The 72,089-nt window shown below is 43.6% G+C and overlaps 2 non-coding genes across 2 annotated transcripts; one reads left to right on the forward strand and one right to left on the reverse strand.

The window, feature by feature from the left end:
- The first annotated feature begins 31,548 nt into the window (after positions 1 to 31,548).
- LOC136468142 (small nucleolar RNA R71) lies at positions 31,549 to 31,656 on the forward strand. The gene has a single exon (XR_010761683.1). It is a non-coding gene; the product is annotated as a small nucleolar RNA R71 (small nucleolar RNA).
- A 35,445-nt stretch (positions 31,657 to 67,101) lies between these two features.
- On the reverse strand, positions 67,102 to 67,208 carry LOC136468186 (small nucleolar RNA R71). Its single transcript, XR_010761722.1, has one exon. It is a non-coding gene; the product is annotated as a small nucleolar RNA R71 (small nucleolar RNA).
- Between the last annotated feature and the right edge of the window lie 4,881 nt (positions 67,209 to 72,089).

Raw genomic sequence — 72,089 nt, forward strand, 5'->3', positions numbered from 1 at the left:
CCATTATGACGTTGTCTCATGAGAGTTGCACCATGTTGTTGGTATAGAAGGCAGCACCAGTTGGAAGTGAGACTTTCCTGTTGATATTTGGTACCCCTGCCCTACTTTGAAGAGTCTTGCATTATGCGGGGTATTATGAATCGCCCCTCTATTACTAGAATGAAGTATACCTAGAGGGACAACCATGGTATGAGGTGCAGCTAACCATACCAGCTCATAACCGAGCACCCTTCTGGTAGGAATGGAGGGTAGAATCTGAAGGAAGAACTCCTTGGGAAGCTACCCAAGTAGTGGCTTTTAAGGTGCTGAGTCTGATATGTCAGCAGCACAGGGATGAGCTTACCAGTAGTGCTACTGGTACTTTTCCTCGGGTGGATCCATCTACAACAGTATGGGCATAGCACAAACACAATGCATTAATCTAAGACTAGGATGAATGAGCAGACAGTTCTAGTCCCGCTATGAGTGCAATGTTTGCCATGATGAAGATATTCTATACTCGTTAGGATACCCGAGACTTCTAGCAGGAGTCCTATACCACTTGCATGGATAGGCTCATGAGAGCCAAAGTTGCACAGCATAAGCTGAGGAAGCGTGTGCGCAAGCACAAAAATGCAGCAAGTGAGGCTCGATGGAAAACCAATCAAGCTTATGTAGCATTGGGAAATCTCTACACCTAAATGGATCAAGTTGATCAGCAGAGAGCTGTCACCCAAGAGGCAAGAGCAGATGATCAGGCAGTGCTAGTAGGACTATGGGAGCAACTAGAGGTCACTCATGCTGAGGCGCTCATAGCTACGCGCTAGCGGATCCAAGCAAACAACCATGCAACCCTGGTAGAAGCAGCATGAAATAGAGCCAAAGCCCTAACCATGTAGCAGGACCGTGTCGAGAGGGATTTGCGCTAGTAGCTTGCACAGACCCAGAATGTGGTGATTGATCTTTAGCATGAGGTGCATTTTCTAAACAACCAACTACACTCGATCCTTGATGAGGAAGAAGAAGATCCATAAATGATGGTCGAAGATGACGGTTGGGAGGAAGAAGAAGTGGAGCTAGAGGATGAGGACAATGCTATCTCTGACCTCGATAGTGAGCACACTAAAGATTAGAGTCACCTAGTGACTAATTAAAGTGCTAGATGTATCCCTGTTATTCATGTAATGGACTTGTATCTTGAAGTTCGGTATTCGTGATTTAACTTTGGTGTAATATTGGCACTTTGCATGTTGTCTCACTATGGATTGAGCGTTGATGAAATTCCAGTTTTGTTTTACTGGTGGATTATGAAATGCATATTAACGCGTTGCGAGTACGATAAGTGATCTAATTGGTGATGTCATGTTGCGAGAATGGATGATTATGCCTCTGTTTTATTGTATGAATTTAAGATTCTCTTCAGTAATTTCAGTTTGGCATGATTACACAATTCATGTGTAATCTCTTGACATCATCCAATAATCACTTATTGTTGCAACTTTGTAGATGACTCGCACTCATGCTAGGGTAGGCACTAGCCAAGGTGTCAACGACGGTGACTTGCCACCACCGCCTTCACCGTCTACGAATGAATTCTTCGCATAGTTCCTAGGAAATCAGAGAGCAATGGAGGATACACAATGCCTCATTGCGCAGAACACTACTCATGCCCACCAGCAACATCAAGGGCTAGAACCAAATTAGTATAGTTCATTCAAGGACTTCTAGGACACCAAGTCTCCTATCATCAAAGAGGCCAAAGAACCGCACCAAGCGGATGAGTGGCTCAACACGATAGAGTAGAAGTTCCATCTATTGAGGGTTACTAAGCATCAAAAGGCCAAATATGTGTCCCATCAACTGCAGGGACCAACAGGGATATGGTTGACTCATTTCCTATCTTCTCTACCTGCAAACGCACAGGTCACATGGGATCAATTCAAGCTAACCTTTAGGGGACATCACATTCCCCCAGGGCTGATGCGCATGAAAGCTGCCGAGTTCATGAAACTCACCCAAGGGACCAAGACCCTTGCTAAGTACCAGCATGCCTTCAACAATCTGTCTAGATATGCCCCTAAGTTTGTCAACATAGAGGAAAAGAAGATAGAGAGCTTCAATAGAGGCCTTGGTACCAAACTAATGAAGACTATGGCCAACTCGAGGTGTGCCACTTATCATGAGTTTGTCAATGATGCCTTAACCCAGGAGAATCAGAACAACTTGCATGCGATAGCAAAGGGCTGCAAGAGAGCAGCTGAGGCAAGCACCTCAGGATTATGCAGTCTAGAGCTCCAGTGGTAGCTAGGCCACAATTTCATCCACCAGCGCCTAAGTATAGGCCTCCTAAGCCAAAAGCTCAGGCTAATCACCCCCAGAAGACATTTCGCAGAGCATTCACCATTGCCATACCTAAGGGCAATGCAGGCCAGGGAAGCTCAGTAGGACCAAGGAGCAACCAGCCATGCTTCAACTATAATCAGTTGGGTCATTGGGCCAAGGAGTGCCCCATCCCAAGAAGAATGGTAATCAAAGCTAGGGTAATTAGAAATAGGTCAATCCTAAGGCATGTCCTAGATATGTGCACCACACCATGGTGGAAGAAATTCCTATAGGGGAAGTTGTGACCGCCGGTATCTTTCTTGTTAACAAACATCCTGCCATTGTTTTATTTGATTCTAGAGCTTCTCATTCATTTATGAGCCAAACATTTGCATCTAAGAATGATCAGAAGATAATTGAGGTAGACAACAGTGGTTAGAGTATAAGTTCAGCTGGGGCTACTATTTCTATAAATCAAATAGTCAGAGATGTGCTCATCTCCATACAAGAGAGGGAGTACACTATGGATTTGATAGTATTGCCAAGGTTAGCCATAGATGTGATCTTGGGCATGAAATAGATGAGTGGACATGGGGTTCTCATTGACACATCCACTAGAACCATTATGTTGAGGGAACCTAAGGGGGAGGGTGCTTTTCTAGTGCCACTTCCCAGAAGTTTTGATCTTCAAAACTTGTCTTGTGCTATCCCAAGCCACTACCCTTTGTGATATTCCAGTGGTTTATGAGTTTCCTGATGTATTTCTAGATGAGTTGCCGGGTTTACCACCTGATAGGGATGTAGAATTTAAGATTGAGTTAGTGTCAGGTATGGCACCTATCTCAAGAAGACCCTATCAGATGCCACCTAAATGAGTTAGCTGAACTTAAAATTCAGTTACAAGAATTGTTGGACATAGGTCTCATTCAAGCCTAGTTTGTCTCCACGGGGATGTCCAGCTTTATTTGTAAAGAAGAAGGACAAATCCCTAAGAATGTGTGTGGATTATAGGTCGCTCAATGCAATCGCCATTAAGAACAAGTATCCTTTGCCCCGTATCGATATCTTGTTCGATCAGTTGGCAAAAGCAAGGGTATTCTCCAAGATTGACTTGAGATCAAGCTATCGTCAGATTAAGATCAGGCCAGAGGATATACCTAAATAAACTTTCTCCACTAGGTACAGGCCTATATGAGTATTTGGTCATGTCTTTTGGACTAACAAATGCTCCTACCTACTTCATGTACTTGATGAATTCAGTATTCATGCCCAAGCTCAACAAGTTCATGGTTGTGTTTATCGATGATATCTTGATTTACTCGAAGAATGAGGCAGATCATGCAGAGCATCTGAGAGTTGTTCTATCTAGATTGAGGGAACATAAGTTATATGCCAAATTCAACAAGTGTGAATTATGGTTGAGCAAAGTACCCATCTTGGGTCACATCTTATCTAAAGATGGAATTTCTATAGACCCATCTAAAGTATAAGAGGTCATGGATTGGAAGGCCCCGACTTTAGTTCATGAAGTTTGGAGTTTTCTAGGGCTAGCAGGCTACTATCATCATTTCATTCCAGATTTCTCCAAGATAGCTAAGCCCATGACCAGACTGCTCTAGAAGGATGAAAAGTTCAATTGGACTCCGGAGTGTAAAGCTACTTTTCACACTTTGCAAACCTTGTTAATTACAACTCCTGTTTTAGCACAACCCGACATTAAAAAGCCTTTCGATGTGTTCTATGATGCATCGGGTATAGGTTTGGGGTGTGTGCTCATGCAAGAAGGTCGAGTTATTGCCTATGCTTCACAGCAATTGAGAAAGCATGAAGTCAATTATCCTACGCATGATTTAGAGCTTGTAGCAGTTGTTCATGGCTTGAAGATATGGAGACATTATTTATTGGGAAACATATGTAACATATACACTGACCACAAAAGTCTCAAATACATCTTCACTCAACCTGAGCTGAACATGAGACAACATAGGTGGTTAGAGCTAATGAAGGAGTATAATTTAAAAGTGCACTACCATCTAGGAAAAGCCAATGTTGTAGCAGATGCACTTAGTCAGAAATCTCATTGTAACACCTTAGAAGCCTTGTTGGAAGATGGATTTAATTTGCTACATCCTATTGTGCTACACAATATCACTATCAGTTGCTCACTTGAGAGCAAAACAATAGAACTATAGAAGATGAATGTAGGTATAGTTCACATTAAGAGAAGGACGAAAGAGCAGGAAACCAAACATTTTAGGTTGGATGAAAGAGGTGTGCTATGGTTTGAGGACCGACTGGTAGTACCAAAGGACAGTGAGCTTAGAAATCAAATTTTAGATGAAGCTCATTCATCCAAGTTGTCTATCCATCTAGGCAGTAGCAAAATGCATCAAGGCCAAAAAAACCTATTTTTGGTGGACCAAGATGAAGAAGGAAATCGTCGCCTATGTCACTAGGCTGTGATAATTGTAGTAGAGTCAAGGCCATTCATTTGAAATTTGCTAGATTACTTCAGCCGTTGCCTATCCTAGACTGGAAATGGGAGGGAATAAGTATGGACTTTATTATAGGCCTCCCGCTGACACAACAAGGTCACTGATTCCATATGGGTCATTGTCGATCGCCTCACCAAGTCAGCACATTTTGTACCAGGTTAACACAACGTATTACGCTAGGAAGTACGCTGAGATGTACGTTTCTCAGATTGTGAGACTACATGGAGTACCAAGGACCATAATCTCAGATTAGGGACCATAGTTTATATCTCGTTTTTGGGAACACTTGCACAAGGCCTTGGGAACCAAACTAATAAGAAGTTCAGCATACCATCCATAAACTTCTAGACAAACCAAGCGAGTGAACCAAATCTTAGAAGACATGTTGAGAGCTTGTATAATATCTTCTAAGGGTTTATGGGACAAATGGCTACCTTTAGTCGAGTTTTTCTACAACAATAGTTATCAAGAGAGCATCAAGATGGCTCCTTTTGAAGCCTTGTACGACCGGAAATGTAGAACAGCCCTTGAATTGGATTGAGCCCGGAGAAAGAAGATACTATGGCATAGACTTTGTCACCAAAGTGGAATAGCAAGTATGCATCATTCAATAGCATATGAGAGCAGCTCAGTCTAGACAAAAGAGTTATGCTGATAAAAGAAGAAGACCACTAACTTTTGAAGTGGGAGACTATGTGTACTTAAAAGTGTCACCCATGAAGGGAGTGCAGAGATTTGGAGTAAAAAGGAAGCTTGCGCCTAGATATGTGGCCCGTACCTAGATTATTGAATGGAAGGGAAATGTCACCTACAAGTTACAACTTCCTCCAAAGATGAGTACCATACTCAATGTCCTTCCATGTTTCTCAGTTGAAAAGATGTCTTCATATACCTCATGAAGCCATTGCACCCACCAACATTAAGCTCCAATCGGATTTAACTTATGAAGAGAATCCAATCTGAGTGCTAGAAGAAATGGAAAGAGTAACCCAGAGCAAGGTCATTAAGTTCTACAAGGTGGTGTGGAATAACCACAATGAACAAGTTGCCACGTGGGAACGGGAGGATTATTTACGTGAGGTTATCCTTCCTTTTATGATGAAAGGTAGGTCTTTCAAATCTTGGGATGAGATTTCTATAAGGGGGAGTCGTTGAAACACCCCAGTGTTAAGCATTGCATTTGGCACCTGCATTTCATGAGAACAAGCATCATCCAAGCATTTATGAACATGAGCATAATAAATTTCATCTCATTCTTATACCTTATCACATGAAATGTTGATTATATATATATGCTTATGCTTGTAATCACTACAAACTTCTAACCCTTGCGCAACGACGAGAAAATGTTGCAATAGGCCCAATTTTGTTGCAAAAGGTAGTTCATACCACTGAAATCGCGTTCGTTGGCAATGGTTGCAAAAAGTCACGTTGCAATAAGAACTTGCAACCGTTGCTAGTTTGGCGTTGCAAGAGTTAGCTTTTCTTGCAACATTGCCAAGCATTGCAATAGGACGTTATCACAACATTCATTGGCGTGGCAATACGAGCACTTACCACAGTTTGTCTTCGTAGCGAGAGGTGGTAAATACAACGAGCGATAGCGTGGCAATAGATTTTTGTTGCCACACTATAATTTTGTTGCTTAAGGTGTTGTTGCCATGACCATTGTGCCGTGGCAAGTAAATCATTTGCCACGCAAATGTAATCGTTGCGAGAGAGTATACATTATTGCCACGCTTGTCTTGGCGTGGCAATAGTATCATTTGCCACGCAAATTTATCCGTTGCAAGATACCGTTCATTATTGCCACGGCCGCGTTGCCGTTGCAACAGTATCATTCGCCACGTAATTTTATTCATTGTGGAAGATTAATTGTTATTGCAACAATAGTCATGTCATGGCAATAGTATTATTTGCAACGTAAATAAGTCTGTTGCCATACAGCATATTGCCACGCATCACGGCTCGTAGGTATAGCTTTTATTGCAATGCTAGTAACATTTAATTTTGGTTTAATAAATCATCATTGCAAATCAATAAACCATATCAAAAGCAATTGCACCCACATATATTAATTATAATTAATCATTCAATATGTTGCCAAACCCATGAAATAGTAGCTAAAATCATAAACGAGTGTACAATTAACTCATTATTTGACAACTTTTTACAAACTTCCTAACATCTATGCAGCACTTGAGAAATTCCTAGCAGCCCAACATGTCATCTCCTCAGGCTATGTCCTCGCTTGATTATGAGCCTCCCACTGAAACCTTGTCCACCTACTACCAAAAGAATATGATTGGGATATTAGAACAATATTAAGTTTACTAATTTTTGCACAAATGTAAAGAGATGAAGATATAAAATGGTTCTAATTTCTAATTTCATATACAAAAGCCATCAACCAAGCTTTTGCATAGTTGAAGTTCTACTGCAATTCTGCAAATGAGCAAATATTGTCGGTCTAGTTGCTGCAATTCCTTTTTCCATGAAAAAGACGGAAGTCATGTTCCATTGTTCCAGAACCACAAATGTATGAATCAATTTCTAGTTTTACTCAAATTCTTACTGTATGCTTATTACAATTATGTTTTTCCATGAAAATAGCATTCTGTGTTTTCATAATAAGTTGATATTTTGTTCTCTACTTTCTCAATCTTTATTTTGGTCTCTGTATATCCCTCTCTTTTCAGAGTTTAAATGTTGTTCAAGATGTCAGCAATCCTTACTCCTTGGAAGCGTAGATGGCTGGGAATTTTAGCAAAATTTCATTGTAAGTATAGGTCGATTATATAAGTTCAATTGACTTTACAAATGATAATCTATATTTTTTTGCAGGCTACATACTGAAGGCATGGTTCTATTGGGTAATACAAGTTTTTGTAGCAGTCTAGCAGACACATGCAACTGTGTTCCATTTGATTGCATTATAAGCTGTATGCATTCTCTTTTGCTCTTTATAAATTCTGCTAAAAGAAGCAGAGTCTATCAGCAAGCCTTGGGGAGGGATGGAGAAGAAAATACGGCTTTGATCCTATCCATCGTGGCCTTTTCAACGGATCAGATGCAGCTACTGCATATGTTACAGTAGCAGCTGCCTTCTCTGAATTTTTAAGGCAGCAGCAGTCTAGTTGATTAGAAAAATCATAACTTGAGTTGTAGACAACGAAAAATTATATTCTTTAACAATACGGGAAGCCCATGAAATTTTCTACATCTTTCTAGTTATTTGTTAAATAAGATTCTGCAGTTATCATGGTCAAAAAACACAAACACCCACTGCTATCTAGACCAAGGTCAAAACCTGACCGGCTACTTTCAAAATTCATAACTCTAATTCTCTAGGTATAAAATCATGACCTTTCATGACGACAAACATCTCTAAACCCTCTACAACTTTTGTATTATCAAGTATCACAGAAAAGGTAGATTACTACTCAGAACAACTCACTCAATCAAACCTGCACAAGCTGCAGTTTTCAGCACGCATGTTCAATGTATTTTCTACATTTCCTAGTTCAACAAGGAAGGTCACATTTGATAAAATTTCATTAAATCATGCAAGAATTTAGATTCCAATTAGCTGGTTGTTACCTTCCTCCTTTTGGGATTATTTCTTGTCCTATTCATCAGCTGTTGTGAAGTGATATATGTCTTCGATGCAGTCACATTTGCAGTGTTTTCATTGAAAAGAGCTCTGCTAGGAGGTGCAATACTTCTAGTGGAGTGAGTAGGTGCTGGTGCACCTTTTTGTACGGTGACAACGTTTCCAGGCTGAGTCTACAAACATCAAGTTGTTTGATCTATTTTAGCTATAGTTCAAGGTATATGGAACATAGTGAAATAATGTCATTACCTCCTATAACCCATCTTCATTTTCATTTTCATGTCCACCGGTCTCATCTTCCTCTTCTATGATTGGTGCAACTTGTGTACTTGCATTGTTTTGCAGGGTACTCTATACATACAAATATTGGGGGTGAAAGATTAGGTGATACGATACGAGGTCCCGATCTTCACGACGTAGGATCAATCACCAGATAACTAGCTGAAGAACAGCCAGATAACTTGCTGCAGGCAGCGATAACTAGTGCAACCTGGCAAATAAAACTCGAAGCCAACCACCGTCTTTAACCGGCAACCTGAATCGAGGATTCGCCCAACCACACTCTCAAAGAACCAACCAACACAACCTACAATCAATCAAGGCAAACCTTGAAGGGAGTAGGAGCACCAATTGGGAGCGGATGAAGCCGCCGCTTCTGTAAATCCCGCGAAGGAAATCACAAGAGCAAAGGGGTAGAGATCACTCTCAATATTTGTTAGCACACAGCTGAACAAAGGGGGGATTATGTATTTCGATTATCAAAAGTCTTCTTTTGCTTAGGAGTACATGGATATTTATACTAGGAACAGCCCTCCTAGATAGGTATAAACACGAAAAGAAAACGAAAGGGTAGGCTATGTGAACAGACTTCCACGAAATGGGTTTCTGAGCAGTTTCCGCGTGGCTATTGGTCTTCTGCGCAGTATTCAATGTTTTGGTAATAACTCCATCTTGGAAAATCCAAAAGACGTGTGGTTGGTTGCGTTGGAAAGCTAACTTGATAAGGTTTCACACCATGTATAGCATGCACCACGAAACATTGTAGAATGGTACAGTTTAATATGAGAAGTTGTACCAATATCATGTCCTGAGAAGACTGTTAACCCTCTGAGCAGTCTGCACTAAAGCTGGTCGAATCTAAACTAAAACTGGTCGGCTCTGGTCGGCCTTGAAGCATTAGAAACTAGACTTCACAAGCTTTCCAAAAAGTCCTCATGGACCTCCATAGCCTTCGGGAATAAAAAGTTATGATATTTTCTTCTTGACGGTACTGTCAGTTTCGAGCGGTCTGACCAGTATGCACTAAGCTGGTCGGATTTCATTAGTTACTGCTCAGAACTGCTCGGCATTAGCATCATTGGAATGTAGACTCAATAATCTTTCGAAAATGTGCTCATTCATCTTCATAGCTTCTGGAAATAAAAAGTTATGAATATTTCTTTCCGACTGCTCTGCAGGACTGGTCTGGTTCGAGTGTGGTTCTTCTCTGTGGTCATCACCTTGTGTGTTCTTGCCATACTCTTTAGTGAACCTGAGCAACAATAACGTGCATGACTTAGGCAGTATGTAATTCTCATTAATATTAAATTGAACTTCATAAAGTAGCGTGTTCACCTCTTGTTGTAGCTTCTTTGCTCGACTACGTGTAATTGGGCCACCAAAGGCTTGGGCTGGTGTCGATGTAGGTGATACTTGAGTTGGTGTTACTTGAATTAGAGGTTGTAACATGTTGGTTGATGACGTGGTCATATCATCCTCCCCCTCTTGAAAAGGAGTCGTCCTCGACTGTAATCTGTCTAAACCCAATAATTGTTCTAGACCAACAGGGCTAGATGCTATGTTTCTGTTACAATCTTCTTCTTCCATCATAGCAAGGTGTTTGAATCTATAATCATATAGACCAAGTAGTAGTCTTGTAGGTGCAAACCAAAAGGATTTAGAATCATGTTTAGCTTTCACCTTGAATGGATGCTTAGAATTAAGAGTGAATATTGATGTCCTTGGCATGGTCATATCATCCTCCCTCACTTCAAGAAAAGCCATCCTTGACTTTTGTTCTCCTGAAACAACCGAAAGAAAATAGAGAGTGGATCCAAATGCCAATTGCTATGATCACTTATTGAAGATTGTTCATTGTCTTCTTCACAATTCATATGCACATTGTTTCTTTTCTGGTGAGAGAAATAGTTTCTCAATGTTTGTGAACCTGATATTAGCTTTGAAAATGGTAGCACAAAAATTTCTTCCAAACCACTTATTTTATTCATGTTATCATGTTTCATCATAGGGAGATCAATCATATCAAATGATGGGAGTGAAACATTCATGGAATTATAAAGATTCATATGTAGATTATTACCTTTCAGGTTTGAAGAGGGCGTATGTACAATAAAATGTATTTCTGAATTTTTACCTCCATCGTTGCCATGATTCAAACTTGGGGCAGCAATGAATTGGTTATCAACATTGAGTACCTTTTCACTTCTCTCATCAAGTATGGTGGAGTTATGAGCATCAATCTCTTCCTCATTTTCCTTGTATACCTGCATATTTTGAGAAACAACACTAAGAGTAGACATTAGTGGGTTAATGTTTAAATCATCCTCACATGTTTTGCAATGAAGCTCTCTCTTTTTGTGTGGTGTATCCCTCACACTCCTTTTGTTGATGCTCTTAGCCTCACATTTAGTGGAATCACACAACTCACTTTTATTTTCACTCTCACTCAATTCGGCTATGTGGCTCTCATTCTCACATGGGTATCGATGCACAATCACTTCGTCGGCTTGTGGAGCACCATACGAATAGGCGCCATCATTCATGGTCTCTTCCAGTGGCATTGTGATAGCAATAGTCAAAGCACAACAACCATCTTTTGACTTCTCAAAAGACATTGAATTTGCATTGGTTGAAGTGGATTCATGTGCATTGATCTTGCCTTCAATCTGAACATTAGGTGGCATATTGGAGCACATAATTTCAGCACAACTGTCCAATAATTTGTCATGTTCCACAATTGGTGATATAACACATATTTGCATCTTTGGATTTGTTGGAGCATGATAAACTTCATCTTGGACGGGTTTGTCACTTCCACTAGATATCACAATAGATGCATCCTTCTTCTCAATTTCAGACCGTAATGGACACTTTGGGATAGCAACTCTCTCAGGAGTTGGTGTAACATTATGATCCATAGTAACGTTACACACCTCATCATTTCTCTTATCAACTTGAGGCACAATGTTGTCTTCTTGCTGCTCAATAGAGTTCTTCTTGGAGTTGCATTGCTGATGTTCACTTCTTTTAGCACTAGAATCAACTGAAGAAACTTTTGGGACATGTCCTCTCTTCTTGCATGCAGTTGATGCTTGCTTCTCTCTAGCAATAGAGGATACATTGGGCTGCAGCTTAGCACATCTGTCTTTGCACAAATTAGTGCACCTTGTGATCTTGTCTTGCTGCACCTTCATAATTTTCTTCTCTTCTCTAATTGCACAACTCAAAAGATCTTGCATGCCTCTAAAAGATTTCCTCTCAATAGCAGCAACAATATTAGGATTAAGGCCTCTCTTGAAGTATGTCATTGCATTCATGTCATCAATCACATTTGCTCGATGTAAGGAAGAATTTAGCTTATCATAATATGCTTGGACAGATTTACTACCTTGCTTCACATGTTCCAAACGACGAAGCAAAATCATTCCATATTTTCTTGAAATAAATTCCTTTCTCATGGCCTTCTACAAATCTTCCCAATTCTTGATGAGACGCTTATGTGGATATTGTTTCCACCAATCAAGAGCATAATCTTCAAATTCAAGTATGGCTCGTGATATCTTCTTGGTTTCAGAAAATTCTTGGACTTCAAGTTCAATCTCCATTTGCTCTTACCAATCAAGAAATTCCTCCGGATCAGTACTTCCATTGAAAGGAAGCTTGGTATATCTTCGACCTGTCATGGTTAATATATATACAAAATAGCAAGCTTATATGTGGTATAGGATAATATGTGGAGCTCTCACAACCTCACCTCTCTGACCAACGGAAGCTCTTATGAAGTCCCTGCGGGTTACAGGAAAAAAAATAGTGTGTGATGGTAACGAAAGTGATGGCTAGGCGAATACAAGACCAGAGAGTACCGATTACGATGGCTTGTATGTGGAGCTTGGTAGGGAGTGATACACAAGGAATGCAATCTGAAATCTAGTTGTTGTAAAGTTAAATAACAATCCAAACTAGAAGTTCTCTGCCTAGTGCTGACCACAGGATATGAATGATGTAAATAGATCAAACACACGCGCAAAGAGATTTCGGATTTGATGCAAACAACGAGTATGATTGGGATGCAAGTGTTGCGATCAGACCCAACCAAAATTTGCACCAAACAAAGATAGCAAACTGGTTACTCACTTGATATGAAAAACTTTCAGCACTTGTGCACATAAACCAACTGATCTTCAACTTTTCTTTCACAACTTTTCTCAATTCTCTTTTTTTTGCACTTTCTTTATAGAACTAAATACAGGGACCAGATATAACACTTGCACACTTTATGATAGAAACAAAAGTAACCAGTAGCTATAATTTGACAGGATCAAAGTTTACGCGAAGGAGATGATATGGGTTTTAGATTTTTTTGTGGGAATTTTCAGATATATGAAAGAGGCACAAAGGACACGCGAAGGAAAAAATGATCAGCAACTAAAACAAGACTCTAATGGACTGAAACTTAACAAAAACTCACTAAAATAACATATTGAAACAAAGGGCTATGGCAAATATTTTTGTGGCTTTTTAGTGGATAGGACAAACACAAAATATATGTAGCTAAGGGTAAAGAATCCTACCGTGGTAACGAAAGCTTTGATACCAGATGATACGATACAAGGTCCCGATCTTCACGACGTAGGATCAATCACCAGATAACTAGCTGAAGAACAGCCGGATAACTTGCTGCAGGCAGCGATAACTAGTGCAACCTGGCAAATAAAACTCGAAGCCAACCACCATCTTTAACCGGCAACCTAAATTGAGGATTCGCCCAACCACACTCTCAAAGAACCAACCAACACAACCTACAATCAATCAAGGCAAACCTTGAAGGGAGTAGGAGCACCAATTGGGAGCGGATGAAGCCGCCGCTTCTGTAAATCCCGCGAAGGAAATCACAAGAGCAAATGGGTAGAGATCACTCTCAATATTTGTTAGCACACAGCTGAACAAAGGGGGGGTTCTGTATTTCGATTATCAAAAGTCTTTTTTTGCTTAGGAGTACATAGATATTTATACTAGGAACAGCCCTCCTAGATAGGTATAAACACGAAAAGAAAACGAAAGGGTAGGCTATGTGAACAGACTTCCACGAAATGGGTTTCTGAGCAGTTTCCGCGTGGCTATTGGTCTTCTGCGCAGTCTTCAATGTTTTGGTAATAACTCCATCTTGGAAAATCCAAAAGACGTGTGGTTGGTTGCGTTGGAAAGCTAACTTGATAAGGTTTCACACCATGTATAGCATGCACCACGAAACATTGTAGAATGGTACAGTTTAATATGAGAAGTTGTACCAATATCATGTCCTAAGAAGACTGTTAACCCTCTGAGCAGTCTGCACTAAAGCTGGTCGGATCTGCACTAAAACTGGTCAGCTTTGGTCGGTCTTGAAGCATTAGAAACTAGACTTCACAAGCTTTCCAAAAAGTCCTCATGGACCTCCATAGCCTTCGGGAATAAAAAGTTATGATATTTTCTTCTTGATAGTACTGTCAGTTTCGAGCGGTCTGACCAGTATGCACTAAGCTGGTCGGATTTCATTAGTTACTGCTCGGAACTGCTCGGCATTAGCATTATTGGAAAGTAGACTCAATAATCTTTCCAAAATGTGCTCATTCATCTTCATAGCTTCTGGAAATCAAAAGTTATGAATATTTCTTTCCGACTGCTCTGCAGGACTGGTCTGGTTCGAGTGTGGTTCTTCTCTGTGGTCATCACCTTGTGTGTTCTTGCCATACTCTTTAGTGAACCTGAGCAACAACAACATGCATGACTTAGACAGTATATAATTCTCATTAATATTAAATTGAACTTCATAAAGTAGCGCGGTCACCTCTTGTTGTAGCTTCTTTGCTCGACTACATGTAATTGGGCCACCAAAGGCTTGGGCTGGTGTCGATGTAGGTGATACTTGAGTTGGTGTTACTTGAATTGGAGGTTGTAATATGTTGGTTGATGACGTGGTCATATCATTAGGCATCACAATCATAAGATTATCAAGAGTACAAAGGATAAAAAATTATTCTAATACCATAATCTTAGCTCCTTTGTGCTACGATAGCATATTAAGAAATTCTTGCTTCATTTCTTCTCTTAAGTTTATCTTAGCATTTTCCAGCTCCTCTTGCATCCTCCTCCTATTTTCTTCTTTCTCCCTTTCCCTTTCTGTAGCTTCTTGCGCAATCTGTTCTTTGAGCATGTCAACCTCCGCTTCTAAAGCAATGCTCTTCTCCCTAGCTGCAGCTTGAGCACGTGCATGTACTTCAAGGTTCTCTTTCATAAGTTCTCTGTGAGTTCGATACATAGCCAAATATCCATGCCCATGTAATTTGGATGATTTGATTTGTGTTGTTTCTTTGTAGCATGACTGGAAAATCATGATCTCCTCAACAGTTGTAAGTGCTGGTCTATCAGGTTCTAATCCAATCTCACCAATTTTCATGGTTGCATTTTCCTAAATTAAATAACCGAACCTGTAAATAGTTGCTTGACACTACCAGCAACTATAAAAAAGGTTGACGAAACATTTACTTACATATACTGAAGCTGATACAGGATTTGACCATGCGCCATGTTTTGTGTGAGTGGTCCTCCAAAGAAGAAGATCACTTGGCTCTTCACCGGTTTCTTGGTCTCTCTAGGATGCCAAAAAATTCAGCACACAAGTATTGCATCATACAAGGGAAGGACTAGATTAGTGTATCTAATGATTACCAGCTCAAAGCTACATTGTGAGAAGTTCTTTGAACCCATCACATGCTTGGTTCTTTGCTGCTGATGGTTGGAGGAGTTCTGGCTGCTAAGTTTCTGCAGAATGAGAACAAGTGGTATGTAACAATGCAACTTTGGTCCATCAATTTTGTTTGACAAAGTAGATTTTACTAGCACTGACCTCGAATTTATCAGATCCAAAATACAACTACAAGTAGTGCCACTCAAAAAGGTGTATTTCTTTGGGTTTATTTCGTATCCTCTCACCATAACTATTATAAGCCTTGTATGTGGCACTCAGATCAGATCGCCATCCTCTGTACCGCTCCTTGGTAATTTTCCATATTTTCTCTTTTCTTTTATCCACATCATCAATGTTGATGAAGTTCCACCTAAGCTGTTTACAATTAAAAAGCAATGAAATGTTTTATCAGAACTAGTATAATGCTTGTGCTAACGCTAAGGTGGCGTGTAGAAAAAATAAATCATAAAAATTAAAAAAATTCATGCTAGTGCAACAGTACTAATCATCTAGTGCAACAGTACAAATCCTAGTTGGAGAGCCTAAAATAAACTTATTTAATGAAACATACTACATGACAAAGCTAAATCATCCACTTTGATTCACACATCCAATTTGTCAAATAAATGATCAAACACTATCCTAAAGTCATAGAAATAGCTCTCCTTTGAGAGGTTAACTCAACATGCCTTTTTCTGTATACAATGGGAAGGGTTTACAGAATATGCTTTCAGCTGAAATCTAAACTAAAAGGCACAATGGCTGGGCATGAAGTAACATGAGGAAAGAAACAATCAAGAAAAGAAATCTAATAGCATCTGAGGGATAAATTCATTAGGTTAGTACACTGACATTAGCATAAATCAACATGTCAACATCACAATTTCTACATCTGTACACTCACTTTTTTGGACAGTAAAAGGGCAACAGCAATGTTCCTTAACAAAAAATAGTACACATCATACCAGTACCTCTTCTGCAATTTCTAGTTTGACTTCTTCCTTTATATCCTTCCAACTATTTACTCCAATTAGTGGGGCCCATTGCCTTGTAAATATAACGACCTCATCGACAAATGCATGGGTATCATCTGGGTCTTCGTCTTCATCAAACAGGTCATCGTGCTCAGGTTCAGGCATGGCTGTTGCAATAGCATGCTCAATAATAGAAGCATCAATAGTAGCCCCATCAAGGCCAGACCTATTCCAAGCTATGACATCTTCATTTTGTTGTTGAACATTCATATCTTCCATTCCTACAACAACTGAGTCTAGATCGAGCTCGCCCATATTGTTAATGCCTTCTGCTTCAGGCATGGCAAAGAGATTTCTAGGCTGCACTCTAAGGACAGTGCACCAATCTGGTTTCTTTATGTTTCTCGCATAAAAGACTTGCTCAACTTGTGTGCTCAGGATGTAAGGTTCATCTGAATACCTAAACCGAGTGATATCAATATCGATGACCCCATATTTATCCTTATTGTACCCTCTCGATCTGCTACTACTAGCTGCAAGGACATCAAACCATACACAGTGGAACAACATGACTTCCTTGTCACCAGGGAAAGGAGGTACTATGGCACTGATTTTGTCAAAGAAGCTGAAGAGCAAGTGCGTATTATCCATCAACATATTGAAGCCACTCAGTCTAGGCAAAAGAGCTATGCTAACAAAAGAAGAAGGCCTATCAAATTTGAGGTAGGTGACTATGTATATGTTAAGGTATCACCCATGAAAAAGGTGTAATGGTTTGGGGTAAAAAGAAAACTAGCAACTAGGTATGTAGGCACATACAAGATCATTTAGCGAAGTGGAAGGGTGGCTTACAAGCTACAATTACCTCCAGAGATGCGAGCCATATTCAATGTCTTTCATGTTTCTCAGCTGAGAAGGTGTCTTCGCGTCCCTAATGAAGCTATTGAGCCAACCAATATTAAGCTCCAATCGGACTTGACTTATGAAGAGAAACCAATACGAGTTTTGAAAGAAATGGAAAGAGTAATCTGGAGCAAGGTCATCAAGTTCTACAAAGTGGTGTGGAATAACCATAGTGAACAAGATGCTACATGGGAATGAGAGGATTATCTACGAGAGGTTTACCTTGTCTTTTATGAAGAATGGTAGGTCATTCAAATCTTAGGATGAGATTTCTATAAGGGGGGAGGGGCTATAACACCCTAGTGTTAAACATTGCATTTGGCACTTGCATTTCATGAGCACAAGCATCATCCAAGCATTCATGAGCATGAGCGTATGAAGTTTCATTTCATTCACCTTATCTTTATCACATGTAATGTTGAATATATGCATGCATAGGCTTGTGATCATGTGTGACCAATGCAAGAGATGGTCGTGAGGTCACAAAAACACCTTAGACACATCTAGGATGGAACATGGAATAATATTTGTATTCATGACATGGGCCAAATTTGCTTAAAGTCCTAGTTTACTCAAAACTTCATTTTTCATGATACTACTTTGACTAGAGTTGAACTATAGCATAGAGTGTTTGCATGGCAGTGCACCCTTAATAAAAGTTGTAGTTCTTGACATGGTAACAAACTTTATTTAAGGGTCATAAGCTATTTCAGTGCCTAACATAGTAAAAAACAACTCCAAAGTAGCAATCAAATGTTGTTTAGGGACTTAAGAAATTTTTCTAAGTCTAATTGGTTTCCAGTTTTCATGTACCTAACTTGGGAGCATTGCAATTTGAAAACTATGCTGAATTAGGCAAAACTTTGTAAAGCAAAGCTGTAGATCTCCTATAGCTCTACAATTCTTAGTAATGGAGTTTTTGCTAACTCCCCATGGTTTAGGAGATCTAGAGGCTCCAAGATTGGGTTTCATTTGGGTTCACCCGGCCTGAACAAGCGCCCCACACAATGTCATGGCCGACCCATGTAGGCCGCTCACATCGTGTGGTGGTCGTATGCCAGCGTTGGCCCACCCTGCCATGCCATAAAGGCAAGCACTCGATCGCCCTTCCTCTCACGTGCTCATTCACTCTCTCGCTCTCCTCTCTCGCTCACGCACGCTAGAGCCGAGCCAGGCCACCGTCGCCATCGCCACATGCCTCCACCGTGCTCGCACGCTGTCCACGCCGCACCATGAACCAATCAATCTCGCCCATAGCTTCACCACCATCTCCTCTACCTCTATGACCCACCATTGTCACCTCTCATGACAAGGTGAGGGCCCTCGAGCCATTATCTCTGCCGCCATGGCCATGGTGCGCCGCTGAGCTCAAGCTCGCCCATGGCCAGCCATCACCACTACTCCTCCTACCTTCCTCTCATTTGGTCTATCAACGTCATAGGCTCTAGATGCTAAGCCCGAAGCCAGTTTAACCTCTCCCGCCGCCATCACGCGGGAATGTGTGATCGTGCTATGCGCATCCACCCTGGTCGCGAGCACGAGCTTGCCGCTGCCATCCTCAACGACCACCCTTAGCTCCCTCTAGTAATTGTTACTGTGTTGCCTAGAGCTTTAGCACTTTCCCCGAAGATGGAGACTTGCCTTCAGTAGTTGTCTCGTCGGAACGGTGACCTCACCATCATCGCGCTCGCGCCGCTGTGCCACCACGCACGTGGCCAGAGCTCACTGCCACTTCGCCGTAGCATAGACCTAGCCCTAAAGCTCTGCTAGAGTCCATGGAAGCCATAGCCATGCTTACTTGGGCACGTCGTCACCGAAGACAGCGAGTGCACCATCGTGCGCCGCCGTCGAGACACCATGGCCGCTAGAGAGGTAGCTCCGACGAGCTGCTGAGCCAACCAAGGGCACCAGTCGACGTCGGATGTCGAGTAGGTCACGATGGTGAAGACTCTACAGTCGACAAGCTCGCTCTCGCTGAGATCCATCTGGTCAGCGCCGTCGTCTGCTCCTATCTCGCTAAAGCGTGGGCCCGTTGACCCATGGGGTCCCAGCTGTCAGTCAGGGTTTTTGATTGTTTTCTTTATTTATTTTCTAGATTTTGTAGCAAGGTTCAAAAATTCATAACTAGAGCTAGGAATGTCCAAATTTGGTGAACCAAATTTTGTTGGATTCATCATGAAGGGTACTATTTGATAAAAATATGAAATATGGTTTAACTATTTAACCTTGATTAATTTGCTAGTTTCTGCTAAAATTAATAGGGGTAAATATACGTAACTTATGATCATGAAAATTTTTACACAATATTCTTATGCTAGGATAAAAGTAAGAAAAATATGAAATTTGTTGTTTGACACTTTTCACTTGGCTAGACTATTTTTGCTAAAATAAGCCTATGCAAATTATTATTTTTTGTAGAGGTGGCTATGCTTATCCAAATGGCATGAAATTTATGCAGTAAACTATTGGGGTCATGTGTAAGCCACTGTAATTTTCTTAGAATTTATTGTGCACCGGAAATAATTATCCTTTATATCACCCTATTATATAAGGAAATTAATAAAGAGGTATAAATAAATTAATTGGGCTTAACAATGATATTTTCTATAGTGCTTGTGATACATATGATCTGTGGATGTTAGTAGTTGTGCTCAGGATTAATTGGTTATAGGCAGCTAGTTAATTATTAGTCTATAATTCAACTAGATGGCTGCATGTGTAGTTTCTGTTGTGGTGACAATCTCGTGATGAGAATGATCTTTTCTAGTGGAACTTGTCAATAATAGAGTTATAGACAATTTTATAAGCTTTCCAGAAAGTCCTAGATCAGGTTAATTGGATGTGTAAAACTCTAGTTATGGTCAAAACAAGTGGCTGTTGTCTTGTAGTCCAGAAAAATGTTTTAAATAGGAGTTTGTTTAATTACTAGAAAGGATATATGCACCTACTCAGTAAAACAAAGTTAATCTTGACATCATCCTAATGCCTCAGCTGTTAAAAACACTTATGATTATGCATTTCATCATATCATATCATCCATTTCATTATCTATGCATCCATGATATCTCATTCCGTGCTCATACATATAGGATCGCCTGAAAGAATCACCCTCTTGGAGTTCGAGGACAAAGAGGAGGAGAATCAGGAGGCACCATAGTAGGTAGCTCCTAAAAGTGAGGAGCAGGCTCCAGAAGAACTACCAGAGTACCCTGACCATAGGCCCACCTCTTTCCTGAAAGCCAAGCCCCAGAGCATTCTAAGCCACCTATGTTTTTACAAATATCACTTGCGTCCTTTATGTTTGATGCATTAGGTTATAGGAGTTGATTGGGAACACTTGATACATATAACTTCCTTGTCCAAAAATATACCTTAAACACTGTGTAGGTCTAGGATCGAATATATGCTTAGCCATACTTAGACTGGTAGAAGTCAGGTGATTTCCTATCACTTGTGAGATATAGGTGGATACCAGAGCACAGTTGGCTTTGTTTGCTATCGTGGGAAAAACCATGGGATAATGTAAATGGAGGTCGAGCAGAGTCTATGTGTATGTTGACTCATGTGATTCCATCTGTGCCAATTGAGGACCGCATCGTTGGAGGCCCTGTTGTCATTTTGAACGCATGCCTCTCATTTAGCTAGCCGGATAACTCGTTCCGACCGTGAAGCCGAGTAGCTCAACTCAGGCTAGGACCCGTTAAGTAAAAGTGCACACTCTTGAGGTAGTAAGGATGTGCAGGGAACCAGTGTGAGGCCAAGCGAAGGTTAATGTCTTGATCGACCTAGCATCCGGTAGTGTCCCTAAGGGTGCAGTGCTGATCGGACCCACAAAATGTGTACCTGAGTTGTACCAAAGGTGACCTAAGACTACCTTGGCGCAGGTATGTCTAGGTTTGTGTTAGGAATAAATGCCTAGCTAGTTGCAATCGATTCGAATCGCCATCTCTCCCGAATAGTGAGAAACTTGATGGAGCTTCTTCATCGTAGTAATTGGACTATGGAATGTGATGGTTATGACTGAACATGGAAATGTTACACTTGGCTATGGTTATTATTGTTATGCTACCTAATTCTATGTCACAAGTTGGGCAAGGTTAGTTGCTAATCTAGAGATGAATAGCTATAATTAACTTGATGATCGAATTATAAAATGTGTAGCTCAACAAGTGCGTTTTATGCAAAAATGTTGTCAAGCTAGCTCCACTTATAATGCCTTGCATGATCCTTGGAGTCATTTTATTTTGGTTTATGATGGGTAAGACTAGCTGAGTACCTTCTTGTACTCAGGGTTTATTTCCCACTTGTTGCAGATAACACCGTCTAACATGGGTATTGTAAGAACTGCTTCTGTCTTGCCATGGATGAGGAGTAGGCCATGGGCAAGGAGCTTCTATATATCTAATCTATGATGCTTTTGTGGGATGTGATCATAAACTGGCAAGTGTTTGAACAATGGCGTGAGATGTTAGTTTAAAAACTATCTTTGCTTCCGCTACTACTGTATTCGAACTTGGCATTGTAATAACTCTTTTGTACTCCGATGTATGTTGAACTACTTGTGAACTTATGTAACATGTGGCTGGTATGTTGAATCATGTACGATCTTGGTTGTGTGTTGGCTTATTCAGGATCCTACGTGATACTCGACGGACTACTGGGTTTATAGAGGGCTCAAGTATGATGGTGCGATTGCTTCAGTGGTTGCTATTTTACTTGTGCTCTTATAAATTGGTCGGTTCTACCACACTTCTAGTGTAGTTTTCGCTATGGGATAAGCATGATTTACTTTGATATTTTGATGCTCCTTGATGGTTCTCTAAGTAAACCCCACTGAAAACACTGATTCACCAAAACTCGTCGAAATTGTCAGTTTAAACCCCTAAGTCTATGTTGGTGATCATTTTCATGGAAGATTTCAAGTTATATTGATGGTTTATGATGGATGGTAACGACTATCAACAAACTCCCCCAAGCTTAACCTTTGCTCGTCCCTAAGCAATGCCAAACTTAACAATGGATCAGGAGTCTTAGAATTTTTGAAAACATTGTAGCAACTCCTCAAAAGTACACATGCGTTCAAACAAGAATTCTCCTCTAGATTAGAACAAACCGATCTGTCTTTCAAACTTACGCATATTACCTTCAACAATGGGGCTTGTAGCCTTCACTTGGATCTTGAGCAATTGAAAGACAGAATGATCAAGTCAAGCACTATGTCTCAAGTTCTTTGTTCAACCATTATTCTAGAGTTTTTGTAAATTTTTCAAATAAAACTCAGAGATTCCATTGTATGACACTCTCAACATATGTGGTATTTGTGGATCCATACCAAGGCAATAATAATGTTATGCCTTTCTCTTTCTACAACTAAGGCTTATGTGGAGCTCATAGGAATGGTGATAACATGAAAGAGCATACTTGCAATACATATATTGTAAAGTCAAACAATGGATCCAAATAGAGTTGAGTCAGACAATCAAATCAAGATGTGCATGTGTGTGGAATATATAGTAGCTAGCCTAATTCTACTGTGCTCCTTGAAAAGTTTGCTCTCTTTTGTAACTTGAAAACATTTGCAAGAAAACATGGGCTATCTTATTCATCTCTCTTTTTTCTAGGCGGGCATCTAAGTACCCATTGTTATTAAATATTTTGGACACTTGTCCATTTTTTCAACTTATTTTTATGAATAACTTTTGCATACCCCATGCCTCTCCTCTGCAACAAAACTTTTGACATATATTAACAAGAACTTGGAGCATTTATTTGGTAGAAAACCTATCAAGAATAACATTTTCAGGGTAGATCTAGATGAAAAGCATGTTCTTGCGCCTACCCTGAGTGTAGGAGTAATGCATATGTGGGTGGTGTGTACATGATCTTGATTTTAAGAGCATGACAAACCTCTCATAAGATCAACAAAGCTTGACCAAACTCAATGTAAAACAAGTAGCATATACGAGTGAAAGTTTTCCTAGCCTAAATATCATGTTTGGCTCTAGTAGGAATTCAAGCTTTGTCATACAAGAACTCATCATGTTGCATTTTTATGTTTTCAAAGGAAATCTCTAGAATTTTAGTATCACTTGGAACAAGATAAATAGTAGTTTAGACCTTCTCATATCATATCGATCAATTACCTAGACTTAGATCAAGCATTGCTACCCACGAGTTTCAAGTTCAGAGCAAATTCTCATGTCAAAACAGTCATATCCAAAACTTGAGAGAATTCAATGCTAAAAACTAGGTACTTGCAAGGAATTATAAAGAGCTATTATTCATCATTTTCCATTGTGAATCATTGTCTTCGAGTTCTTTTTATTTATTGGCTCTTAAAAATAGAAATTTAAAGCAAACTTTATACACTCTTTTTATTTGGTTTTCATCATTCATTTTTTAGATCACACCTACTAATATAAAACATAAAGACAAATTTTTATTTTGTTTTCCTAGTTATGCATTTTTTAACAATAATATATAACAAGCTTCGAAATAAAGAAATAAAATACTAGAAAAGAAAAGAAAACTTACCTTAGATGCTGGGGAATCCTCCTCCCCCAAGCTGGGTGTTGTTGTGGTCGGTCGATCAAAATGGCGAGTCGATGTTGAGACCCTAGAATAGGTAGTGCCAATTCTTGTTCTCCTGCTGCTAATGTTACTGGATGTTGGTGATGCTGTTCTCCCATTTCTGCTTACACTGGGAGTGCTGGTGAACCAGTGTTCTGGATGTCTTGTTGCATCTCTTCGATAGTTGTCAGCCTAGTGTTGAGGCAAGGGTGCTCCATCTGCTGCTCATGGTAGCCCATGGGCTAATCATGGTAACCATATGTAGAGAAGGATACACAGTCTTCCCTGATGGCCACTTGAGACTTCTTCATATTGCTTGCTACTAATACTAGTCAAAGTTGTCATCCTGCCATTACGCACTTGAGCCCTAATGCTAGGGGCTCTCAGAGTGCTAAGGAGCAGGTTGCTCCCAACTAGCATGCTTGGGCTGGTGCATGCGGGAAGATCTCGGCTGGTCCTAGCCAGTCCCTCTAGAATCAAATGATTGCCAAGCTATTTAGGATGTGGGTTGCGAGTCAATCTTGCAGAAGTGCTCTAGTGAGGCAATGCCTCCTTCACCTATAAATCAAAGACAAAAGATTGCACCTCATACTAACCAAGGTTTTGGTCTGGTAACAGGATTTCATTTGTATAATCCATATACATCATGACAAGTTTCCCATATTTTTTCGTCTTCAGCATGTGAGCTTGGACAAAATATTCATAATCAATAATCCAACGGGGAATGTCATCGGTGTAAGCAATAGAAGCATTATTAGAAGACCCAAAATTTTGCTATGTGGGTAACCAAAGAGGTACACCCAACATCTCCCTTAAGTTTAGGAATTTCTTTCAATTGTTTCATCATAAATTTGACAGGTGAAACCTTCCTTCTCTTAATCATGGCATAGAGTAGCTTAAGTTCATCATTCCTTACAGTGCGAAAAATCATTTCTAGGAAATAAAGAAAATCCTAGCCACTTATGCATAAAGCGCAAGGTAGCGTGATGAATTTTATTTGTATAAGGACTAGTAACAAGTAAGTTCTTTAGATATTTCTCTCCAACATTTCGTCCTATCAAAATCTTGTATAGCGGTGTCTACATCCACTACACATTGAGGAATCCTAGAAGCTCACTAAAATTCTTCTAGGGAATAGAAAATTCTTTCCCAAAAAACCTAAAAGTGACTTCATAATTGGTGGTTTGCAAGGGGCAAATAAATTCAGTAGCTAAAAGTTTTGACCCTGACTCATTAATTTCCCATGTATTCTCCCACCCAACAGTTTTAAAGATGATTTCAAACTCAGTATTCATACCTATTGACTACAAAAGAGCTGGATCATAAGCAGGAGTGAGGATGAACCCCTGATTGTTCAACTGCTTGTAGATGTCCTTCTCCATCTTGTCCTAGAGCTTGAGGTGCTTCTCCTCTAGGAGAATGTTCTTCTTGACGGATAATGATCCGAACAACGCTCTGAACAGTGGGAGATGGAGTGTCGATTTACATGTCAGCGCTGGCTTGTGAAGACGTACTCCTGGTGGACCGAGATGAAGATGAGCGAGTGAATGTGCCTGGCAACTTGTGCATCATCCTATAAAAACTGACAGTACAACACAACTCGTGGAACGGGTTAGGAAAAAATAAGTTAGCAGTTAGCCATCTAGGAGTCAGTCATTCGAGGGTCAGTCAGTTCGAGGTTGCCTAATGAATTTTTCTAATCAAGATTTTGGCAGAACTTGTCCCCTTAATTCTATTAATTTTTCCTCTCAATTTTAATAGCACTTACTCTCTTCACTTCTACTCTTAATTTCTCCCACTCTTGCTCAAAATTTAGCAACACTTTCACTCTAGAACTTCCTCTTCTTTCCTAATTCAAAAATCACTTCTACTAAGTGAATTTTCAAACTACGAAATTGAGAACTAGAATTTTGAATTTGGGATGCTTGATTGCAGCTGTGGTTGTGGCTGATAGCAAGTAGGAGGGGTGGTATTTATAGGCTGGGAGAGCAGCAGGCCGATTGGCCAAGTGGTGGGGCCTGGCTGGCCCCACATCATGGCCAAATAGGCCTCCCCATTTTCCTGATGCTCTGTTGCTTCGTGGTTAAGCAATATATCCACTCCTTTGGTGCTTCTTTCGGTGGAGATACGACTAGAAGGGCTCAGAGTGGAGATGGAGGTGATAGTGGTGGTTGAGTGGAGATGGAGATAGAAATGGAAGTGATAGAATGATGGGTGGTGGTTGAGTGGGTCCATGTGTCTCCCTGTATTTCTACCATATACACATGTATATGCTAATGCAAAAATACTTTATGATAATATGAAATATAACAAGATGAATGAATGGTATTTTTAAATTTTTGTGCCTCCACTGCTAAATATATATTACGGGTTTTTACTCCATAAATATTATTTGCATGGGGCTTGAATTTTATAATGCCATGATGAGAATTTTTATTTTCAAATGCAAATGTTTAATATGTTAAGATAAAATAATTAATGCAATGTAAAAAGTAAGTATGGATAACTACTGATTTTACTTCTCGGCGAGGGTTCGGGATTTTAAGTCCACCGAACTAGACTTCTTCAGTTGTATTTATTCTTCAGGTGCATCAGTTGGTCCCGGAGATGGAAACCCTAATGGTTGTACTGGCTTCTGTTGCCACTCCAAATTAGAGCATTGTTCCTAGTCTTTGCTTGAAAGCGAATCGCTCTTCCTTGCCATTGATATGGAACTTGATTTCTCTGGCTCCAACATCAATGTGTGCATTAGTAGTTATGGGGGTACGCCCCCCGATACCCATGGTAGGTCATATGGGCTACACCTCTAGGGGTGGCCCAGCCCACAAGATCAAGGCATGCACTGGCACTAGTCGACGTGCACCGCAAGACATTGTATAGTACCAAATAGGATACTTTCCTAGTAACCCTACCCCTCTAGAGTATATAAGGAGAGGCAGGGGTCCCCTAGTGGACATCCCCATATAGATCCTAGGCCTAGCCTAAGGCATTTGATCACACGCAATATCATACGATAGCCAATACAACCAATAGAATACAGGAGTAGGGTATTACGTCATACTGATGGCCTGAACCTGTCTAACTCGTGTATCTCTGTTGCCTTCTTGTTCTTGATTACACGCCTCTCTGCCATCAATCTACCTTCGTGGGATACCCCTCAGAGGACTGCCGATGATATTCTATCGAGAGTTGGCATGCCAGGTAGGGGTGTCGTGCTGTTTCCTTATCTAACAAGATGGCTTTTTCTGCAGGCTCTTCATCTTTCCCATAGCCCAGCCTGATCTTCACGGTTGGATCGATCTCATGGATCATTAACGCTGATGGAGTCGGAGAGCTCCTCAAGCTGGTGCAGATCAATTCTACGCTGATCACCCCTGCACTTGTGACTATAGATCCGATCTCAGAACCACCTTTGAGTCGCCTTCATCGACAACTCGCTGCCCGCTTCCTTGCTACCAGAGGAGGCAGATCAACAATGACGATCTGATCGCATCTATCGATCAGGTTGGTATGAAGCTCGCTGATTGCCTCTCCATCACCGAATTGGCTTTCGACACTCTAGTTCAGCGCCGACCACCCTCTGATCTAGATCTATTAGAGGCTGGTCAGGAAACTCTAGGGGCTATGGCCCTACCCTTTGGATTCACCAACACCGCTGCCGCTTACCAAGATGCCCTAAGGGGCAAATTCACCGACCAAGTTGGAGATGTCCATCCTCTCGCCGACTAGATAACGCCATACACCACTGACTGGACTTTCTATCTATAGCTAAGTCACACTTTAATATTCTTCTAAATATTCTCCAATCTCTATATATCACCATAATATTTCTTCGAGTTGTTTTCTCCATGTTTGCTCTCCAAACGATTTTCTAAACCCCTGAACAGTAATGTTGATGCTTGGATGTCCCTAGAGATGGCCCTGTCTCTGGCTCCTCCCTACACATGCATGAGCATCTGCCCTCTGTGTTATGGGTGGTCGGCAGTGGCTCCTTAGCGACGCTTTGTTCTTCCTACACGCACATGGGCTCTGCGCTCCATGTTATGGTTAATAGGCTAGCTAGGGCTAGAGACTTAGCTACACACTAACTATTTTGGTGGTTTATATTAAATATAAATACATCTTCACACCAACTGATCATCGAGCTGCATACGATATTTCATCGCCATTGCTAATTTTTCTCTGGAGTTCATATATTTTTACATCATGTACTACCCATTCAACATATTTGTATTATAGGATCATTGTCTAGGTGATCGGACCACCTGGTGCTCGGACTTCTCCACCAATGAACTGGTTGGACCTCTAGGTTCATGGACTTCATCACCGACCAGTTGATCAAACTGTTCGTCAGTCGCTTCTACTCAATGCTCACTTCACCGCCAACTAGTTGACCATACTATTCATCGCTCGTGCTTCATTACCAGCTACGCCTAGGGCTCCTCGGTGCTCAAACATTGCTAGATACGCTAGAGACGCCTCGGTGCTCAAACATTGCTAGCTATGTCAGTTACTCCTTGGCGCTCGGATTCTTCATGCTCGAGGACTAAGTGGGCACACTTCACCTTGTGAACATCGCTAGCTACGCCGGGGACTCCTCGGTGCTCAGACATCACCAGCAACACCGGAGGCTCCATGGTGCTCGGATATCGCTAGCTACGCCAGGGACTCCTCGGTGCTCGCACATCACCGGCTACACCGGGGACTCCTCGAAGCTCAGACATTGCTAGCTATGCCAGGGACTCCTCAGTGCTCGAACATCGCCAGCAACACTAGCGACTCCTTGGTGCTTGGACATCGCTAGTGACATCGGGGACTCCTTGGTGCTTGGACATCGCTAGCAACGCTGGGGACTCCTAGGTGCTCAGACATCGCCAACGACACCGAGGACTTGTCGGTGCTCAGACATCGCTAGCTACACTGGACACTCCTTGGTGCTCGGACATCGCTAGCAATGCTAGGGACTCCTCGGTGCTCAGACATCACCTATGATGCTAGGGACTCCTTGGTGCTCAGACATCGCTAGCGATGCTGGGGACTCCTCGGTGCTCGAACATCGCCAGTGATGTCGGGGACCCCTTGGTGCTCAGACATCGCCAGCGACGCTGGGGACTCCTCGGTGCTCAGACATCGCTAGCTACGCCAGACACTCCTCGGTCCTTAGACATTGCTAGCCACGCCTGGGACTCCTTAGTGCTTAGACATCTATAGCTACGTCGGGGACTCCTTGGTGCCTAGACATCACCAGCTACATTTGGGACTCCTTGGTGCTCGGACGTCGCTTGCTATGCTGGGCACTCCTTGGTGCTCGAACATCGCTAGCTACGCTAGGGACTCCTAGTGCTCGAATGTTGCCAGCTATGCCAGGGACTCCTTGGTGCTCAGACATTGCTAGCTACACCGAGGACTCCTCGATTCTTGGGCATCGCCAGCTACACCGGGAACTCCTTGGTGCTTGGACATCGCCACCTACACTGGGGACTCCATTGGTGGTTGGATCTTGCTATGTCTCATCGGTGTGCTATCAAGCTGCTCCATGCTATTTGGATTAGGGTGCAGATCTTGGGCAGCATGTCTGGGGTCTTGATACGAGCATGTCAGACGATGTCGTCAAACTTTCAGACTTCTTTTTCTTTAACCCTGCTACAAGATTCATTCTTCATCTTCCATCAGGCTTGGGGACTAAGTGGGCACACTTCACCTTGTGGTGATTGTGCACTTTTCGATTCAGGGCTCTGCCCATGGACTGGCTGCACGCTCGGCTGATCTTTTGCCTTTCTTCTACTTTCTGACCCTAGCACCATGTGACTACGTCACCAACTGTTAGGCTCGAGGACTAGCTATGGGGGGTAGGACCCCCGATACCCATGGCAGGTCACATGGGCTATGCCCCTAGGGATGGCCTAGTCCACAAGATCAAGGTGTGCATGGCACTAGTCGATGTGCACCGCAAGACATTGTATAGTACCAAATAGGATACTTTCCTTGTAACCCTACCCCTCCAGAGTATATAAGGAGAGATAGGGGTCCCCTAGTGGACATCCCCATATAGATCCTAGGCCTAGCCTAAGGCATCTAATCACACGCAATATCATATGATAGCCAATACAATCCAACAGAACACTAGAGTAGGGTGTTACGTCAAACTGATGGCCTGAACCTATCTAACTCGTGTGTCTCTGTTGCCTTCTTGTTCTTGATTATATGCCACTCTGCGGATCAATCTACCTTCATGGGATACCCCTCGGAGGATTGCTGATGATATTCTATTGATAGTAGTACTCAGGAAGGGTCTCCCAAGGATGAGGAGTGTCTTCATATCTTCCTATATATCAAGTACTACAAAATCCACTAGAACAAAGAAATTTCTTATTTTTACTAGAATATTCTCGACTGATTCCTATAGGATAGCAAACCGACTGGTGTGAGTTGCAGACACATTGATGTTGGTGTGAGTGTTGAATACTTGAGCTTGTCAAAAACCTTCTTGGGCATGACACTGACGCTTGCTCCAAGATCGCTTAGCACATTCTCAAAGTTTTGGTGTCTGATCGAACAATCAATAGTGGGACATCCTTGGATCCTTCTTCTTGATAGGTGATGTGTTCAGGATGGCTGCACTACACTCCTCCATTAACTTGATTACCTCAGTGGTGGGCAGTGGTCTTTTGTTATTCATGATGTCTCTGAGGTACTTCGCATGGGTAGGGTACCTATCTAACATCTAGAAGAGGAATATTGATATATAACTTTTGAATTATGTCTACAAACATCCAAACTGCTCATCCATTTTAGCGTTTCAATTTCTGTGTGGAAACAGTAGGAAGGTGGTGCCTTGAAAATCTTGCATTATTTCTTGTGGTTGTGCCTTAACTTCTTCAACTTCATCAGTCCTTCTTCTCCTCCTACACTATTGCCTGTGTCTTACTTGTCCTTGTCAGATATGGCAGATCACGAGTAGACTTGCCACCTCTTGTGGTTATGGCGTTGACCATTTCAAGGTTAGTAGCAATAGGCAGAGCAGCGGTCAACTAGGCTAATTGTGATTCTATCTTTTTATTATAGCTAAGTTGGTCTTTCATGGCAGAAGAAAAACTATCCATTTTTGTGTTTATGTTTTCTAGGACCTTATCATTAAAAGCAACCTTCTTAGAAATATTTTCATTAATCCTAGCTTGCTCTAAGATCAAGTATCTCAAGGATGGTTTCTTAGGATTAGAGGAATAATTACCTAGGGCACTTACCTTGGTAATTTGACTGTTGTTGTTGTTGATTCCATCCTTGTCTCTATTGTTGTGGAGCAGAGTTGTTGATGACAATGTTTGCATCTTCTTGATATTCAGGGAAATCAACCCCCAAATATTCTCCACATACGTTTTGGGAATTAAAAGCATCTTCAATGGCCTAACGATCCTTCTTGTAATTGGCTCGATGTTCGAGCCAATTCAACAGTATGTCCATCTTGGTTGACAGTGCACACTATCTCTTCTGGTACTTCTTCGCTCTTATTTCATGCTTGAATACTGCATTGAGATCAGCCTTGATTAGAGGCTATCTATTCCATAAGAGTTTAAGCCTTTTCAAGGATGAGTGACATGAATGATCCTCCTAGCAGTAGCATCTAGTTGTTCATGAGCTTTTTGAGTTAATCCATGTTAAAAGTCTTGCATGAGCAACCAATCTTTCATCCCATGATGAGGATAATCTGAAATGTATTCTTGGAAATGTTCCCATGCTTTCTGGAATGGTTTCTCCTTTCTGCTATTGGAAATTAGAAATCTTTCCTCTTAAGGCATTGGTCTTGCCTATGGGGAAGAACTTTGCTAGAAAGGCCTTCAAACATCTTGCCCATGTATTAATGTTATCTTTGTTGTTGTAGAACCACTGCTTCGCCCTTCCCACTAATGAGAATGGAAATAGGTGGAGTAGTATGATGTCTTCAAGCAATGTCCGTGATGGTGATTATGCTGCTAATCTCCAAGAAATTCTAGAGATGAGCACTAGCATCTTCATGTGCCTTTTCGCTAAATGGGGTAGCTTGCACCATGTTGATGAGGCTTGGCTTGAGTTCAAACTTAAGGTTGTTGGTTTTGAGTGTTGGTCTAGTGCGGATGTTTGTGATAGAACCGCCCAATTTATACAAGATCAAGTATGGCTGTTCCCGTTTCATACAGTTGACAGCGCGCATACTTTCACTTATATAAACTCGGTAGTCCATCGAGTGTCACTGAAGGACCTCGGTAAATCAACACCATAACCAAGATCGCATGATTAAGCAAATACTCATCATATACATAGAGTTGCAGCGAAAATAATGTTTACAATGAGTTCACAAATAATAATACAAGTTTGGGTTTCAAAACCGATTAGTGAAAACAACATAGCTTTCAACTAATTACAATAATATAAGTTCTAAATACATTGCTAGCATATGTGACCTCCTTCGACAAAAGCATATGGATAAGAACACTATATAATATCGTAGAGCCCACCTGACGGTTAGCCACCATCTTTAGCAGGCCGAGAACTTCACCTACAACATGGTGGGATAAACCCTGAGTACTCGAATATACTCAGCTAGACTTACCTATCATAAACCAAAAATAAAATGACACCAAGGATTATGCAAGGCTTTATAAGTAGAGCTAGCTTGACAACATTTTGCATAAAAAGCCACTAATTCAGCTATACATTTTATAATTCGGTCATCAAGTTAATTATAGCTATTCATCTCTAGATTAGCAACTAACCTGTGTTAAACATGTGGTATATCATTTAGTAACATGCAATAGTAACCATAGCCGGCATAATAATTCCATGTTCATCATAACCATCATATTCCATAATTCAATTACCACGATGCTGGAGCTAGTCAAGTTTCTCACTATCCGGGAGAGACTGATGATACGAATCAATTTTAACTAGCTGAGAATTTATTTCTAACACAAACCTAGACATACCTGCGCTAAGGTAGTCTTAGGTCACCTTTGGTACAACTTAGGTCCACATTTCATGGGTTCAATCAGTGCCACACAATCAAGGACAACCAGCTTCTAGGATGATCAGGACTACCCTACCCTTGGGCTCACGTCTAGCTCCCCACACATCCTTACTACCATCCAGAGTGCGCACTTTCATAGAACAGGGCCCAGGCTTGAGTTGAGCTACTTAGTTTTGTGGTCGGAACGAGTTATCCGGCCAGCTCAGTGAGAGGTATGCGTTCAATCTCGGCAGAAGTGCCAGCAATGGTACAATCCTTAATCGACACAGACAGGATCACATGAGTCACCCTACACATAGACTCCGCCTGGCCTCAAGTTACATTACTCTATGGTTCTATTGCACGATAGGAAATATAAACAACCGTGCTTCGGTATCCACCTATATCTCGCAGGTGATAGCGAAATCACCTGACTTCTACTAGTCTAAGCATGGCTAAGCATATATTCGATCCTAGACCTACATAGTGCTCAAGGTATATTTTTGGACAAGGTAGTTCTATGCATCAAGTGTTTTCAACCAACTCTTATAATTTAATGCATCAAGCATAAAGGATGCAAGTAATATTTATAAAACATAGGAGGCTTAGAATGCTCCGAGGCTTGCCTAGGATCCAACACTAGGTCAGTGTTTGTTAGATGACACTCGCTTGGTGAGCATCTCCCATCTCGGCACTTGCTTAGTCCTTCCATCTTCTGGATGGATTCACCAAAGTCCATCTTTGGGTTTGGCTCCAACATCATGTCCTTCACGTGGTGCTTCTAGCGTACCTAAATGAGATGCAACAATGCAAGTGCATGAATGCAAAGAATGGCAATATGAGATGCCTCACATAAAAGTATTCAAGATGAGCACAAGGTTGCGCCGAACAAATATAAGCACTCCACATTACCTAATTAAACATCACACAACCTATCATGCTAGGAAAGCAAGGAAGGCAGCACCAAGCATGACACAAGTTTCACAAGGTTTTAGGTATATTAACTTAATACCATCACAGGCAGTGAGCCACACTTAGCAACACATAAAGCAAAGCAAGGTGAAGCAAACAATTTTAGGTATAAACATAGATTCTAAACAATAGCACCACAGTCACTTGTTTTGACAATACCCAGAGTTCTAAGGCATGCAAAAAGTGTGATCCTAGACTTCTGGAAAGCTAATAAAATTATCTAAAACTTTGTTATTAACACCAAAAGCTGATTCAACAAATAACAAGGTCAAAATACATCATGAAGCAGAGCTTATACAACTAAGGACTAGAAAACTAAAAGTAACTTCCAAAATGCATATCTCAAGTTACATTCATCCCACAAGCATGATCCTCAACTTTATAGAATACTATTAAGTTATCTATAACTTTCTTATTATCATCTTAAGATGATTCTATAGCTAACAAGGTTAAACAACATCAAGAAGGCATCTCTGTCCAAATTTGGATAGAATCTGCCATTCCATTTTGAACAGCAACAACTAGAGTTATAGACCACCAAAAGCAGTGATCTTAGACATTTTAGAAAGATTAGGAAAAGCACTACAACTCTACTATTATCACCAAGACATAATTCCATGCTTAAATAAGTCAAACAATACAATCATTTAGATCTATTCAGAGGACATGCAAAAGCTGACAACAAACTTGTAAAATCGATAACTCCTAAACCAGATGGCCTAAAATCATGACATTTTAGGCAAAGAAATATAAGGAAATTATCTACAACTTTTGTATTCAACATATCTATAAAAACATCATTTGCATCACGAACATGTTACCACCTCCAAAACTGTACATGCCGCCATAACAACAGAGGCCTGCTCAATTCATCTATCATTTAGTTGCTACAAACCAACATATTCTTGACATATATGCTACCCCAAACATCTTGGTATTGTATTCAAACAATCATAGCAAATAGGAATAGCTACTAGATGTATCACATGACAATAAATACCAGTGTTATCCTAAACGCTAAATGGTAAACAGTCGGTCACCTACCGTTTAGCCTATTATTCGGGCAAAACGGGTGTTTAAACGGGAAAAACGGCCGTTTAAACGGTCAAAACAACCGATTAAACGGAAACGGTGCACCACCGTGTAGCGTTTAAACGGTGTGTAAACGGGCTAAACGGCCGTTTAGGTGAACAGTGATAAATACATGTATAGGCTCACAACATTCATCCTCTACTTTAATAATGCAATATAGGTATTATTTTTAATACTATATGAGAACAACTAGTTTGGGGCTGAGACTTTTATGAGTGGTAGATGTTTTCAAAACATAGCTAGTGCACAAATTTCACATGCTTAGGTTTTATATATTAATTATTACAAAAAAGACAAATTGCTAATGCAAGAAACATGTCAGAGCAAGATAAATCTAAAACACACTACTTTCTACAAACACATGGCCATATTGTATGTTATTATGGTAGCCCAACATCATACAAAGGTAGTGGAACCACATTTTCCATTTTTCACCTACATAAAAATTATAACTTATTTAAAACCATTTATCAAGCAACAAACAAGTTAAATCAATAAATCAACCATACTACATCCAATGAACCTTGAATTTTTTACCACATCTCAAATATAGCATTAGTAGCCTACCATAAACTTTTTAGAGCAATTGGAGCACCAAAACTTTAGATATGAATTTATTCCTAGAAAACCCTAATTAACATAGATAAATAAAAATAGCAAAAACCTTATACTAACACATATCATATTATGACTCCACTGAATAGATCTACTACTCAAGGATTTTAAAAAGCCTTCATTTGCTATTTTATGATATTTCTATGATTTATTATGATTTTTCAAACTTTAGCTGATTATATGCATATAAGGAAAAAGAAAAGGAAAAACTTTTTTGCATCAGGAACCCTGGACTTTCTTCTAATTAACTAAGCCCATATCTGAAAAATATAATCTCTAGTGCTTTTGCATATGGACCCAGAAAATAGTTTCTATTTCCATTCTTACCCTTCTTCTTCCTCAACCATCGAACATAGAGCAGGCAGGGGATCGGCTTGGGGCCAGCCAGTGGAGGCGGATTCCGGATGGTGGCCCAGCGGGCGAAGATAGTTGCAGGGCCCCAGATGGCCTAGTGCTGGGTGCACCCATGGAGGGCTAAGCTTGGCCGAAGACGCAGCGTGTAGGGCCGGTAGCTTGCCTGCACAGGCCGTCCGAAGCGGCACCGACGGCGGTGGTGCACTTCAGCGATGACGGTGGCCAAGAAAACAGCAGCATATGAGCTTCTTGGATAGATGGAGAGGATAGGGTGGTTGGCTAGAGTTGAAGCGGCTCATAGGCAAGGCACATGCGATAGCAGGGAACTCTGCTCCAACGTCTATGGCGGTCACGACCACTGCTCTACGCGTGTGAGCCACAAAGAGGCGAGGAAGGGAGCTACGGAGACTGACCACAAACTTGTCATGTTGGAGCTCAAACCCACTGCTTAGCTAGTGACAAACATGTAGGATGTTACAATGTTCTTAGTGCTTGAAGCAGAGAATTCACATAGAGTCTTGTCAGCCATAGCTTCAGAAAACTGGTGTTCAGCTTCCTCTTGATTGGTTTGATTGTGATTGATGGAACTTGTTGATGAATCAGAACCAATCCTACAATACCCTATATAAGATATGAACAAAGACAAACAAGGGTAAGCCTGCTAGAGCAGAGGTATAAAGTTATGATCTCATCAATAAGTATTTATTTGATCAATTCTCTTAGTCATGTGCCCCTCCCTTGGCAACAGCGCTAGAAATGCTTGTTGATATTTCTTAGCATCACTCTTTACTAAGTTGACATCCCTAGCAATTATGCCAGAAATGTGTTGTTGGTAATTATTAAGAACACTTGTAAAATTATATATACTAAGTATCCACAAGCGCACAGATAATATACCATTGTAGCATTTCATCCAGGAGTATACCAGGTATCGTTATTTATATTTTATCCACAGGGAGGAGCGATGGGGTTGGCACAAAGATATTGTCAAATATGTATACTTATGACAAGATCATCAACTCTCATGCTATAGCAAGGGTAAGTCAAATGATAAATAAATGATAAGTGTAAGGCATTGATAGTATTCCAGAGATAGAAATAGATACTCATAAATGTAGTATGGCTAGGCAGGAGATTAGTTAAGAGCAAAAAAATTCATAAGTCATTCCTTATTTACTAAGTCTTTTGTACACCCAAGTATATACACTCTCATCTATAGTATAATTAACTTTGGATCTATGCATAAGGAACATTACTAAGGAAGATCAAGAACAAAGCTTGACTCCCTTTGCAACTGGGTTCTACTTGCTCCATAAACAAGGAGTGGACTACAAAGAATTCAATAGGAGTGTCACATCCGTGATCTACCACATGACCTAGAGTGTATAATGCATCCTCTGGTAAAAAATATTTAAGCACCACGCTTACATAATGTCGACCACTTAACTCACCCGAGTATTGAGCTAAGCGCTTTGTGAACATATACAAATATTCATAATCAATCATAACTATATCAAGCATATAACTAGAGCAAACTAAGAACATAATAAATGGCAATATATTATTTAAGTAGCATAAAGTCATAAATAAAGAGGGAAACAATGGATATACCGGCCTCTAGACGGTGAATTCAAAATCCTGAGCAACAACCCAAACTCTACTTAAATCTTGTTAGGTAGCCTATACTAGGTCATTGAAGAATTGGAGCTCTATTCTCTTCTCTCTGGAAACCCTAATTTCTAGTCTAATCTTGACTTATGGTAGATTCATATGCTGAGGGAGGGGGCAGGGGCTGGTATATATAGGCCGGAGCATCAATTCTAGACCCTCGGATCAAACCGACTTGAATAAACGATGTAGATACAATCCTTAAGGCGGTGGAGAACCGACATATGAAGCATGGGCTTTCACATGGGCCCTAGGGGCCGGCCGGCCTACCCCACCTGGCATTGCCTTGGTCTCCGCTTCAGTATGGTGCCTTCTTGAGTCTTCTGGAACATTCTGGGATAGTTTTCACTATGGATAAGCATGATTTACTTTGATGTTTGGATCCTCCTTGATGGTTTTCTGGATAGACCCTGCTGAAAACACAGATTCACAAAAACTCATGGAAATTGTCAGTTTAAACCCCTAAGTCTATGTTGGTGATCATTTTCATGCATGATTTCAAGTTATTTAGACGGTTTATGATTGTTGGTAACGACAGTCAACAACCACAGCTGCTAACTCCAAATCATGTGTGGGATAATTTAATTCATGCTTCCTCAATTGTCTTGATGCATAGGCCACTACTCTTCCTTCTTGCATAGGAATAGAACCCAGACCCTAATGAGATGCATCATAATAAATAGAGAAGTTCTTGCTCAAATCGGGCAAAACTAATACTGGGCTATAGTCAATCTTTTCTTCAACTCCTCAAAACTAGCCTAACACTTTTCTAACCACACAAACTTGGCATTCTTCTCAAACAAAGCTATCATGGGCTTTGCAAGTTTAGAGAATCCTTCAATGAATCTCCTGTAGTATCTAGCTAGTCCCAAAAAGCTACGAATCTCACTCGCATCCGTAGGCGGCTTCCAACTCAATACATCATTCACTTTTCATGGATCCACTGCTATTCCACCATTAGAGACAACATGACCTAGAAAAGAGACCTCCTTTAACCAAAGCTCACACTTGCTTCACTTAGCATATAACTTGTGTTTTGTGAGCTTTTGCAAGACCAGCCTAAGATGCTCTGCATGCTCTTCCTCATTCTTGGAGTAGACCAATATATCATCGATGAATACCACAACAAACTTATCAAGATATTCCATGAACACCTGATTCATCATGTACATAAAGTATGCAGGTGCATTGGTCAAGCCTAATGACATAACTGTGTATTCATTCAATCCATATCTCATAGTAAAGGCTATTTTGGGACTGTCAAAACATCGAATCTTCAATTGATGATACTCAGAACGAAGATCAATCTTAGAGAAACACAAGCACCTCGCAACTGATCAAACAAATCATCAATTCTTGGCAATAGGTACTTGTTCTGGACAGTGACCTCATTAAGCGACCGATAATCAACACACATCCTCTGACCACCATCCTTTTTGGTAACAAAGATAACCGGTGCTCCCCAAGGTGAAGAACTAGGATGAATGAAACCTTTGTCTTGCAACTCCTTTATTTGTTTTTTAAGTTCCTCTAATTCATTAAACCCCATTCTATATGGCTTTTTAACTATAGGTGCATTTTTAGGTAAAAGCTCAATAATAATCTCAATGTTGCGATCATGTGGCATACCTGGCAAGTCATCGGGGAACACATCTGGGAACTCATTCACAACTGGGTCCTCCTTGTTGGTGCTATCATCAAGATGGTTCACTATGGCTGTCAGTTGTGCTTGCACTACCACTTCAACACTGGTTCTGTCTCCCTTTGATGTTGTCAGAACTACTGCATTCTCCTTACACTGAATCACTACTTGGTGTTTCATCATCCAATCCATACCCAGAATCACATCAATACCAGATGTTCTCAACACAATGGAGCTCACTTAAACTCTACCCCCTTAAAGATAGACTAGTTGGGAGACAATGATAAGAAGCTTGCATACTTCCTCCTAGTGAGTTTACTAGTACGGGATTCTTCATGGCACATAAAGGTATGCTATGCGTTCTAACAAAAGCTTGTGAAATGAAAGAATGCGAAGCTCCAGAATAAAAAAGAACTGGTGGCAGGAGTGGAGTTGACATCGAACGTGCCGAGCATGACTTCTGGTTCCTCAAGTGTTGTTTCTGTGGACACATGGTTCACCCTTCTAGTGTTGGTTGGCCATGGATATACCTTCTGGTTGCTATTCTGACCCTGGGGTGTTTGCTAGGTTCAGCTTCTCAAGGTAATTATAAGACATGTGACCCTCTTTACCACAACTGAAACACTTGTTAGGGTATTAGTGGCACTGGTCTTCATTGGAGTGTTGTTGGGTGCTCCCTAGCATGGAGTCTAATTGCCAAACTACTGTTGAGGACTGTTAGTTGCCATTTTGCTGTTGGCTCTGAGGAAGTTACTGATTCTAATTGCGGTTCCACATATTAACCGGTCCATAGTATCTCTGCTGAAATCCTTACTGTGGGTTGGTATGTGGGCACGTATTACTTCTAGAAGCCTAACCCCGAAGCCTCCTCTTCTTAGCCTCCATCTCCTTGCACTTATTGTCAATCACAATAGCACAATTCATGAGCATCTGGAAGTTAGGGTATGTATTAGACATAAGCTGGAGTTGGAGACCATCATACAAACCCTTAAGAAAGTGACACTGCTTATCAGCATCATCAGCCATTTCATTCAGGGCATAGCATGACAGTTGAGCAAACTTATCATGGTACTCAACTACCGACATAGACCCCTGCTTCAAAGCTCTGAATTCCTCTTACTTCAGCTCTATCAATCCTTAGGAATGTGGTAGGATCTGAAATTCTATTTAAATTATTGCCAGGTGATAGCAGGAGCATTATTGGGACGTCCAAACTCAAATGCCTCCCACCAGTCCTAAGCTTCTCCCTGAAGCTGCCCTGACACGTACAACACCTTCTGTTGGTCGTCGCACTGCGCTATGTTGAGTTGCTTTTCCACCGCGTGAAGCTAGTCATATGCTTTTAGTGGGTCAGTGGCATGAGAAAACACCAGGGATGGCCCTTGAAGAATTCACCACACTTGTCTCTGACATGAACCGACGATGGTCCTCGAGCAGGTTGATTCTGCACATGCTGCACCAAAGTCTACATCAACTGCGTCTGCACTGCAAATTGTTGCTCAAGAGTAGGTGGTGGTGGTGGATTGGGGTTGGCTTTAGGCACACCACCACTCCTAGTGTTCCTCCTATTACTAGCCATCTGTTTTCTAAAACAAATAAGTGAATCTTATAGATTTCCAACAAAAGATCACCGGTATAAGAAAGATAAGTGATTCTGAATGTTTTTGGACGAGTTGCAACAATAGTATATTGGTAAAATAGTCATAACTTGAGATCCAAACATCCAAACAAAAAATTATTTACATGGTTGGAAAGCTTATAAAATTTTCTACAACTTTCATTTAGACGATTTTCTTAGATTCTGACGTTAATTTAAGGTAAAGTAGCAAAACATTGTTTCTGTCCACGAAATCTGACAGTGCAGAAACCTCAAATTGCAATAGTTGTATCTCCTGAACGAAAATAGCTATGAGGGTGATTGCGGTGGCATAGGAAAGGTACAGATGTCTAGGTGTGCCTAGAAAATTTTCATAAACTTTGCACGGGCCGATTTTGAGGTACATCAAAAATATCACAGGCTACAACTATATAATTCAATAATCCTTATACCTTAGACCTTATCTAATAGATTTATGGACATGCCCACAAAATCCCAGCACTCATTACAAAAACTTCAACTCAAACATAAGCATAATCATAAACCAACTAAGCACACCAAAGTTCACACCAACATACATGACTCGACTTGACTCAACTTGACTGGTGCTACTAGCGTCTTATTACATACAAAGGGACTTCCAATGCCTATTGGTGATGTTTATGGGGAAGTTTCTTATAAATCCTTGGCATCTTGAGGCACACCCTTTGGTCATATATCACTTGTTGGCATCTCTTGAGAGACTTCCCTTGTGACTTCAACTGATCCTCATGACGCCGATTCTTCTCTACTAAATCATAGGCAAAATGTATCATCACTTGAGTAGTTGGATCCAAGCCTTCAGGGTCCATTATTGCCCATCCCAATTCAAGGTGTTGGTGAGGAAGGAATTGATATTGGTCCTCCTTGATATCCTCAAAGCGATGGCCATTGAGACCCATGCATGCTTCATAGGCTGCATCTTCTATGCTATCTTCCATGGTGGCATGACGAGCCTAATGGAAATAGGTCGAGTCTAGCTGATATGCATCCCTCTCTTCATCCTTAATGTAGATGCACACCCTAGACTTCCAATAAGTGTCCTCCAGGAGGTGCGTATACTTGTTGCAGACATACTCCATAGATTTGTCCCAATCAACATAGTAGGTGTGAAGGATCCCTAAAAGTCGGTGGTGCGAAGTGGAGGAGTCGCTCCCTAGCTTGTCATAGGTCTTCATAGTCCATCCTATGGAAGGGGCGCCACATTTTCCCCTAGCTGGATCATCTTTTGGTGGTGACAGGGATTGGCCACCTCCTTGAGTTGTGTCTTCCTCATCTTCTTCATCATCATCTTCATCATCCTCCACTTCAATGATCTCCACGGCATCTTCCTCCTAGGGATCTTCCTCCTCAGGGACTCCCTCAACTTCAGGCTCTTCCTAGGGCTCCATAGGCTCATACCTTGTAGGTAGGTGCCCTCTAGAACTCTTGCGGGTAGTCTTAAGTGAACGGGCCATCTACGGAAGTAGACCAGGATGAAGTTAAAAATAGAGGCAATAAATTTTTACAATGGAATTGAGTGAAGGAATCATAAAAATTTGGCAAATAACAAGACTGAGATGGTAAGCATGAACAAGAGAAGTAAGGGATGCTAAGATGACCATTGCTAACTAGGCTTGTGTCCTACACTCAACCTGTCTTTGACACCAATTTGTTACACCCAATTTTATGGACAAAATTGAATGCAATATGTTATGTGCGCCCAGAGATCAATCACACACATAAACTGACAAATTATAGAAAGTATCATCGCAAGTGTTTATTACATCATGAATATTATCACATAGTCTTCACATCAATATAGCGGAAATAAAAAGATAATTCTCTTGCGGTAGCTCCATAGCACAGGGATGTCAACTGGTTGACCACAAGTCTAGTAGTCCTCAGGGAAGTCGTCATTACCATAGCAATCTGTTACCCATCTGGTATTTTTATCCAAATAATGAAAATAAACAAGCATAAGTACATCTTGTACTTAACAAGTGTAACATGGGGTTCATGAGGCTCAAAACCTCGACACAGGTTTGACTGCATTTAGATTTTAGTTGTCACAATTTTAGCATTTAGGTAGCAACAAGTTGTCATAAACCCATTGTAGACACATGATCAGGTAAACATGAATAATGAATAGCATAAACGAAGTAACCATTTAATGTTCATCTATTCCATAAGAATTCCATGCCGCTCATGACCGTGAACATGGCTGATATACTAGTTTTACACTCTACAGAGGTTGTACACTTTCATTGTGAGTCGTGATTCCCAATTACTCGGGGTTTGCAAGGCCCCAAAACACTTCCAAGGTTAGCAGGCAGGGTACACTATGAAGTCTTTCAAAGGTTCATCTAACAAGTTAGGGCCGCTAGGATTCACTTGGCAAGCAGATTGTAGGGCCCCTTCCAAATGGCACATTCGATGCAAGCTATACAAGGATAGAGGCTGCACTATACCCATCGTATCAAGCCCCTTTTGTGCCCTTTTGGGTAACCACTAACAATCTAGAAAAGGTCCTCATACATGACTAAAGCTAGAGCCATGTGGACCCTCATAGTTGTACTATAAGTCCCGGGTGATCACTTACTAGATAATTCCTTAGGGAGAGAAATCTAGAGCACCATACAACCCAATGCTCTAGCCCTCTTAAGCCAAGTTGCTAAAAAGCATATTTTAGTTTTTATTGCATATACCATTAGTCTAGTTACAAGATCATGGTTTAAGTGGAGCACTGGCTTCATACTACCCAATGCATTAATCCCAAAGGTGACAAGGTATAACTTCAAAGCTAGGTAATCCTTAATGGTGACAAGGAAACACATGTAGTATGAATTTATGTGATTAAAGTGAATAGGACAACAAGGATAATCCCATGCTATACTTGCCTTTCTCAAAAGGCTCCTGCTAATCCGGGTCATTAACAAAGAAATCTTGGTCACCAACGTATTGCTCATTGTCTAGTACTCGATCAACACATCAACATACAAGCATCCAAAGGCATTCTTGCAAAGCAAACAAACCTATAATTAGAATAATACACCAATAGTATTGAATCAAGATGAAAAGTTTGTAAAATGAATCTACATCTCGCTATGAACACACAGACACGAGGATCACAAAAATCAGAGTTATAACAACGAAGTTATGAATTAAATAAGATTTCTTTTTTTAATAAAATAATAGATTAAAACTAATCTCAAATTCCAAAAGTTGAAAACATGTTTAATAGTAGCTTGAACATGTAGATTACATAATTAAGAATCTAACACAACTTGAACTGATCAAAATGGAGTTAAAACTGAAGTTTTTATAGGTAAAAGAAAATCAGTGGCAAATCTGTAAATAGAGAAGACGTATTTTGAATCTAATAGAGGGAACTATGCTTTCAGGAAGAGAAAACATATTCACGGAATACATCATGGACTGTGGGTTCCAATCTGGAGAAGGGGGAGGGCTCTTTAGCAAAATTGCCAATCGAAGGGGTATGGAGACATCTGAGCAGGTTGGATCTAGATTCACGGCTCAGATTTGAAGCTGGGAGGGAGGGAGAGAGAGAGTTGCTGGCCAGTTACAGTGATGGCGTGGTGGATGCCATTGCCGGTGGTGATGGACCTCACCAACAAACATAGAAAATGCCCTATGGGCCACGGTGGAGCGAACTGATAGCATGGGGGCAAAGAGGTGGTGAAGGTGAACTCACCAAGGTAGATCTTAGCGACGGGAAGCGAACGAAAATGATAGGGGCTTGAGATGGCGGGTAGCACAGCTCCTAAGAACAATGGCGACATGGCGTGAGCGAACCGGAGCGAGAAAATGAGAATGAAGGGGTCCAGCAACTTCGCAAAACCAACGCGAAGCTCGGTTGTGTGCTTACGGTGGCGGCGAAGCGATAAAGCGGTGAAACAAACTCGGCGACGATGGTGCTTAAGGTTGCAGTGGCTATGAGCTCTAGGAGAGGGAGTGGTAGTGGCTTGCTCTAGGGTTAGATGGGGAGGCAGCAGGCGCTAGGGGCGATATGTAAGAGGCAGAGAGGCATGGCGTGCAAGACAAGGATCCTAGAAATTGGGCTCGGCATGGTGCTTGAGTCAGAGCAGAGTCCCAAATAGGGAGGAACTGTCGACTGAAATATGGTTGGTAGTCTACCGAGGGCTATGCTCACGGTAGTAGTGAATCGATGGAGGTGTGTGTGATAGGAGCCAGACTGGTGACACAGAATGCATGAAACAATGATTAGGTAGGTTCAGGCCGTCAGCTTGACGTAATACCCTATGTCCTATGTCTTCAGTGGATTGTATATTGATATGAGATGAAAATGAGGGGGTCCCTACCTGCCTTATATAGCTCGGAGGGTAGGATTATAGGTCAGTTGAATCTAGTCCTGATCGGTTACAAGATATCTATTTACAAAGATCACGAAATCTAGCATATCCGAATAGATTATCCTTGATCACCAAGGATCTTCACATAGCCTTGCAAGGCAAGCCGACCTATGCCATGCTCCGCCTGGCATAGTCCTATGGGCTAGGCCTCCCCTAGTGGCTTGGCCGTTGTATAGCCCTATGGGTATTGGGGGTCATACCCCCACAGCTAGTCCTTGAGCGCCTTATTTCCACTGAGCAACGGTGTCTTGAGCTTGTCCGAGTAGTTCAACTTGTCACCGGTCATTAGGAGCAGGCTACCGACCTGTTTAACTAGGAGCTGAGCTATTGAAGAAACATGTGAGCTATTGAACACATCGTCCGAGCTGTTGAAGCAGATGCCCGAACTGTTCAACTAGCCACTAGAGCCAGACTCACGTGGAGTTGCCAAAAGCATGAAAGGAGCTCAAGTAAAAAATTTTGAAGTCTTCAACTTAGGTGAATTGTGCCCACTTAGCTTCCGAGCAGTGAAGTTGGCCGCTTAGCGTCCCTGACTTAGTGCCTCAAGAGCAAAAAGGGATGCTTAGCATCCATGCCTTAGGCGAAAATGACTCTTAGAGCCATATGTAGAGCAGCAATGATCATCTTCCATAACTTAGTCATGTCAAAGTGTGTTGGGTCCTAGAAATGAGCACATTCACCTGCAAGGTGATGTGTGCCCACTTAGCCCCCTGAGCCTGACAGCTAGTGAAGCACTAATGTGGTGCCAGGATCCAAAATAGTAAACTTCAAATACCAAACTAGTCCCTAGCTTAGCTGAGAAAAATCTAGTGTAGATAAGTAGTACAATCATCGCTAGATGATGTGTACACACATAGTCCCCTGAGCCTGCTAGAAGATTGTGAGAAAATCTTGTAGCAGGGTCAAGAAAAATACCTTATTGAAAATTCAGAAACAAATCTATGAGGCGGTGCTTAGCACTTAAGTCTTCTTGGCGGCCCACATAGAACATAGCTTCATAGATAGATACGGTAGGCCTAGTTAATGGCCCAGTGGCATGTGGAGAATTTAGAGGGAACATAGCATGGTAGGCACGGTTTCCCAAAAACCCTAGAAGGCAAAAGGCCAGGGGTCATTCCCTTAATAATCCACCGTGGCTCCGAAGCTCACTCCCCATTTCCCACATGCCGCATCATCTTCCTCGTGCTCTTGCACACATACAACTTCTCATTTGCAACCGCCCCGCTGCTAGAATAGATCCAAGCAGCAAGCAACCTCTGTCTCCAATTCTGCTTGATGGAGCCAAAGAGGAATCATGATGGCTCAAGGAGGGCACCACGTGAGGTCCATCATGTCTAGGAGTGGGTGCAGTCTATCAGTGATGAGAGGGCACTCAACAATTTGGTGGTGCTCGGGTTTCTACCGGATAGGGCGATGACAGGGTGGTGCCTAGGAGTTGGTGAGAATTTCCCCATGCCCCATTCCGATGAAGTTGTTGTTTTTGAAGATTACTTCATCCACGGATTTGGCCTCCTAATTCATCCTTTCCTCTATGGGGCTGATTGACCACAATGGCATCAGTCTTTGCAGTGTCAATCCATGCTCCCTCCACCTTGTTGCTATTTTCATCTACCTCTATGAGGCATATCTTGGGATCCTACCCCACTTTGACCTATTTCGTCATTTTTTTCTATCTCAAGATGATGGGAGGGGCTGGATCCAAGATGGTTGGCAGTGATTATCTACAGCTACAAGATGGTATGGTGAGTTCAATACATCGCTGTCTCACTTAACACCTAATGTGAAGTACTTGGCCTACTAGATGGTTCTACATCGGGCAAGTAGAGCCATATGTCTAGTGCGACATTGATCAAGTGCTAGTGGTGAACTCAAGGTGGTCAGAGAGGCCTAGCCTGGATGGAATGGAGCAAGTAAGGAAACTCCTACTATTGATAGATCGCAAGAGGTTTGATGGAGTTGTTGTGGCAACGAACTTCACCTTCCGCTAGGATCCAACCTTGTAAGGAGACGGCGCACCCAGCATTTGAGTTCAGGGGGGATACTGATGGGACCCACCAGGTGCCCGAGCAAATTGCTTGGGATGAAGTCATGCGGCGGATCAGGATGCTATTCAATCTCATAGGTCAACTATCCATCAGAGACCAGCAGTGGGCCTTCAGCGTCAGAAATCTCCCCCGGTGGTAAGAGCCTTTTTCTATGATGTTTTACTTGATAATTTCTCATTTTGCAATGTATTCAGTTGTGTTGTTGAAGATCCATGGGTAGGACCAGGCTAGTGTACTTCTTAGGGATCCCATCAAAGGAGTGGCTAAGGGCTATGGATGCCTGGCTGAGCAGTCCCCAGCAGTCAGTCTGAGCATGGACACTGACGATAAGTGGTCGAAGAGCCACTGAAGCCAGAGAAGAAGACACTCGGACAGAATATGTCAGTGAAAAGCTTCATGGAAAGAGGCTGGCCAATGAGGAGCTATCCATGAAGTGGTGAAAATGACTAGGCTCTCTCGGACATGAGGAGGCCCTGGTGAGCATTGCAGGGCTCAGATCAGCCTTGGAGGCAACAGATCATTCTGTCAACCGATAGCTTTGGCATCTTCAAGAACAGCAATGCCTCCACAGATAGTCCTAGCTAGGGCAGAGACACGGGAGAGATAGCGAGCTTGGGAGGCGGCAACAGCAGTCCCTAGAGACACTCGGGGGACCACAACAGCGGCAACTTCGACCATGACTCCCAGGCCTACCCGAGTGGTGATGCCACCGTCGGCGGCTAAAATGAGAAGTCCGAAGATGGAGGAGGTGCCAGGCGGGACTATCGTAGGATAGGGGGCTCAGGAAGGGCATGTTGGTTTAGGACTACCCAGTGAGAGTCCTAATTGAAAGTTCCTTCTTCGCTTGCAATATTCCATTAGTAGGTGGCCTTGGTGTTGACATGCTGTTTCTTTGCTGTAGCATGGAGACGACTGGTGATCTATAGTCATCGGTCAACGATGACAGATGGCAGGCGGCGGAGCATGAAGCTCCTAACACACTGTAGGAGAGAACGGGAGTGGACCTTGATCGTTCCTGATGTAGAGGTGCCCGCAGCTACAGAGCCAGCTACTCCTGTGGTAGAGGGGCCACTACCTACTAGCCGACCTCTTCCGGTGGTGGGGCGCATGATGAAGGCAATCTAGGTGATGAGGGAGCATGGTACTATGACAATAGCATTAGCTGAACCCTACTGGAGTAGGAGCAGGAGGCCATGGGGGGCATCGATCAGCGCGATGCAAAACCCACCCGCGGTTGTTGAACCAGTGACATCTGCAGCGGTGTCGATGGCGGAGGTGGGGCTTGAACTGCCCTGTAAGGATGCAACAGCGACCGAGGAGATCACCTCCTTAGGTAGCTACTGAGGAGATCGAAGAAATTGAGCGGGAGCCCACTCAGCCTCCCCAGCTCCTCCAGCACAGTTATTCAACGCGGTGACGAGTTTGAGATGCTAGAAGAGGGGGAGGCGAGCGCAGAGACAATGAGGCTAAGGGCCGACATGTCTAGATCACCCGAGTAGGATAAAAGGATCATCATCCGGGTGGTCGCACCACCTGGTAGTCGGTGCCGATCAACTAGTCTGACCACTAGGTTCTTGGACGCCGTCACCGACCAGTTGGTCAGACTATTTGGCGCTCACTTCTACTCGGTGCTCACTTCATCGTCGACCTAGTTGGTTGCGATGCTCCATGCTCAGTTCTTCGCTAACTAGCTGGTTGAATTGTTCATCGCTTAGTCGTCCGCTACATAGGGGGCTCGCCAGCTAAGCTGGGGACTCCTCGGTGTTCAGATTCTTCATGCAAGCATCGCTAGCTAAGCTAGGGATTCCATTAGTGGTCGGATTTTTGCTACACCTCATTGGTGTGCTATCAAGTGGCTCCATGCTGTTTGGATCAGGGTGCTGATCTTGGGCAGCATGTCCTGGGTCTTGATAAGTACATGGCAGATGATGTTGGCAAGCTTTCATTAAAATTCTTTGATCCTGCTACAAGATTTCTTCTCAATCTTCTAGTCGGCTTGGGGACTATGGGTGTACACATGATCAGGCGATGACTGTACTATTTTCTAAACTACTTCCTCTCAGCTAAGCTGGGGACTAGTCTTTAGCTAATCTAGGGAGTAGGTTGGCACCTGAAGACTACTAATTTTGAACCCTAGCACCACGTGAATACTTCACCTACTGTCAGGCTTGGGGACTAAGTGGGCACACTTCACCTTGCAGTGAATGTGCTTATTTCTAGAACCCAGTCCTCTTCGAAACGACTGTCATGGGAAACGATCGTTGCTACTCTCCATATGGTTCTAAGAGTCATTTTCGCCTAAGGCATGGATGCTAAGCATCCCTCTTTGCTCTTGAGGGACTAAGTTCCTCCGCACCGACTAAGTCGGGGAGGCAAAGCGTCCAACTTCGTTGTCCAGATGCTAAGTGGGCACACTTCACCTAAGGTGAAGACTTCAAATTTTTTACTTGAGCTTACATCCTTTTGGAAACTCCAAGTGAGTCTGGCTCCAGCAACTAGTTCAATAGTTCACACATCTACTTCAATAGCTCAGACAACGTGTTCAACAACTCAGACGACATGTTCAATAGCTCAGACGACGTGTTCGACAGCTCAGACATTTTCAACAGCTCGGCTCCTAGTTAAACTAGTCGATAGCCTACTCCTAATGATCAGCGACAAGTTGAACTACTCGGACAAGCTCAAGATGATGTTGCTCAGCGGATACAAGGCACTTGGGGACTAGCTGTGGGGGTATGACCCCTGATACCCATAGGGTTGTACTTGGTCCAAGCCGCTAGGGGAGGCCTAGCCCACAAGATTATGCCAGGCGGAGCTCGGCACAGGTCGGCATGCCTCGCAAGGCTACATGAAGACCCTTGGCTGATCAAGGATAATCTATTCGAATATGCTAGATTCCATGATCTTTGTAAATAGATATCTAGTCCCCTAGTCGGTTACAATATCCACTCATTTAGCGAGGTGAGGGAAGGCGTTGATGCATGGGGCCCGGCTTCCAGTGAAACAAAGCGGGAGTGAGGGCGCCTATGTTGGGCTTTATCCCCTATTGGGCCGGTTCAGGTAAAAGGTCTATGGGGCAGGGAGGAGGGTAAGAAGAGAAGGTGTAGGCCAGTTGGGCCAAAAGAGAGAGAGAGAGGGAGAATTCCTTTTCAATTTCTTTTCTAAATTTCCAAAGCAATTCTCAAATGAGTTTTGAATTCTCTTTTGAGTTTTGAATCAACCCACTCTGTACAAAAACTCCAATGTAGCAGCATGTATGCACATTCATGTAGCTAGACCTTATAGTTGATTTTAAGTTAACAAAAGTTTTTATTTCTCTAAGTTTAAATGCTCACAAAAATGCATAAATAAATCAAATTAACCTATTTTAAAATGATGTAAATTTTAGGGTGTTACACTGATGATCCTAGAGTCCCAATTTCCTACTAAGTCCTAGAACCACCGGAGCGTACGACATCCACGCCGGACTATTCGATAGTCACCAGTCAGTAGACCTTTAGTTTACACCTGCACACTCACTCTTGTAACACCAAAGCTTAATCAACTAAATATCATTGCATGACATCTTATGACATGAGTATTTTACTTTATGTAATTAACTCATGAAGCATCATGCATATATAGGTGACATGATTTCGGAAGATCCCAGTGCTTGAGGAAGAGCCTTAGGAGGAAGAAGCCGCCGAGCCTAGCAACGACGTTCAAGGCAAGCCCCTATGCATTCCTATGCTTTTTAAATGCATAATAAACTATTGTTATTTTTTACATCGCTATGTTACTATATAACTAATGAACCAGGAGGGATTCACCTATGCCAAGCTGTAACCACATAACGCCACACCAAGCATTCACATGTGTCCTTATTAATTACTCTGCTTAGTATGCTTAGATCTTAGAGTAGAGTTAATAATGGGTTTCTCATTACTCGCGCGATTATAGATTGTCCACCCACCAAGCAATACCTTTGGGAAGGGATCAACACTTGTTCCACTTGGGAATGGAAAGAGTAATGGTCGACATAGGGTATGGTCATGGCAAGGAGGATTCTTGAATGACATAGCCTGCTTACCGGTTAAGGACCATGCATCTGTGGTAGTGAGTAAGAACACAAAATTGTATAGACCACTTGCCGCCAATGGGGGTGACAAGCCAAGTAACTGATTGCGACCATTTTGTTCATGAAACTAGAAAGGGGGTTATGACGGTCGGGAATGTCCGAGTCCGTGACATTGACCGGGGACTAGCCTGAACCTTTCATTGAACATCTTGGCCGGTGTTGATGGTCACTAAACACCTATTTTAGCCATCAACAATGCCAACATTTGAAAGGAAAATCAACATAAAATGGAAAGATTTTGTTTGTTACTAATGGAATTCCACTTGTACATGAAGTCTATTTGAATGCAGGAAAATAGTGAAAATGGAGCAAAACATGCGACATGGAGGCAAATGGACGTGGCAGGAGCCTATAGGACCACACTGCCATGTCGGCCGGTGGCTAGGTGGCGCCGCCTAGCGCCACCCTATCCCGTCCACGTCACCGATCCGTGGGATGGTTCCTACATTGCCTCACAAGCGTCGATTTCATGTCGGTTCAAGCAGTGGACGAGATTTGCTCACCGTGGATCCATGGCCCCACTGTCATTCACTTGGAGGCCATCAACCAACATTGGAACCACCATACAGACCAAATCTTCACACGTGCTGGCAAGGGAACTGCCTTTGGGAGCTAAACAAGACCCTACGATGCAATGACAGTGCATCGGAGGGCCGGCAGGCGCCCTCACTAGGCTGCCCGGCGGCCAAGGCACCTCCACCGCCTCTCCGCTGCCTACGTATACCCACTAGCTCCTTAGTGCCATAAATAGAGGTGTTCTCCGCAGTTGTAAAGCGTCCCAAGTAGAATAATTCTCTCTACTCCTAAGTTTAGGTTAGTGGAGAGTGAGAGTGAAGAAGTGAAGAGCTAGGAGCTTGGAGAAGTTTCATGGAGTCTCTCTGTAAGTTCTTGTAAGCTACTTTTGCTTTCTATTTATATTTCCTTTAGTACTTGTTTTATATTTTCAGCATTTATTTTCTTGCAATTAGAGTAAAGTAGTGTTGTGAATAGTTCGATCATTACTTGTTTAGTTAGTAAGTTTCCGATATACATGATCCTCGTCACTAGTTGGTGATCTGATCTTAGCGCAAGGTTAGAGTTGTATCACTTAGTGTAAGCGTGGTGCTTAGACTATAGGGTACCTTGGGTTGTGGCTAGTTCTCCGGATAGATTGTGGTAGTTGCCCGGTGGTGACAGCTCTGTCTATCCTCTGTATTACACCACGTTGGAATCAGTTATTAAATCATATGGCTCATGGTGCTTTGTGCCTAATCAACCTTTGGCTGAGTTTAGGGCAGGAACGCCCCCGAAGTATATTCATTGCTTATCTTGCTAGACAATTGATAGGTTGACTTAATTAAGATAGTACTTAATTTATGACCATAGTTGTCAGAGATATGGGCCAGGGTACCTACACCGCCCATATATATGACAACCACCAATCTATCGGCCCAGCAGCTGTCAAGGGGAGGCCCGCAAGGGCTGACGCGGTCAACCAACGTGGAGATCAAGGCAAACTAAGGCAGATGTATCTGTGCGATAGCTAGGATCTTTCTGTTGCGCATATCATGTAACAAACTAGAAAACAATCTATTAGGCGGATTGCCCTCTCTGTAACCCTACCTCTCCTGCCTATATAAAGGAGGGTAGGGATCTCGGGCTCGGGATCCATCCATTGGCATCATCTAATCTTTCACCTATTCCATCTATCTTGTAGTTAGTAGCAACAACCCCTTATAATTGAGCATACGAATACAAGAGCAGCCACACCATTGGAGTAGGGATTAGCGTACTGTACCACTCCCCGAATTAGTATAAATCTCTGTGTCTCGTGTGCTACCATCTGATTCCGTCTACGTGATCACATTGCTGGATACAGCTGGAGCAAAACAATGCTACAGTTGACGCGCTGCTTAAGGATCTAATATATTTTAGATGGGAATTTCTTGGTCAACATCGCTGCTGAGATCCAGCGGCGACGCTGCAACTACGACTGGACGATGGCATACCCCCACGCTGTTTGATTCGAGTTGCTGGAACCCGAGCGCAATCATGGAAGGGATGGTGATGGGCTGCACGCGTCAGCACCTGAAGCCGCTGCCGGCGTCCAACGTCAAGCGCCTGCTGTGTTGTCACATGGCAGCCATCGATCTACACAGCCGTATGCAAGCTATGTACCAATGCCATGCGAGTTAATTAAATAATCAAATATATTGACGCTTGCGTGTAGATTACATACGCGTTTGTGCCAAACACACACGTATTCGATCAGATCAGATCAGATCGAGCTGGTTTACATGCCAGAACTGAGCACTTGGATGCGGCATGTAGGCTCACGCGTTTCCATCGGCCAACAACCGAATCAAAAAGGAGTCCGTCCGATCTATACAAGATAAATATTCAATGCATCTGTGTGCACACGTGCATTGAGCCAGCTTGTACATGTACGCCTACGCATCTATTAAAGCATGCCCCTTGGGAGTAATTTCCCTTGACGTATTCATGATCCGACGATCGACGATGCGGCAAAACTCATTTCAAGAGCACGAAGACAGCCGAGTCAAATTTTTTACATGCAATTAAATATTCTTATATATTTACATATCTCTCGATATCTCTGTTTGTCTCCGTGAATATTAATGGCAGCTGCAGCAACTCGTTGTCCATCTGCGGCAGCCCACAGCGTCGTCTGCCACGACGGTGCTCGTCGTCGACATACTGCGACATGTCGACAACGTGCCGCAACGTTCGTCGTCGACTCGTCGTCATCCATCGACCCTCATCGTCCCTCGGCAGCAGCTCCCAGGATTTGTCTCCTCATGGAAGTTCGAGAAACTGAGGCTTGTACATGTGTGTGTATACATATATACACACGTACATTAGGCACACACGTCTGGAGATTTTCCATGAGGCTCTCCCTAATACAAGCACGAGGAGGACACCTCGGTTCGAGAAGTTAAGTCATGTCTCATTTATTTCAATTATATATTCTATGGAATATATATCTTGGGATATCTCCGTGTTCACGTGACTATTATCAGCAGGAACCTGACGGCGGCTGTCGATGACATCCCTCAACCTTGTCTTATGGTTCCGTAGTGCAGCGTCGATGGACTACTTCAGGCCGGCCGTGCCGTCTCCGACAATGTCATCGACAACCACCACTCGAGCACATCATCAGCAAGCTCGCTCGGGTCAGTACGCTCGGCCTCTCGTCATGGCTCTCGACTTCCGGCCATCTATTGCCGTGGCACTACTCGATACCATCTATGTCGCCACAATCGACAACAATGGCCCCCAACATCCCGTTGGATCAGCTAAGTTGCTTTCATAATTATTTTTATTACGTAATTTTTTGCTCTTCCTTTCTACTAAGTTGACATTCAACTTAGCATAAAGTCAGGGCTACTACACATAATAATCACACTCTAGGGCGTGTTTGTTTTTTCTCCACGATTTAAATACCTGCATGATACATTCTATGTGTAAAACTTTGTCACAATAATGACTTACACCGCAACCCAATGCTATCCAGATCAAGCCATCTCATGGCTAACATCCTACGCACAGGGGCTATAGTCTAGTTAACAAAGTGCATAACACGTTGAGCAATTCATAAAGGGAAAACAACATCAAAGAGGAAAGGCAACAACCCTTAAAACCGCTTTAAGTACTTTTATGACACATCTTCAATGTAATGTGCTTTGTTGGCTGCAACGACCTACGATGCAAACCCAATGCTACATGTGCCATATCTCGACGGTTAGCACGTGGGCTACAGTCTAGTCGACACAGTGCACAACACAATGAATATAGCTCATAAAGGATAATTAACACATGCTTTACTACAAGTTTATCTTGTTCGACTACCGAATAAGTACTCACTGATCTCGTCTTCATGTTTTGAGGCGTATAATAATAAAGGTTACGTCATCATGATGCAACTAGCTACGTCGACACGCCGCCTTCGGGCACTCCGTCGGCAATGACCCTCAGGTACGTCCTTGGGGGCTACCCCGAGCCGGTCACGCCACCTCAGGCTACATCGTCGTGCTGCTTGTAGCTACATCGACACGCCACCTCCATCTACGGTGGCACACTGCCTCCGCTTACGCCATCGGCAACGACCCACGGGTACTCCCTCGAGGGCTACCCCGAGCTAGTCACGCCACCTCTGGCTACATCATCACACTGCCACTAGCTACGTCGATATGCCGCCTTCAGGCACTCCGTCGGCAATGGCCCTCGGGTACTCCCTTGGGGGCTACCTCGAGCCGGTCATGTCGCCTTTGGCTACGTCGTCATGCTGTCACCAGCTACGTCGACATGCCGCCTTCAGGCACTCTGTCGTCATGCTGTCTTGTACGGTTTGCAGCTTTAAAAGTCAATGCCAAGAAACATCTAGAAGCCGTGATGAAAGATCGTGACGGCTGGAAGGCACGATGCCTAGAGACCACCGAGGATCGGGACACATGGAAGAACCGGTGCCAGGAAGTGGCAACTGGCATTTTGCCTGTCCTCGACCTTATCGACCCGGCGCTCACAGAGGAAGAGCCAAGGACGCCCCAGCTCGGACTGGTCGAGAGATGTAGAAAGGCATGGGGATGGTTCCAAGAGTTCATGAAGGAGGCGGGTGAGTACACGGGTGCACATGTGCTAAGCATGGTGCGTGCCCACTACCCCCTGATCGATCTCAAGCGCCTGGAGGCTGGATACCCGAAGGAGGTAGACCCAGACAAGGCTGAGGAGCTTCGGATGGCCCAGCTGGACCTATCGTCAAAGATAATTGGTGACATTAACCTGTGTGGAGGTGGGACAGCACCTGTACAAGGTACGCCATCGACAAGTCAGCTGGAAACGCCATCAATTGCAAGCCAACCGACGAAGCCTGCGGTCTTGACTAGCCAGGCATCGGCAGGGCCATCCCCTTCAGCTCGACCAGCACAAGAGTCCCCGAGACTCAAGTAGGATATCGGAAGCAGCGAGCAGTAGGTGCCGCGCGCCCCGACCAGCCAATGGAATAGGCTTAGAGCTGTAGAAGAAGGACATAGTTGTGTTATTGTAAACTTGGGCCTCTTCAGGCAAGCTTGTAATAACGTAACTGTATATCATCATAAGCTTGTTTGCTTTGTATAAAACGTATTTAAGCTTGAAACTCATGTTGGTGTAACTAAGTGAGAACATGTTAACGTTCTGTTTAGTTGTACCATTTTGCTCGACACGTCATCCAGAAAAGTTTGTGCAGCCCTAGTTTGACATGTGGTCGGAGTGTGAGGTGCGTGACCTGTGCACACGTAGACGTGGACAAGTCAAACCAAGGGGGACCTGCCGATCACCCGTAATGTAGAGAGCGGATCCCATGCACGTGTTGGGAGGAACCGGAGACAGGGCCTGCTCCAAAAACCGTAGAAGGAATGGTGGTCGGCTTTTACTGGCTAAGTTAGAATAACCATAAAATTCGAAGTTACACATTAGAGTGGTCGGAGAAATCATAATAGCTTTATTGAAGTAAATCAAAAGTACAAGAGAAGTACATATCTCAGTAGTTAAGCATAGAAACGTCTAAGCTTGTCGATGTGCCATGAGTTTGGTACGTCCGTACTGTCCATGTGAGCTAACCTGTAAGACGTTGGTCGTGTGACTTCCTTGATCATGAAGGGCCCCTCCCATGGGGTTGCGAGTTTATGGACACCAGCCTGGTTCGTCTTCCACTTCAGGACTAGGTCCCCGACCACAAAGAACAGCTTTTTAACGTTCTTGTTGTAGTACCTGCGCAAAACAGCAAGGTATTTGGCCATACGTACACAAGAATCGAGCCGCTTCTCTTCTGCGCTATTCACTTCTAGCTCCCATACTTCATTGACCTTGCCTTCATCGAAGTTCTCTACCCATGCTGATCTAAAAGCTATATCTACTGGGAGGACTGCCTCAGCGCCGTAAACCATAAAGTATGGTGAGACGCCGGTGTTACGACTAGGCTGAGTTCTGAGGCCCCAGACCACGGCTGGTAACTCTTTGAGCCATCTTCCGGGAGCTTTGTCATTTTCTCTATACATCCTCTTCTTCAATGCGTCCAAGATCATGCCATTTGCCCACTCGACTTGTCCATTAGCTCTAGGGTGCGCCACCGAGACGTATTTTACTACTATGCTCCTTTCATCGCAGAAGTCCCAAAAAGCGTTCCTGGTGAACTGAGTACCCAGAGCAGTGATGATGCTGTTGGGTATGCCGAAATGGTGGATGACCTGGTTGAGGAACATGATAGCCTTTTCTAAGGATGCCTGTACCAAAGGCATGTATTCTATCCACTTAGAAAATTTGTCGATCAGCACAAAGATGCATGTAAATTTCCCTGGAGTCGGTTTGAAGGGCCCGATCATATCCAGTCCCCAGCATGCGAAGGGCCAAGAGGCTGGTATTGTCTGGATCTCATGTGCTGGTACATGGATTCTCTTGGCGAAGAACTGACAACCCTCACAGTGGCGGACTAGCTTCTCTGCGTTGGCTACTGCTGACGGCCAATAGAACCCTGCTCGGAAAGCCTTACCGACCAGCGTTCTTGAGGCCACGTGGTTGCCGCAGCAGCCAGAGTGGATTTGTCCAGGAGATGTTCGCCATCCTCCTGGGTTATACACTTCATCAAGATTTCCTCCTTTGCGTTTTTGCGTCATAGCTTGCCATCGACGAGCAGGTACTGCTTACTACGACGCATCAGGCGCTCATTTTCTGTCCTATCAGTGTAACCGCTGCCATCTGTTAGGTACTTGATGAAAGGTATTCTCTAGTCGGGCTCATGAGTGGTCGGAGGCGGCTCGGTGGTGCTCGACGCTGGAACCGTAGCCACCAATTGCTGGTCTAGAGGCTTGTCGACCGTGGAATCTTCCTCTTCGATGGAAGGCATGAGCAGGTCTTGGACGAATACGCCATGTGGGACTTTGGCTTGAGATGATCCTAACTTTGACAGCGCATCCGCTGCTTGATTTTTGTCCCGGACCACGTGTATGTACTCGATGCCATAGAACCTGCCTTCCAGCTTTCTGATCGATTTACAGTATGCATCCATCTTTTCACTGGTCGTGTCCCAGTCCTTGTTGAGTTGGTTGATGACCAGAGCCGAGTCTCCATAGACATAGAGATGTTTAACGCCGAGCTCAACCGCAATGCGCAAACCATGTAGCCATGCTTCGTATTCGGCGGCATTATTAGATGCTGGGAAATAAATCCTGAGGATGTACCGGAGCTGCTCCTTAGATGGTGACACAAAAAGGACTCCTGCTCCCGCACCGTCAATGTTGAGAGAGCCGTCGAAGTACATCATCCAATACTCGTCGGATCCGGGAGAGGCAGGCGTGCTTAAGTCTGTCCACTCGATGATGAAATCAACGAGTGCCTAAGACTTGATTGTAGTGCGGCTTGCAAATTCCAAGGAGAAGGGGCCTAGCTCCATTGCCCATTTGACGATGCACCCGTTCGCATCCTTGTTGCTAATGATGTCTCGTAGAGGGTACTCAGTCATGACCACCACACGATATCCGTCGAAGTAGTGTTTCAACTTTCGGGATGTTATCAGTATGGCGTAGATCAACTTCTAAATCTGTGGGTACCTGGTCTTGGACTCATTGAGTACTTCGCTGATGAAATAGATTGGTCACTGTACCTTGTAGACGTGGCCGGGCTCGTCACGCTCGACCACCATGACCGTGGATACCACTCGATTAGTAGCCGCAATGTAAAGCAGGAGTGTTTTGTCTTCTCTTGGAGCAGTGAGGACTGGAGGTGACGTAAGGTATTGTTTCAGCTGTGTGAAGGCAGCGTCTGCTTCCTCCGACCACTCAAACTTTTCGGATGCTTTGAGTAGTTTAAAGAACGGTAATCCTTTTTTGCCTAATCTTGATATGAAACGGCTGAGGGCGGCCATGCATCCAGTAAGCTTCTGAACATCCTTTACCTTTTTGGGCGGCTTCATGTCCAAGACAGCTTTGACTTTCTCTGGGTTAGGGCGTATGCCGTCGTGACTGACGACGTTGCCAAGTAGTATGCCAGAAGGAACACCAAAGATGCACTTCTTTGGGTTTAATTTCCACTGGAATGTGTTAAGGGCTGCAAAGGTGCGTTCTAGGTTGTCAACAAGGGTATGTGCTTCCTTGGTTTTGACAACTATATCATCAACATAAGCCTCAATGAGGTCGCCTTTTATCTTGTCTTTGAGGCAAGCTTGTATAGCGCGTTGGTAGGTAGCCCCGGCGTTCTTGAGCCCGAATGACATGGTCGTGTAGCAGTAGGCGCCGAAAGGCGTGATAAAAGATGTCTTGATCTGGTCATCCTTTTTGAGAGCGATCTGGTGATAACTAGAGTAGCAATCGAGAAAGGAAAGCAGCTCACAACCGGTGGTTGAATCTACGACCTCGTCTATGCGAGGTAAGCCGAAGGGGTCCTTAGGGCAGTGTTTGTTGAGATCAGTGTAATCAACGCACATTCTCCATTCATTATTCTTTTTGCGTACAAGAACCGGGTTGGCTAACCACTCTGGATGATACACTTCTTTAATAAATCTGGCTGCCAAAAGCCGTGTAACTTCTACCCTAATCGCCTCCTTTTTGTCACGAGCGAACCGTCATAGCTTCTGCTTGATAGGTTTGGCCTTGCTGTTGACATTCAAGGAGTGCTCGATCAAGTTCCGAGGTACACCGGGCATGTCAGCAGGTTTCCATGCGAACACATCCACGTTGCTCCTCAGGAACCTGACGAGCGTGTCTTCCTATTTGGGATCTAGGTTGGCCCCGATAAGGGCCGTTCTGCTGGGATCACCGTCGACCAGCTGGATCACCTTGTGCTCCTTGGACTTGATGTTCTTGCGTGGAGCCTCGAGCTCTGGGATCTCTAGGTGGTCGGCCGAGGTCTTCTTGGCGTCAAGCATGGTCTCGACCAAGCGAATAGAGAGGTCGTGAGCCTCTGCTATTTTGAAACTGTCGTCCTCGCAGGTATAAGCTGCGTACACGTTGCCTCAGAGGGTTAGAACTCCTTTCTCGGTAGGCATCTTGAGCACCAGATACCTATAATGAGGTATGGCCATGAACTTGGTGAGCGATGGTCGACCAAGAATAGCATGGTAGGTGCCGTCGAAGTCAGTGACCACGAAGTTGACGTAGTCGGTGCGGAAGTGGTCTGGAGTCCCAAATTGCACAGGTAATGTGATCTGCCCGAGAGGTGTAGAGCTCTGTCCGGGGAGAACGCCCCAGAACTGTGCCTCGTACGGCTTGAGGTCCGCCTGGGCTATTTTCAGGGCAGGCAGACTGTACTTGAACAGTATGTCGATGGAGCTGCCGCCCTCGATCAGTACTCTGTCGAACTAAACCTTGTTGATACAAGGATCGAGGACCAGGGGAAAACGTCCTGGCTCAGGTATTGTGGCCCATTGGTCCTTTCTACTGAAGGAGATTTCGCGGTGAGACCATGGAGGGAGCCGCGGATCGGTGAGGAGGTTGTCGGTGTTGGCCACATTCAAGCAAGCGCGGGCGAGCAGCTTGCGTTCTCATTTGGTCTCGATGGACACTTTGCCTCCGATGATGGTGCGCACGCGATCGGTTGGCTTGACGTACTTGTGACGAGGGTCTGCATCGTCGTCGTCGTTATCCTCGTTGCGCTGTTCCCCTGCGTCGTTAGGCTTGTCGGATGTATCCGGAGCCTGTTGACACGTGGAGATAGACTTGAGAACGCGACAATTCTCCATGGTATGGTTTGACTTAGGATGGAGCTGGCAGGGCCCTTTCAATGCTTTGGTGTAGTCATCTTCGTAATTACGACGTCCGCCACCCTTTTTAACGGTGTTGACCTCGCCGTCGTCTTCCCGAGCACGCTTGCTCCTGTAATCATCACGACGGTTACGCCGCTGATTACGTTGGTCGCGATGGTCACGGGAGTCGTTGCGCCGGTTGCGGCGATCAAAATTGTCGTTCTGACCATGGTTGCCGCAGTAGTCGTCGCGGTGTGGGGGGTGGTTGGAGTGTGGAACCCTTGCTACTTCTTCAATAATTATCTTTTTAGCGTCGTCGGCGTCCGCATATTTCTTAGCGGTGGCCAGGAGCGCTGTGACCAATTCAGGTCTCTTGCGGAGGAGCTTGTCCCTTAGGGCGTCGTGGAAGCAGAGGCCAGTGATGAAAGCCTCGATTGCCTCATTGTCGGAGATTGATGGGACCTTGATGCGCATCTCTGAGAAACGCCGGACGTATTCGCGCAGTGGCTCATCTTTTCGATCTCGAATCTGTTGCAGATCGTACTTGTTGCCTGGTTGTTCACAAGTAGCAATGAAGTTGTCGATGAAGGCTTGCTTGAGCTCCTGCCAAGAATCAAAGTAGTTCGCCAGCAAGCTGACCAGCCATTGGTGACCTGCATGGCCAACAGTGACTGGGAAGTAGTTAGACATGACGTGCTCGTCAGCCATGGCCGATCTGCACGTAGTTTCGTAGAGCATGACCCATAATTTAGGGTTCTCCTTGCCGTCGTACTTCTGAAGTTTCTCGAGCTTGAAGTTCTTGGGCCATATGACTTGGCGAAGGTGTGGAGTAAACTGCTTCAAACCTGGCGGGCCGTGGGCAGTGTCATATTCCATATGGTGATAACTTTTGTGGGATGCTCGATCATCGGCTCTCTGGTTGATGCGAGCGCGCAGATCGCGTCCACCGAGGTAATGGCGGAGATCATTATTGCCATCGCGGCGATCTCGATTGCCATCTAGATTAGCCCTGTGACCGTGGTTATCACAAAGATTGTCGTGGTTGTCTCGGCGGTTATCGTCCCGGACGTTGCGGCGGTTGTCCTCCCGACGGTGGTTGTCATCCTGGCCACCATCATGGCCATCGTTTCCGCCTTGACAGTTGTCTAATGGGTCGTTGTTGCGTGAGCCACATTGGTTGAGTGGCTGTGAGCGACTTGGGTACTGGCGGCTATGGCTTGACTCGACTGAGACGGATGGAGCCTGGGCTTGATTTACAATCTCTACGGTCTGGGCCATAGCTGCCGTCAGATAGGCTTGTATTTCATCGTGAACTGCATGGGTTTTCGGGGTGTTGGGTAGCCGTTGCATTATCGCCATGGCGACGGCTATGTTGGCGCTTGGAGTCCTGAAGACCTGTTTGTCCCCCACCCTATCGAAAGCATTGTTAAGGTCGCGTGGCTGGATCCTTATGCGTCGTGCCTCCTGGTCTGCTTCGGCTTCGATTTGTTGGCGATTAAACCGGTCAATATTGCGTGCTTCGCGTGCAGTCCTTTCTTGTTCTATTTCGCCAACTACCGGTGGTTCATCATTGCTGACAACATGGATCAAATCCCCTCACCTCGGCGGGAAAGACGGGAATTGTGGGAACCCCGGGGCGTGGTCTGGGATATCCAGATCGTATTTGATGCCTTCATCTTCGTGATGCTGAAGCTCGGTGTGGATAGATGCATTAGATGCGATGCCAGACGAGGAGCCGGAGTCACCCTCTTGGACTGTGTGGACAGATCCTTCTTGATAATCTTCAATCCGGATCATGTTGACGAAGTTGCGTGGCTTTGGTCGAGGTCGGTGCATAAAACACAGATCCAAGCGGCGTTGTAGGTTATACGCATAGTTGGAGGTAGCGTTTTGCAGGCTGTAGGGCTAGGCCTGGTAGTTCTCCGTCGAGGCTTCGTACTCGGAGAGCCAGAGACCCATCGCGAAGGCTGGCCGACGACGAGCAGAGCGCCCTTCAGGAGTAGATATGACCACGAGATCTATACCAAGTCGTGCGGGACGACTGGTCCGAGCTGGTCGGGTAGATCTATTGTGGGGAGCGGTTACCTGCTCATTAGGTTGACTTTGAATCGTACTTACCAGAGCTAGGGTTTCAACGAGTTTGGTGCTGACCCGATCGATGGAGTCGAGCAGGTCGGTGTTGTCGATCTGCTTCCCTTTGTAGCGGGGAAGCAGACGACGGGTTGTCAGCGTGGCTGAAGATGATGTAGGCATGGTTGGAGCCTGATGTACCATGGTCAGAGCCAGATCCATCATGGTCGAAGCCGTATCCATCGTGGTCGGAGCTGTATCCACCGTGGTCGGAGCCGTAGCCGATGCAGGTGAAGCAGTGGTCGACGCAGACTGAATCCACGCCTCCTCCGTGGTCATGGCGATGAAGTTGTCGGAGCCGGTGGTCTAGGTGATCTAGCCAACGGTGAATGTGAGGCCGTTCGGCGTAGCCATGGAGCCGGAGATGATGACCATCTTGTTTGCTTGGAGAGCAGTATGCACACCCCCTACCTGGCACACCACTGTCGACGAAATATGGTCGGCAGTCTACCTAGGGGTATGCCCAAGGTAGTAGATTGTTGGCAGACAGATGCGCAAGCCACAAACAAGACAGTGACGCAAGACAGACACGAGGTTTTATCCAGGTTCGGCCGCCAAGGAGGCGTAATACCTATGTCCTACGTCTGATTGTATTGCTGTATGTCAATGAGAGATGTTTTTTAGAGGGGTCCCCTGCCCGCCTTATATAGTCCGGGGGGCAGGGTTACAGATCTGGAAACTAATCCTAGCTAGTTACAATTGCCATATATGGCCGGATAAGGATTCCTATTCTAACCGACCAAGATCTTGCTTGATCGCCAAATCTGCCTTGACTCCTTGCGTGGGACTCCAAACAGGTTGGTCGGGCTACGCGTCGTCTTTTGGTGGACCAGACCCACTGATCCGGGCTGGCCCAAGCCTAGACATAAGGGTATAGGGGTTAATACCCCCACACACTCCGTCGGCAATGACCCTCAGGTACTCCCTCGAGGGCAAACTTGAGCCAGTCATGCCATCACCGTCTACATCGACATGCTGCCTTCGCTTACATCATCAGAAATGGCCTCTTCAAATACTTGTTCTGCGACAAGCAAGGTGAGTTTATAAATTCTACAATGTAGATTTACTAACTCTCCTTCCCTTTGTTTTTATAAGCAGGGGACGCACACGGCCGATGGGATTCTAGTAATCTCTCCAAGCAGTGCTGCTGTTAGGCCACTGTCATGTCCCCATGATTTTCGGAGGGAGGCTGCCCGAGAGACATATGTGGGGAAACAGGGCCACCGAAACCAACACTTCAGCTTCGCCAAGAAGGAACCCATCTACACAATCATGGAAGCCGGGGGCCTCAAGGTCCAAAATTCAATGCACCATCACCCGAGCTAGTGCAGGCGAGTGATTTGACAATCTGATCGAGTACTCGGCCTGGCTCACCCCTTTCAGTAGGTGTAAGTGGTAGTGATTCATTTGCTATCGACTCAGTCCCTCTAAGAGTCAGGGGGTATCTAGGAGGGTCACTAGTCTGACTCTAAAACCTCTAACACTCGGTGTCACATAAATCTCCCAATACCTAGATGAGGTCGAAGTACCTTATTTCAGCGGATGTGTGCCCCTTCGAGGGAAACCGAAAAAATGGCTGGCCCATGGCTATAACCAAAGTACGAGCTCTAGGAATCTAGAAAAAGAGTTTATGATGTGCCCCCGCTGGTCTAGCTTTGTCCTTCTGCTTCCTTTCAGTGAAGTAGACGTTCACTCGTTCTACCTGTTATCAGCTCGAAGATTAACACACACAACTGCCTACAGCTACTCACGCATTCGTTACTCACCCACAGTGATGCCCAAACTAAAACACTGTTATATTGGCCTCAAGGGCTCTAGGATAATGTCCTTACTTTAGCACTAACAAGGTTCATGAAGATTCGTATCACGTCGCTTGACAGATCTCAAAGAAAAATGTGACACCCTTAGTGCTCAAACGACCTGTTGTAGGTCACCCTAAAAATTAACTGGCTTAGTGATGCATGATGCGCAACCACTATTTACATGCTAGAATACGTTGGGAAACAACTGCTCGAGTACAGCGGTATTTCTACCCTAACTCGGCATCTATGATGTCCTAGAAGCTACGCTTTCGGTTATCGAGAACATCACCAAACACGGCGTTAACAATGTCTAGAGGGCTACGCCCAGGAAACTACATTTCCTGATATGGGGTGTACCACCCATGTTAGGCACATATAGTTGCTAGGGGGCAATGTCCTTTGATGTACGGTGTACCATCGCCACACTCGATGCTTGAAGAAGATTCTTGCTATCCGAGAAATGCTCTTGGTACTCGAATGATAGCTCCCTAATATTTGGGAATATGTAATTGCGCTGCTCAATACTTCAACACCCAAAGATTCTCACTATGTACTCATAGTACGCAGAACTTATAGGGGAGACTGTGACGTCTCGAGGGCTTAAAGCTGCATGCTAGCTTATCATTAAGTCCTGCGGGGCTACTGTCAGAGATATGGGCTAGGAGCACCTGCATCGCCCATATATACGACAGCCACCAAGCTATCGGCCTAGCCATCATCAAGGGGAAGGCCCGCAAGGGTAGATGCGATCAACCAATATGGAGATCAAGGCAAACCAAGGCAGGTGTATCTAGACGATAGCTAGGATCTTTCTATTGTGCATATTGTGTAACAAACTAGGAAAGAATCTGCTAGCCTAATCGCCCTTTCTATAACCCTACCTCTCCTACCTATATAAAGGAGGGTAGGGACCTCAGGCTCAGGATCCATCCATTGACATCATGCAATCTTCCACCTATTCCATCTACTTCGTAGCTAGGAGCAACAGCCCCTGTAATTGAGCATACAAATACAAGAGCAGTTGCACCACTAGAGTAGGAATTAGCATGTACCACACCCTGAACCAGTATAAATCTCTGTATCTCTGTCTGGTGTGCTACCATCTAATTCCATTTACGTGATCATGTTGCTGGATATTGCCAGAACAAAACAACCCAACAATAGTCGTAGTTTATTTTGTTTTATTATTTCTATCTAGTGTAGTTTTCTTTCATTCGTTCTATCACATTCGTGCCTAGGTAATTCACTAGAATTTAGTTAATCATTTATCTGAGTCATACTACACCTTCTCTGTGGAAATAAATACGATACTTGGTTTAATCCCAAGTGAAGTGCTACATCGATATATTCTATGCGCTTGCAGAATTAATCCAATAGTCATAAGAAATATCAACAAGCATTTCTAGTGCTGTTGCTAGGGAAGGCATTGGCCTAGATATTTGCTTAGTATAGTTCTAGTGATTTTTCCTAGTTTAGATTCCTGCTTGCTTTGTAATAGACAAAGTTAAGTATGTGTGGATTCAATTTGCTGGAAGATTTCCAGGATGATCCCGCGGCTCTCCTTCAAAGGGCGAGAGCTAGTCTCACCCCTCCTCGGAGAAACCTCCCTCCGATCCATCCAATTCCTCCACAAATTGACCCAGTCTGTTCAAAAATCCCAATTGAACTGGTTTTTTCCGAACCTCTACCCATCGAACCTATTCATCCTAGCAGTATTGCATCAACTAGTTCTGGTGCAATTGTTAAGGTGATTCACGATTATTCCTTCCCTACCATCTCCAATGTAGCTGTAGGTCCTAATATCCTTAGTGGAAAAGAAGAGTTTGTGCTTAAGCCCACACTAAGAACCATGGTGCAAGCAAGCCTTTTTCGTGGCAAACCTTTGGAGGATGCCAATGCTCATCTTTAGAATTTTCTAGAGATTTGCAACACAATCTCAATCAGAGGAGTCTCAAAAGACACCATTCGACTCTGACTTTTTCCTTTCTCATTGCTCAAAAAGGCGAAGCATTGGTTTTACACCAATGAGGGAGCCTTGAATACATGGGAGAAGTGTTTAAATGACTTCCTCGTCAAGTTCTTCCCCATAGGTAAAACCAATCTTCTTCATAGCAAAATTTCTAACTTCCAACAATAGGCCCAAGAATTCATTCCGGAGGCATGGGAGCGACTCCAAGAGTACATCCAAGCATGACATCACCACGGAATGGAGGATTGGTTGCTCATCTAGAACTTCTACCATGGGCTCACTATGGAGTCCCATCAACACCTTGATGATGCCGCCGGAGGAGCATTCTTCTCTTTGAAGGTGGGTCAAGCAAAGGAGTTGATCGAGAAGATGGTGGAAAACTAAGAATGGACTGATGACCATCTCAAAGGTACGTCCCATAGTTATGAAGTTAATTCTTTATCTATGGAATATATTTTGAATAAGTTAGAAGAAAGAGCAAACTAGAAAAGAGACCATGCCACTATAGAATATTTTGTAGCCAAATAGCCATAGGTAAACTTGCCATGTGAGGAATGCGGGGGCATGAATCACACTAGTGATGTCTGCCCTAGTAGAGACCTTAAATCCCTTCTTAATGATGGTGGATATGGGCCACCTCCATCACAGCCTTACTAGAGATGGAATCCATGAGTTAATCAAGATAATTCAACCACTCATCCCTCTGATTATTCTTCCCTTAGAGATCTTGTTTTTAGTCAAGCCAAAATCAATGAGCAAATTCATGCTAAATTGCTTCATCATAATAGGATCTTAGGAGATATTCATGGTAGGCTTGATGATTTTCTTTAGCTTTAGGAAATTAGCGTAACTTTAATGATAGGCTAGAAAATCAATTAACCACTTTGATTTCAAAAATTTCACATAATGAAAAAGTTAGTGCTATAACTACACGAGGTGGAAAAACCACACGTGATCCACCCTATCTTGAAGCAACAAAGAAGAAAGTAATAATTGAAGTCCCAGCTGAAGAAGAAGCCCCTGTTGTGCCCAAAGAGAAAGGAAAGACAACCCCTCATGAGTTCTTTGACACTGAAGTGTAACCATTTCCCGAGCGTAATAGAAAGGCAACAGAGGATGAACAATTCAAGAAATTCATTGAGGTAATTCAAAAATTATATATATACATATACCGTTAATTGACGCTATGTAGGTCCCCACATATGCCAAATATTTAAAAGATATACTCAATAAAAAGAAGCCATTGCCAAGAATAGAGGTAGTGAGATTGACCGAGGAGTGCAGCGCAGCCATACTTAATTAGCTGCCTAAAAAGAAGAAGGACCCAAGAAATCCTACTATATCATGCTCATCGGTGCTCAGCAATTGATCAAGCCATCTATGATCTTGGAGCAAGCGTTAGCATCATGCCAAAGGTAGTGTATGATAAATTAATTCATAATTCATTATCCCCAACCACAATGTGTTTGCAGCTGGCCGATCGATCAATCCACAAGGAGCTATTTTATTCCTGTAGATTTTGTGGTGTTGGATATTAGTGCCGACACTAAAACAACACTAATCTTGGGTAGACCATTTTGAGCATGGCAAATGCTCACATTGATGTTGAAGCCAGAGAAATTCATGTCAATATAAATGGCAAGGAAGAAATACTCCACTTCCAACCAAGATCGGATCAATGTTCGTTGGTGAAATTAAAGCCTCCCGACATATCTATCATGCATAAGCAAGATGACAATTCCATGATTCACGAGAGCAAGCCACCATAGATCATTGACATGGAAGGAATCCGAGGAGCTAAATTGAGGTGAGTTAAGCAAAGGTAGGCACCTAATCCCTATTTATTTTCACTAAGCACCATCATTTTATGTGAAAACATGCTTAGTATACCTTGCTTAAAAAGCCAAAAATCATTAAAGGGGGTATTAGGTGGCTGCCCGGCCATCTTTTGCCATCGGCCAGCCCCACCTATGTCCCCTCTTGTCTTCTCTCACCTCCATTCACTCCTCCATTCACGTTAAGAGCAAGGCCAAGGCAAGAATTTGATGGTCACTTTGTTCTTTATCCTCCACTCACCTTGTCCTTGCCTCCAACATTTCCAATCCATTCATTCACCTCTTGGCATTTTCCTTTCACTCATTCACCTAGTGGTACACTTGTGAGGGCATCTAGGAGGGAATCCATGCAAGGGATATCAGAATTGCCGCCAAGGGGGGCCGCCCGATGCCCTACTCTGGTGCCTTTAGCACTTTGCTCTCTCCCACTCATTTATGTCCTTGTGAAGCTCACACACGCACACCACCAACATTTTCACCTCCAAGAACCAAAGTTCCACTCCTCTCTCCTTTGTACTCCACACCATGAGCATCTTTGCTTAAATCACTAAGCAAATGAATTATTAGGGAGAGGAGAATCATCGTAGTGGTGATCCACTCATCACACAAGGGGCTCTTGTCTCTAGCTTGCTCTTGCTTGTAGGATCATGAAGAAAATCAAAGGTGCTTTGGGCATTGGAAAGAAGAAGGCCAACAAGCACATTCGGTTCCTATCGGATGACCAATCTATAGCGGGAAGACAAAGAAACCATGGCAGCGATGCCATGTCTATCGACCAAGCAAGCCAAGAGAGTAGAGAAGCAACAATTCACATTCTAACAAGTGATGAGAAAATCATCTTGGTAGATGATCATGAGAGGTAAGCTTTCTAAATCCTTAAAGACCGAATATTTCATCACACCCGTGCCTATGACCACAACTTCCTAAATCGCACAGGTATGATCACCGAATTCCAAGTTATCTTTCATGCAATAGGATGGGAAAATTTTTGGTGGGTGAATGAAGATGGGTGTAGGGAACTTACCATAGAATTTTTATGCACACTCACTAGGACCGCTATGCATGTCACATTTAGATTTTTCGGTGAGCAATATACCTACACTTGGAAACAATTTAGTGTCTTGCTAGGCTTTGATAAAAATTGCAATCATAATTTGGATAGAGCCAAAGAAGGATTTGTTCAAGTAGACTTTTGGAAAGAAATTAGTGACAAAGATAGCTCTACTCAACCTAGGACTAGTGAAATTCATAATCCCACATTGCGCTGTATGCACCAATGGCTTGCTATGACATTGTTCCCTAGGAATGATCTCCGTACCGTTAGAGTTGATGAAATTAAAATCATGTATGCCATGCTAAATAAAACTCATATTTCTCCTGTCATTGGGATGATAGATTATTGGCTAGGAACTTTTGAACGTGATGAATATGTTGAGTGCACCTCCTTAATTACTAGACTTGCAAGAAACATGGGATTGCTTGATACGGCTTTAATTAATTACATACCCACCGATAGAGTCTATCTTGATTATGATCACTTTTCCCAAGCACACATGATGAAAATAGATCAAGAGGATGATTCTTATGTCATGACTTATCCTGGGTGCATTAAGTGAAATTCGTTTGCCCAACACAAAATTTTGGTTAAGTAATGTTGACCGGCTAACCATCCCATTGGAAACCATAGAAGCATACAACCGTAGGGTTGCAGGTGAAATACAGGTGACAAGGAGGATGACAAGGAGGCAAGCTGCTGCCTCCCAAGCTGCTTGTGGGGTGTAAGCTGCTTGTGGGGTGTATGACCCCGGATACCCATGACAGACCATATGGGTTGTGCCCCTAGGGGTGGCCTAGCCACAAGAAGAAGCCTTGCAAAGCACAACTCTGCTCGGCGCCTTCTACAAGACATCGGGAAGATATCATAAAGATACTACGAGATCTGTTAGGATATGTATCATCCCAAGATTCCTGTAATCAGTTATTACTTTCCGGTTATCTCTCAGATCTAACCGACTTGTAACCCTACCTCCTGGACTATATAAGGCAGGTAGGGACCCCCTCTAAAATCACGGCATATCATACAATAGCTAATACAAACCAACAGATCACAGGAGTAGGGTATTATGTCATACTAACAGCCTGAACCTGTCTAACTCGTGTGCCTCTGTTGTCTTCTTGTTCTTGATCTCACGCTCCTCTGTCGATCAATCTACCTTCGTGGGATACCCCTCGGAGGACTGCCAATGATATTCTATTGACAGTTGGTGCGCCAGGTAGGTGTGTGCGTGCTATTTCCTTATCGAACAAGATGGCTTTTCCATAGGCTCTTCGTCTCTTCCGCAGCCCAGCTAGATCTTCATGGTCGGATCCATCTCATGGGTCATCAATGCTGACGGAGTCGGAGAGCTCCTTGAGCTAGGGTAGATCGACTCTACGCCAACCACCCCCACACCTACAACTATAGATCCGATCTCAGAGCCGATTTTGAGGTCTCCTTCGGCAATGACTCACCGTCCACTTCCTCGGTACCAGAAGAGGCCGTTCAACAATGATGATCTGATCGAATCCATCGACCAGGTCAGACTGAAGCTCACCGATTGTCTCTCCATCGCTGAATCGGCATTGGACACTCTGGTTCAGTGCCAACCACCCTCCGATCTAGATCTATTGGAGGATGCTCGGGAAACTACAGGGGTTACGGCCCTACCCTTCGGATTCACCAATGCCACTGCTGCTTACCAACATACCCTAAGGGGCAAACTCGCCAACCAGGTTGCCATCTAGCTTCAGCCAGCCGTCAACATGCTACACTTAGGCCAAAGCCCCGAGGCACACCTCTAGACCATCCTAGAAGAAACTCCAGGCTCCGAGTCTCAGGGCTCTATGGAGACCCTCGCTGAAACCTTCTCCAATCAATTTCTCCTTCCACCCTTCCGGGGTGGTGCGATCTTCAACGTCAGCATCGACAGCCCTCCTTGGAACAGTGAAACCGAGGAGGAGCATGTTGCTCGGGAGAACCGGAACATCAACCGCGTGCAGCGGTGAGAAAACAAGGTAGCCATCGCGAGGGCCGAGGCTGCTCAAAATAATTAGCTCAACTCTCAAGGAAGACCGCTCCCGCTCCACCACGACCTCGACAAAGAATTTCTCTACGTCGACGGCCACGACGTCTTCAAGACTCCAAGCGCCAATTTGGCAGTAGCCGCCAATGAGCTCGCTCGTTTCCCTCAAATGCCCGAGCTTGCCAAGATCACCGCCATGCTTAAAGCGGCTCACTATCAGGTC

Source organism: Miscanthus floridulus, chromosome 7 (assembly GCF_019320115.1).
Source record: "Miscanthus floridulus cultivar M001 chromosome 7, ASM1932011v1, whole genome shotgun sequence".
NCBI classification, from domain to species: domain Eukaryota; kingdom Viridiplantae; phylum Streptophyta; class Magnoliopsida; order Poales; family Poaceae; genus Miscanthus; species Miscanthus floridulus.